The sequence below is a fragment of the Dermacentor variabilis genome, chromosome 1, assembly GCF_050947875.1.
Source record: "Dermacentor variabilis isolate Ectoservices chromosome 1, ASM5094787v1, whole genome shotgun sequence".
Classification (NCBI taxonomy): Eukaryota; Metazoa; Arthropoda; class Arachnida; order Ixodida; family Ixodidae; genus Dermacentor; species Dermacentor variabilis.
The window spans coordinates 240,538,561-240,610,649 of NC_134568.1; the positions used below are offsets into that span (position 1 = coordinate 240,538,561).

At 47.0% G+C, this 72,089-nt stretch overlaps 1 protein-coding gene across 2 annotated transcripts; it reads right to left on the reverse strand.

Moving 5' to 3' along the window:
• Positions 1-236: 236 nt before the first annotated feature.
• On the reverse strand, positions 237-44,539 carry LOC142560243 (uncharacterized). 2 transcript variants are annotated; one of them, XM_075672206.1, is made up of 3 exons: positions 43,986-44,539; positions 16,548-16,736; positions 237-4,053 (listed from the first exon to the last, which is right to left on the reverse strand). In XM_075672206.1, the coding sequence occupies exon 3, from the start codon at positions 4,000-4,002 to the stop codon at positions 2,785-2,787; it is 1,218 nt and encodes a 405-aa protein (XP_075528321.1). In that variant the 5' UTR covers positions 4,003-4,053; positions 16,548-16,736; positions 43,986-44,539; the 3' UTR covers positions 237-2,784. The 2 variants fall into 2 exon arrangements, with proteins under 2 accessions (XP_075528321.1, XP_075528314.1); XM_075672199.1 differs by lacking the exon at positions 16,548-16,736.
• Between the last annotated feature and the right edge of the window lie 27,550 nt (positions 44,540-72,089).

Below are 72,089 nucleotides of genomic sequence, written 5' to 3' on the forward strand. Positions count from 1 at the left end.
CGCTGGGAGTCCTTTTTTTAATAAACACATTTTGAAGCACTAAGCACATGCAAAAGAACCACACTAAACAGCGTTCCAAATCCCCATGCAGCGTCCAAGACTTGTATTTGAGGGAGGCATTATTATGCCTTGAAAATGGCGAAGCTGTAAACGTGTGTCCATATATAACTGTATGGTGAAAAAACGTCCCGACTTTTCATTTTCGTAATAACGACACTTCCCTGCACGCGTAACAATTTAAGCAGAAAAACTTTTATTTTCCAACTGTTGTAGCCGAACCAAATCGTCATTTTCTCGTCTTTTTCCTCTCAAACATGCATAGGCGAGAGAAAAAAAAGCGCCCAAGTCATACAGAATGCTCGGTGGAGTTTCAGAAACAAATTTGAAAAAAGCAATGCCAATGAACAAACCTTCTTATTGATCTGGTAACTCTCATGATGACACCTAGAAGGAATACTGCTGTATGATAAAAATAAAAACTAAAAAACTAAAAAAAAAAACATTTAAACATGTTTAAGTTATCCACCGTTTGGAAAGAAGAGACAGCGTGTCGACACTCTTCCAAGCGGTACAACGCACGTTGGTAAAATGCTCGCTTCCTACTTTTGTGCATAGTGACCGGTCAATCAACAGCGTCAGAAAAAAGAGAGAGAGAGAGAGAGAAAATAGAGAGAGAGAGCTTACATGATCGTTGTATAAACGACGGGAAGATTTGAAGAGTAGTATCGCATTGAAGCTGCACTATCTACATAGCGATGTGATGGAGAATTTGGCCATAGTCTTCGCGGCAGGATAAGTAGACGTGAATTCTACGCTGTGGTCATCATAGTCGGAAAAGGAAAAGAAACAGCGTAATTTATTTCCATATAGTGCCTTTCTGAAGAACCTATGCACAAGTTTTCAGGAACTTCTTGAACCTCCAACTGGAAAGCAGTTAGATGGCAAAGAGTGCGTCAAAGCTGGTGTCTACATATTCTGCAGTGAGTAAGGGGATCTGTTGCTCACACAATATCAACGGAAAATTTCTAATTTTGACTGTGAAATCCCATTGTTAAGACATCCTGGAAAACTTGTTAGAATATAGAAAGTGATTAACCACGTAAGAACACAGCTTTATCTCCTTTTCCAGACAAAATGATGGCATTGCAGTCATCTCTCACCTAGTCAGGCCTGCGGACTGTCATTTACCATCGAGCAAAGGGAGGAATTTGGGCTAGTTTGTGTTAATGCGCTGAGTGAAGCTGGAGTACGGCTACTAACGCGGGAGGACACCATGTTGTTGTCCTGTCTGGTGTGTTGTCCTGTGTTAGTAGCCATACTCAATTTCATTCAGCGCATTAGACGATTAACAGCGACCATACCTTTCTAGTCGTTATAGAGCTCTGTGAGGATCCGGCGTCACAGTGTTTGCCCGTGACGTCCCAACGACAGACTATTTCAAGGAAGGCTGTAAGTAATATTCTTATTTGGTAGTAACGAATTTTACCCTACATATTTTCAATCACAGTGGCAAGCGTGTAACTCGCAGCGTGTAACTCTTTCCCTCTCTCAGTCTTGCTGGCACAACACAAACTAGCTTTCCTCAACGCCCAGTCCATACCTCCAGTTCACCTTTTGCTTCTTCGTAGGCTATCATGCCCTCTGGCATGCGACATGCTCTGTAAAGCCCTGTTTAACACGTGAATTTAACAAAGTGGTGGTGAAACATGAGCCACAGAAAAAATTACACTGCCTAACTGCGTCAGAAGCTATCGCCCATCCTACGTTGCCATTGCATTGGCCTAGCATTTTCTTGTTGTTTTATTGATAGAAGAACAATCAATTCCGCAAAAGGGATCATGTTAGAATCAATAGTACTTGACTATCTGGACTCCATTAAGCCTACAGCTCCGCAAGAATTTAAAAGATTTGTTTAGATTTTTTTTTTGCGACCTATTAGTCCTTCCACATAAATATTTATCTGTGACAAATCACGTGCATACTTCGAGTGTGCAATACTGCTAATGCTGCCTGTAAGGAGCATAAATTACCAGTTATTAAAGTGTTATGGAAGTATGGATGTTTACTTATACCACTTACAAAAAAAAATGTGAACTGTACACTCGATACCTGAGTACTGCTTTTTATTTGGCTCGCTGCCTCTCAACAACAACTCTCACTATTGCAAGCGTAAATTGCTCCCTCTATAGCTAGAATGTTGTGCATTTCTCGCGGCACATCGCGAAGGCGCACCGTAGTTTGACGCACTAATTCAGCCTCTATCAACAGGCGTGTGGCGCCAGAAGGCGAGCCTCGTGTTCCGAGTCGATCCTTCTTCAAAAATCGCTCGCTTTCTGCCTTCCAGTCTGCAGCCAGCCTTTTCACGCCGGCGCTAGCAGCGAGCGTCGCCTGAACCTCGCCCCGCCTCACGCGTCGGTTGCCCCCGTCGCAGCGTATAGTGACGACCCGGGAATCAACGGACGAGCAGTGCACTTGCATGTATGAGCCTACTGGTGTGCCATGCAACCCCTATACCTCGTGACGAATGGCCCAGTCGTGCTGCCCATCCATGGAATGTTCCGGTATTTAATGGACACGTGAGATGGCTGGGTCCGCAGACGAGGGTTGGTGTCGGTGTGGCCCGTAGGAGAAAAGCACGAACCTGCACCAGACCGGAAGTCTGAACGAGATTGTTCCCTGAAACGGAGCGACACACCGAGCACCCAAGTGACACGCCACGAGCCGCTGTTTGAGCCAGGAAATGCCACCCTAATGCGCGTCGTCGGGCAGCAGCGGACGTGCGCGTCAGAGAAAGTCCTCCTCTACGCGAGTCCTGCAGGTGTCTGCTCCAGCAAAACTGAGTAGGCCCATGGTTGCAGCCTTGCCGTAGCGATGCCTGCGCTCTCCGACGCGAGAATCCATGCCCACGTGCACCCTGATCGAGCTGGTTGCCTTGTCGTCACCGATTGGTGGTTTGCTGAACTCGGGGTGGCTCTTGCAGCAGAAGTAGTGGACCAAATAGAGAAAGCCCTGACGGAATGCGTCGTGCGTGAATGCGTACACGCAGCCGCAAATACAGCTAAAGCATTGGGCGGTGAAGAAAAGCGTCTCGACAGCAGAGGTGCCTGGACTGGAGCTCCGCATAGACGGGCTGATGATGACCGTCAGCAGGAAAGGAAGCCACAAAAGAAGGAACAGGGCGTACGCAATTGCATTGGTACGCAGAAGGGTTCGCTGGAGTATCTCCTCGCGAGTGGCCAGGCAGTTTCGCAGCTCCAGATTGTACGTATAGTCCCGCTGCTCATGCATAGCCTTGGCGAACACCGCGGCGGTGAGCGCGAAAGGCACGCACAGCGCCACGAACATTTTACTTTCGCGCATGTCTCGTTCGCAGACATCTAGGCCACCTGTGACCAAGGTGACGACGAGAACCAGCGAGATTGCGATCGTCCAGGCTGCCATCATCAGGAAGACGACCAGCTTTGCGCCGCACACGGACGAGTAGACGTCCCGGTCCTGGCGACAACTCCGCACGTAGTTTTCGGCCGCGATGAACAGGAAAGTGAACACAGTGGTGTAGAAGCCCAACAGCGCGGGGTACCACTGCCAGCGACAGGTGATTAAGCTGCCCTGGCTGCCGGCCAGAATGGCCACGATGGTCACCGGGAAGCCGACAGATGACACGAGCAGGTTGGCGAGAGCAAGGTTCGCGAGCAGCACATTGCCCTTTCGCCTCAAGTTCTCCTGGATGAAGAGCGATGAAATCTGGAATATGTTGAGCGTGGTGCCGAGAACAGCCAGTACACCGTAGAGGACGAGGCTCGTCAGGGCGTTGTGCTGGTATGGCATCCATACCAACACAGGTTCTTCGCCGGCCCGTGAACTGGAGTTCTCTGCGGCCGGATTCGGGAAGACTGGTGCCGTGTACGTGACCGACGGAAGGCTGTTCTGCTGCTGATGCGATGGCTGCTGTGGAACCCGTTTCAGCAGCTCCAGGAACAGTGAGGCAGAAGATGCGCCCATCAAACCCACGTCCGCACAGGAACGTCGCCAAGTGGTTGGCGCAGCTGGGAACTGCGAGAGCGAGGCAAAATAAAAAGCACTCATTCTCCGTTTCACAGGAAATATGCAAAAATTACGTTTATTTCTTTCATTCACATTGAGCATGCAGCTTCAGGGTGTGTCATGTGAATTAAAATTATGAAATTACGTGCCATGAACCAATGCTTAGAACTGAATGACGAATACCTTCACTTCCACAACCATTAAAAATAAGCTGAGGGCAGATAAATCCTTAAAAACAGCGTGGGTGTTACTCGCCACTAATATTCCACAGAAATTAAGCACATCTTCATATGAGGGAAAGCATAACGCACCAATTATATCTGGCGCCCTGTATCTCATCAAGAACACGAGCAGCATTGCTAGTTACGTAGGTAAGAAAAACAAGTCCAAACAGAAAGGGGTAGCCGAGGGCTGCTACTGCTAAGCATTCTGTGATCAAAACAGTTAGCCTGCTTAAAAATCATGTATATTCCTATTCTTAAGGCCATTGTAAACGTGTCATGAAAGAAGCCTCGGTGCCGTGTCCATTCTCTTAAACGGAACCTATGTACTATGTATGGCCACTGTCGTGGTCAAACCGTATGGCTTACAACTTTTTTGGCATCTGACCTTCCGGTCAATCGTCAGCTATTACAATGTGAGCGAAGCACGACGTCTAGCTGTCTGGTTAGGCATCGCGTTTACAAATTCAGAATTCATACCTGATTGGACGGGGCGGGAGGGGGGGGGCAACTGCCCTACCTGCGAAAGCCAACGATACCGTTGCGCGCTTTCTTTCTGGCTTTGTATTATTGTGCAAAAGGGTTGCAATATTGCATTATTGCATATATTGCATATGCATATTGCAATATTGCATTACATTGCATTATTGTGCAATAATTTATGGACCAAGCAATAGCCTGCTATCTGTGCAAAGGTCCCAACGCGATAGTCCCAACGGATGTCTGCTGTGAAGGCTGCGAACGCGCTATTTGCTCAGTTCTTCCCTAGGGCACTTATGCAATGATCGTTGATTGTGATCCGCGCCACCTTAGTGCACGTTTTTTCCGTTCTTCCAGCGTTTCTTCTTTCTCGATATTGTCGTACCCTCAGCCCACCCCACTCCTTGTGAGCAAACTGTTGGCGACAGTGTCTGATGCCTTTTAGCTGTATTAAAAAATGAGATAGCGAGGCATATCACATGTAGAAAAACACGCGGGCATACATAAGCCATCATAAGGTCCCCCCACCTCTTCATTAAAAAAAAGAAAAGATGGCCATTCCTTGAAGAAACACGCTCGTCCAAACACGCTATATTGCAAGCACAGCGTTCACTTATGGTAATGTATTTTTTTCCACAGCGATTTAACTTTAATTATCGCTGTGCACTTAATTGCACAGCCATAGTTAGATTTAGTATCTTATTTTTTGTATATAGTTGAGCTCATATAGTCCGTCCTCAAGCACATAAAAGCCTTCGTAGGCAGCGCAATATTTTTATGTGAATTGTGCATTTGTCCCGTTGCTTCGTTTCTTTATCCTCAGCCTTGCGAAGCGCTGATTCTTTCGAGGATGGATGCGGAACACCTCACCCAATTTTCTGCATTAGTGTAAAAAGCGCGTAAAAAAAATCAGGTTCGTGCTGATTTCTTGATTCTATCGAAAAAGGTGAAAAAAATCAATAAGAACTCTCTTTGGGCCCGTTCCTTCTTGGCCAGAAAAAAGTAAGGTATTCAAGTTAGCAGAACTATTAAACAATAATTATTTTGTAAAAGGAAAAAAAATTACTCGTTTTGCCCCAATCTCAGGGGCAAAATGAGTCAACCTCCTCGAAAATAGAAAACGCCTCTACCTGCAAGCCACATACTTGCAGTGGACTCCGTGGACGCCCACGGCAGGATTTGTGTACTGAATCCACTAAGAGCTCGCTACTGTCTTGCTCCATAACTTCTTGCAAACTAAGCATCTCCAGTATCCATTGACTCGAGCGTCGTCCCTAGTAGAAGACTGTTTAGCACGGGTTCAGGCACTGAGTATACGCTTTCTCATTTCCTTTCTTAAGCTTTCCTTCTCAATTTCTGCTTTCTTAAGGGGAATGGGGGTGTGCAATACTCTGGAGTTTCTGGGCAGAACAGCCAGGCTGGTTAGACATGATAAGGTTTTTGACCGTCACCCCCAGTTGGCCTTGAAGTCAGGCCAAACAAGGAACTCTCCATGTTCAAAATATGGTCGACGAGCCCTCCTCTTTTGTGTCTGGAAGCACGCGTCGTTTACATGCGAGCGTTCTTTTATAAAGCATTTGGAACCTGCACTCATTACGTCTTCGTGCGCGCCTCAGCAGAGCATATTTCGTTACACCAAAAGCTTTCGCCGTCGCACCAATGTAGTGGGTTCGCTCTCAAACGACTTCAAGTGCTTTTCTTTTTCATGTAATTTTCGACCCACGAAGCCCTGGATGTATTCCGCTTGTACGTGCGGACCATCCTAAGCATTTACCCGCCGTGGTTGCTCAGTGGCTATGGTGTTAGGCTGCTGAGCACGAGGTCGCCGGATCGAATCCCGGCCACGGCGGCCGCATTTCGATGGGGGCGAAATGCGAAAACACCCGTGTACTTAGATTTAGGTGCACGTTAAAGAACCCCAGGTGGTCGAAATTTCCGGAGTCCTCAACTACGGCGTGCCTCATAATCAGAAAGTGGTTTTGGCACGTAAAACCCCATAATTATATTTATTTTATTATCCTAAGCAAGAGGATAGTACATCTATGCAAGTTAGAATGAGCTCCGTAAAATTAATTTTAGGCCTCTTGGGGTACTTCTTCGTGCGTTTTACCCCTTCATGAGAATCCTACTCAGATAACTTTATCACTCTTAAATTTATACGCACCGTGCTTATATTCTGCCTAAGACTAGTTAGTAAAACGCAGAAACAAAAATATTTGCGATGCCGCTTCAGTGTACCAAGACTGCGATATGCACACTCCAAAAAACTACTAAGCGGATTTTTTACTTCAATTCAAGTGGCTGTTAACTCACAAGCACTGACTTCGCATTCTTTTCTCTGGCGTCCTTTCAACTATTACATCAGTTTTCGAACCAATCAAGGTAGACAGGTGGCTACATCTTTCATCAAAATAACAAACCACTGAGACTTTGCAGCTTGAAGATATTGCGCGGAAAGCTCAAAATGACGCGTTGCGCGCTGTGATTAATATTACCCTACCTATACCCTAAGTATAGTGCTGTTTCTCGTCGTCGCTTCTGGAGCTCCTTTTGTACACACAAGGCGATGTTTACGCCTCTGCAGTCTATCTACGCAACAAATGCAACTGAAACGAGCATTCACACAATTACAAAGGAGACAGAAAGCAGTTCACGTCTATGAATCACTCCTCGATGAAGGTTAATTGGTGACATTCTGATTCTTCTCCTTTAAACGTATTTGAAGTACTAAAGCGTCTCAAACACATTGGAGCCAGAGTACCAATAGGAGAACCTGGCACCACTCTCCTCGCCCATGCATCTTCTGTGTGACGCAGACTTGACGTCAGCGCCGCTCGGACCACTCGGAGACGCCAGCGCAACCCTCCTCTCCTGGTGACCTACTTTCGCTTCGCTGGCTCGGCCCCACCGAGGCCATCTTTCCCTCTGCATGCTCCTCGCTAGTAATCCGGTCAGATAAAGAGAACATGTCACGGTAGGTAATGTTACTCGCTTTAAAACTAAACAAAATGGACCTCCTGTAAACGAGGAGAAAGTTTGATCGCACTGCTCAAAACACGTTGCAGGTCCTCGCCCACGCTTTCGTCGCCGGCTACGTAAATTTGCCGCAAAGAGGTTGGACTAAAATCAAAATGAAATAGCGTGACGCTATAGGCGCCCTTGATGTCGATGATCAGGAAGATTGAATGAATTGCTGATCGATTGATCGATCGATCTGAACGACCAGAAGTAACTGTTGAGGGACATCGTGGTTGACTCCCGATTTAGTCTGACTACTTCGGTTTCTTCGAGGCCACGTAAATTGCAATGCATGAGCACTTTCGCCCATGGCCTTCTCGTGTGACCGCCTGGAAATCTAAATAATGTCGCGACACTCATAAACCAGGATATATGATACTTATGCTGCATACTATGTAGGTACGTGAGCGATGTATGAGTCCCAAACATTACCTCTTCCTCATGGCTGAAAGTGTTCCGCAGGATAAGTGTCGCGATGTTTACCTTACAATCGTTACGTCCCTGTAGTAATTCTTTACTCTCTATCAAACAGCCAGTGCATACTGTCGACTAAAACAGGAGAAAAACCAAGAATTTCTCAGCTCAAGAACAGACTGAGGTAGGTAAACCTCCGCAATATTTATATCGATATTATAATCGACATTTCGTAATAGCCAATTCGGTCAGCGCGGCGATCTCTATGGTTATCATCACAACAGACGTCCCGCTAACCACTCGGTGATAAGTGCACGACATCTGTGCATAAATATGAAAGCAACAACGCTTCCTCGTTGCAAACGTCCCGGGTCGGCTAGCTTTCAGCCAACACTGAACAAAGTCGTGGCTGTATTATTTACGAATGTTTGTCGCAGCCAATGATAATCTGTTATTATAAGCACGGGGCCGCCAACAGAAAGCCACGCACTTCCGATTGGAACACCAGAAACCAGAAACGCAAGGCCGCCGTGCGGCACAGACAGGCATGAGGCAGGGGAGACGGTATCGAGCGAGCGGTGAGTGAGACCCTTCCTTCCGCGGTCCCTTTGATCGCAGCCGTACACGTACCGACCAAGGGCTCACCGCCATTTAGCGATAAGCGGGGCAATTACGCTCAGTCGTATGCGCGGCAGTTGGCCGTGCAATGCGCAAAGTAGCGGGGCTAAACGGTACGTATACTCAAGCTACGTGAAAGGCGTATACATCGAGTGGCGCCGTTGTTTCACAACCCTTTTAAAGGCTAAATCATACGCCTAGAGGCTCAACGCAGCGTCTACAGCAATCTCGTTAAGTCTAGTCAATGGAAGCACTTTTGACGGCCTTAAACCTCACACAAAGGCAAAACACATACTTCTTTTAGGGGCGCTAAAGAAGAATGTTCTATAAAAACTCTCTGCATTTCTTAAGCCGAGAAAGATGATCCAGTGACAAAGAAAATGAAAGTCCAACTTCTTGAATTTGGTGCCAGAACTGCGGACCAACCAATGTCAGTTGAATATCGGTTGTTCTTTTTCCGCGGTAGAAGTACGCAAAAGAAGAAGGTTCCATAATAGTTCACATTCGTATGTACAATGTATACCTCTTTCATTAATATCGAATTAACTATAGCCTAGAGTAGGCGTTATCGAAATACACGCCATCGCAGGGACCTGATTCGGGAATTTACAGGCGGCGTCGCCTCTCGTTTCGCATATTCGCGTTCTTGAAGCACACGAAGCGTCCGCTCGTAACATAAGATGTCCATTCTGGATATTACAGAAGTGTAATCTATCACCGCAGACAACGTCAGTATTAATCATCAATGTCACCTAGAAACGAACTGTAAAGCATGCGCGTGTTTTGGCCCTTTTGACAGGAAATTATAACGGTTATCTAGTACCGCTTACCGTATGGATAGACAGTGCAACAAAAGCAGAGGGGACTTCTGTCCTTTCTGTTTTTATTGCACTCTCTATCAAAACCATATATAAGTCACGTTTTACTAACAAGCCCAATCCTACACCCTTCTGAATTTGCTGTACGCTTAATTTCGCGATATATTGACTTTCGCAATAGTGACGAACTCTCTTTGGTGGGTAGCTGTGTATCTGTTATGCTGTGCAGCATATGTCAAGGATTACAAATGAAGCAACACGTACAAGCTCGAATATAGGTATATGCACGCAACGTACTACATGGACAATTGCCAGACCTCGCAAAGGCAATGTCTCGCCGTTTGTTACCGCTTTTCGTGTGAACCAAGAGTTTCTGTTGAAAGTTTAGCCTGTTATTCTATTCATGAACAATGGGCAATTTGAGTTCATTAACAATAAATATAGCGCTTACCGTTACCCTTGATGTTGCCCAGTAGCTAATCCGCGCAGCAAATGTAATTGTCATCGATTAACTAACACGACGTATGACGGCAGGTGGCCAAACGGCAACAGTAGCGGTATAGCATTTGCACTCCCGCCCACTTCTCTTCCGCAACATCTCCTTTTTGCCATAGCGAACTTCTCCAACAGCAAACAATATATTATAGCGCCTACAATCAGAAATCAGATTTGTTGCCCTGATTGTACCATACGGTGTGGTAAATTCGTCGGCAAGTAAAAATAAAAAGGACGAACAGCGCACTGGAAAGAAAGAAAAGCAATATTTCCGGCCAACATGAGACAAGCGAATGAGAGTGTTGCGTGGCCTATTCCGCCACCCCGGCAAAAAAAAAAAAATGTTCGAAAGCCATTCGGCTGCGTCATTCTCCGCAACTGAAAACTTAAGGCGACGGCTCCAATTTGACTCGCTTTCAGAAAGAGCCACAGCGATCCGTTAAAAGCTTCCAGTTAGCCAGAGGGTTGAACAAGTGACGGGGTGTACGCCTGCTCAGTTCCTAAAATAAGACGAGGAAAGGACGACAGAAAAATCCATAAGCCAATAAAAACGCCGCTGTCCAACTGCTACACGCGCTCTTCGTCTATTTTCACAACTGGTGCTGCTGTCGCATCGATCCGGCGCCGTCCACGGGCCACATGCGAGGATGATCGCCGCGGACAAGCGCCATGGCCTAAGTAAACACACGGCACGGACAGCGCCTTCAAGAACGCTGCATTGCAAGGAGGTGCACCACTGCGCGAGTTTCCACGCTCTCGAAGCCTTGATGATCGTAGGCAAGCGTTGAATCGAATTTTGCGCAAAATATGTTTTTCTCTCTCTCCCTTTTCGAAGCGCTCCCAGCCACGAGGCTTCAACCGAATAAATGATCCTGCTGCGGCTAGGTCACCGCATTCGCATGCAAATGTGTGCCACACATCGATCCCTCGCAAATCATCACGGTGAGGCCACCTCCCCCTTTTCATTTATTGTGCATTGCGGCTTCAAAGCGTGTGGCAACGCATGAGGCCTGCTGCTGGGGCGCGCAGGTACTGCTCGCTGATTCGAAGAGCGCGCACTATTGTCTTAAAGGACCCCTCACCAGGTGTGATCATTTTGAGCTGACAAGCGTATTGCATACAATGCGCTTGCGAAGAAGACGAAGTGTCTGCGAGCCAGAACGCTATTTCTCTAGCTCAGCTGTCTTTTCCTTATTTCTGCGTACATCTTTGGAGAGTCGGCATGGTGCGTGGCGCGGATGCAAGTTGACGTCCCCATGCCTCTGCCGGGAATGGCGACTTCAGCGGCGGCTGCGTCTAGGAAGCGGACCGGCCTCCAGAGCGACACCGACGGCGATGACACCAGCGTCTACTCGCTCAGCAGTGAGGACTTCTCCGATGACGCCTTCGAGCTTGTGCGGAGCCGCAAGGGGAAACGAAGACACACCACCAGGGCATCCATGTCTTCGAGAACGCCAACGGTAGGACCAACTCAGAATACCGCAGTCAGTACGATTCTGTTTGTACCAGAACTCGCTACCGACAACCTGAGGCGACTCAACAGACAGTCCGTATCGGTGCAACTTGAAGCGGTGGCGCCAAATCAGATAGCAGACGTTAGAGTCAACACAAGAAAAAATGTGTTGGCTATCGACGTCACACATGAGACTGCGCTGAGAAATTTGACTACAGTTACAGAACTAGGTGGCGTTAAGCTCCGCTCGTACATCCCCCAGAACAGTGGTTCAACTACTGGTGTCATCTACGATGTGGACGTCTCCATCTCCAGCGCCGACTTGCCGATCCTAGTGAAGCCTGCCGTTGATGGCGTCGCCATAACACATGTGTATCGCCTCGGCACATCCCGCTGTGTGAAAATTATATTCAAGGGCGAGACTCTCCCTTCGCACGTCAAGGTGGGCCACTTTAGACACCCTGTGCGACCATTCATCCCAAGGCCACTGCAATGCCGCAACTGTATGAGGCTGGGACACGTGAGTGCCGCGTGCGAGAACACGAGAGTTTGCTCACGCTGCAGCGAGCCCCACGCTGCAGACTCTTGTGCAGCCACGGTTCTCAAATGCACCAATTGCCTTGGGTCCCATGATGCTTCCTCAAAGGACTGCCCCAAAATTAAGAAGGAAAAGGCGATCTTGAAGCAGATGGCGAGAGACCATTCGTCTCGTCGGGAAGCTGTTGCGGCCGTTAGAAAGCGACGTTCCCGACGCAGCCGGACTTCAAAGAACGCTGATACCTCTATGAAGAGTACGCCCCATCCGACATCACCTCCTCCTCTGCCCCGTAGGCCTGGGGCAATCCAATCTAAATCGGACAAGGCCATGGCGGAGAACAATACAACTTGGTCCTCACTACTAAAGCAACAGCCAAAGCCAGAAAAACAGCGGAAGTCACAACCGAAGCCACAGCTGATGTCGCAGCCGATGCCACAGTCGGTGGTACGGCCGATGCCACAGCCGGAGGAGATGCCACAGCCGGAGGCGATACCGCAGCCGATGCCACAACCGGAGGCGATGCCGCAGCTGATGCCACAACCAGAGCCGGAGCCACGTCAAGTGATACAGCTGCGCACGGCTGTAGAGCGAACAGCGCGAGTTCCTGACAAATTGCCTGAAGAAGACCGGCAAGTCGTTATGATGCTCCGGTCTCTGATGAATACCCTTCGAATACTCTTAAATAACCTGCAAACTCCGTCAGCGCGAAGTGCAATGCAAGTGCTAGATACTCTCAATTCAGTACTTGCAACTCTTGAGTAAGCATCATGGCTCACCCGCATCATTATATTCGCACTGAAGTCAGAACGGCTGGGGTTTAGCTTAAAAATATACTGCCACGCACTGCGCCGTACTGCTGACGCCCACCGGATCCTTGGTCTTCACTGGTACCTTCAACGTGCATCACCAGCTATGAACGTATCGACGGAGCACTTGCTTTGACTTGACTGGTTTCCAAGCACTTTGCTACGTGCACAGACAGTGTTCCCTCTATCCCGCTTTCCTCTTTCTTTTCCCCTTTCCCTTCTCCCAGTGTAGGGTAGCAAACCGGACGCTCCTCTGGTTGACCTCCCTGCCTTTCCTCTCTTTGCTATCTCTCTCTAAAGATTGTAATTATATAACCGGCCCTAGAGTTAACACGGAGCACCAAAAGAAGCGACAAGGACAAGCGCTTGTCGCTCCTTTTTGTAGCCCGTGTCAACTCTCGCGCGGGTTATATCATTATGTAATACCAAGAGGAGTCAGGATACCTCAATTAGAAACAGTAATAAACAGGATACAGAAACTCCTCCTATAACTAGCAACGAGGTCACAAGGGCCTTGCAAGACATTGAACAAGGAAGAGCGGCAGGAGAAGATGGAATAACAGTCGATTTAATCAAAGACGGAGGAGACATAATGCTTGGAAAACTGGCATACGAAGTGTCTATCGACTGCAAGGGTCCCAGAAAGCTGGAAGAATGCAAACGTTATACTAATCCACAAAAAGAGAGACGTTAAATAATTGAAAATTTATGGGCCCAGTAGCTTACTCCCTGTATTATATAAAATATTTACCAAAATAATCTCCAATAGAATAAGGGCAACTCTGGAGTTTAGTCAACCAAGGGAACATGCTGGCTTCAGGGAGGGATACTCTACAATGAATCAGAACCATGTCATTAACCAGGTTATCAAGAAATCCGCAGAGTACAATAAGCCTCTCTATATGGCTCTCATAGATTACGAAAAGGCATTTCATTCAGTAGAGATACCAGCAGTCATAGAAGCATTACGCAATCAAGGAGTACAGACCGCTTACGTAAATACCTTGGAAAATATCTACAGATGTTCCACAGCTACCTTAACTCTACACAAGAAAAGCAGGAAGATACCTATAAAGAAAGGGGTCAGACAGGGAGACACAATCTCTCCAATGCTATTCACTGCGTGCTTGGAAGAAGCATTCAAGCTATTAAACTGGGAAGGCTTCGGAGTAAGCTTGGATTGACGGCGAATATCTCAGCAACCTTAGGTTTGGCGATGACATTGAGCAACAATGCAGACGCATTACAACTGATGATTGAGGACCTTAACAGAGAGAGTGTGAGAGTGAGGTTGAAGATTAATATGCAGAAGACAAAGATATTGCTGAATAACCGGGCACGGGAACAAGGGTTCAAGATCGCCAGTCAGCCTCTAGAGTCGGCGAAGGAGTACGTTTACCTAGGTCAATTAATCACACAGAACCCTGATCCCTAGAAGGAAATTCATAGAAGAATAAAAATGGGTTGGATCCCATACGCCATACATTGTCAGCTCCTGACTGGAAGCTTACATTATCATTGAAAATGAAGGTGCACAATCAGTGCATTTTACCGGTGCTGACGTACGGGGCCGAGACTTGGAGACTGACACAGAAGCTTGAGAACAATGTAAGGCCCGCGCAAAGAGCGATGGAACGAAAATTGCTAGGCATAACGTTAAGGGACAGAAAGAGAGCGGTTTGGGTCAGAGAGCAAACGGGTATAGCCGATATTCTAATTGACATTAAGAGAAAAAAAATGGAGCTGGGCAGGTCATGTAATGCGCCAGTTAGATAACTGCTGGACCATTAGCGGGACAGAATGAGTACCAAGAGAAGGAAAACGCAGTCGAGGACGGTAGAAGACAAGGTGGAGCGATGAAGTTAGGACATTCGCGGGCGCCAGTTGGAATCGTTTGGTGCAGGACAGGGGTAATTGGAGATCGCAGGGAGAGGCTTTCGTCCTGCAGTGGACAGAAAACAGACTGATGATGATGATGATGAATAACCACTAGTCCGATCTCACACCTTGCTAAAGATTGTGCCTGCTAAGTATTGAAACTCTACGCGCCACGGAAAGAGCTTAAATATCACACCAAACGCCCTTTACCCTCCTGCTTGCGGGCGCCGCTCTCCCCACCGGAGAGTGGACGCCCACCGCGCAAGTGCGCCCACGTACATGGTAGTGCTGGGATGTCAGTCATGGTGACACGTGACCTCGATAATTATTCAAGGCAACGTTAGTTACTTGTTTAATCTGTTGCTTCAATAGGCGAATAACTGTAATAATAAAGCATACAAACCGAATATCTACGTGTTTTTGCTTTACTTCGCACCGTAACAAGAGAGATATATTTTCGTTTCCTCTGCTTGTTCCCACATCGTGCAGTCGCGCACGCAGAGAACGAAACTATGTCATTTTAAGGCGATAGCATTAAGAAGCCCGTGTCGCAGAAAGCGTCGTTTTGGTAAAAAAGATTTTCGAACCACACATAATCCCGCCCTCCAGGTGAAGCAAGGAATTTACTTCACTAAGTGAATTTCTCAAGCTAAAATACGTGAAAAAAAAGTAAACTACGACTTATACACAACCTACAGACATGATAGCTCTCGGATTGTAATTTGGCTATGCGAGAAAACATAATTCTGTTACGCGAATACTCAAAGAAACTCCTTCCCATACACGGATTGGCCGCGGCGTTTACAGACCGGCGGTGGCGTCCGCCATTTGTGCGCGCCGGCTCGATGGGTGTCTTGGGGGCCACGGAACGGCGCGCCCGGTTCTTTGCAATACCTGCAGCTGGCGCTCGCCTCCGTCACATCGCGGCCCACGTAAGAGGACGCGTTTCTACCACAAAGCCCGCCTTCGTGCATTGCGTTCGCGGCCAGTGTTTCCCAGTAAACATTACCGTTACATGCGCTCCAGTTTCCGGGAAGCATGAGAAGCAGTCAGGGATCTTTGAATGATATCGCGTTCCACTCTTAAAGGCGAACCTCAAGCGTCCTCCAAATTTTTCTACCCTGTTCCAGCGCCGCGATCATGCTCTTTCATCCTCCCGCGTCTGCCTCAGTGCTCGTGATTATGGCATTGACTTATGACGCTAATCAGGTGATCAGGTGCAGAGCGCGTAAAATCGTCTGCTGCGCGAAACGAGACAAGCGCAACGAGACGAACGCAACAGCTCGCGCGAGAGACCATCACCGGAAGTGCGCCACTCGGCAAAAACGCGAGAAAGAGAAAAAAGAAAGTGGGCCCCATGACGTATTCATTACTCAATGCTCCTGCTCCAGTTTTGCCTCGAGAACACAAATATGTGTTCTCGAGGCAAAACTTCAGGAGCCACCTCAAATCCGGGACGTCAATAGGAGTAGGCTCAGGCAAACTTGCGTCCGTTTCTAGGGCTGAGACGCATGCGTCGACATATTTCACATTCTAGCGCTCCTTTTACAGGCAGGCACACGGGACAGCAATGAGGGCTGCCGTATAGGTTACGGCAGCAAACCTTACGATGGAATCGTTTGAACAACGCGCATTTAGTTCGTTCAGCCCTGCGCCCAAAACATTTCTATGATACGTAGACGATTGCTTCAGCGTAGTCAAGAAGGAGCCACTGACAGTGTTCACAGAACACTTGAATGTCATGAATGAGGCAATCATGTTTACCGTAGGGGAGGAGCAGCACGGCCAGCTTCCTTTCCTCGACGTCCTCGTCAAGCGCGAAGGAAACAGCTTGTCGTTCAGCGTGTACAGAAAGAGTACCCACACAGGTCGCTATTTGCATTTCAATTCTGTGAACCCTGCCTCCCACAAGAAGTCTGTAGTTGCCTCGCTTGTGAACCGCGCGAACAGGATCTCCAAAAAACCGGAAGATGTCACTGTTGACATACAGCACGTGCATTGAGATCTCTGTGAAAGCGGCCACTCTGACTCGTTTGCGCGTTCCGTGGAACGTCTGCTAGCACTTCCTGCACGCACCGGCAGCGTGCCTCCCAAGAGTCGTGCTCCTGTGCCGTGTGTTCCTGGGATCAGCGAGCACTTGGCGCGTGTTCTATGCCTCTACTGTGTACAATTAGCGCATGTGCCAACAAAAAATTAAGACAGTCCCTAGTAAACATTGAAGACAAGCTACCTGAAAGAAAATTTCCAGGCGTTATCTACCGCATCCCATACGCAGACTGCGATCCAAGTTACATCGGCGGGACAGGTAACTGCCAGCAAATACTGAAGCAGCACATGTACGACGTAAACAAGAAGAGCGTATCTTCGAATGCCCTCTCCGAACACGCAGAAACAGCTCGCCATGAAATAGACTGGGACAACGTAAAGATAATGGGAAAACAAAAGAACTGGACTTCTCGACTTTTCCTTGAATCCCTGACAATCCAGACCATACACGTAATCGCAGTGACGGCAACTTTCCCCACGTGTACGCACGTTGTATAGGTCACATCTTAAAGCCTACATAACTGGACCATTTCCGCCTTCAAATTCACAGTGAACAAGGCTACCGCGCGGGAGCCTAAACGTATTTCCTTTTATAAAATTTCATGGTTGGTGTCCGCTTTTAACTGTTATCATATATATTCCCGACCAGACGGATTTCCGTCAAATTCTTGAGTTCACCACAGCTTTATATGTCAGCTAGATCGTACGGGCAGCAGACAACTGCAGACGCTAAGTGTCTGCCCAATCGAGGATGTTGTATTTTTGTGGGTATGTTTATCGAATAAAAGAGTGCAAACATTTACAACACGTATGTAAAACACAGGATGGATGGATGGATGCAAAACTTTAATAGTAGAACACAGGAGATAAATTTATATTTTGTATTAAAACTCTAGCCATGCTTTCAGGAACATAAGCTCGCCATGAATTGTCTGCGAACGAAAACTACGCTATCGTGGCATTGCTATGAGACCGCCATTGGCGCACTGACGTAACACCACCACGCCTACGCGTTAAGACGTCATTTGCAGCGAAGCAAGCTGAGACAGGGTGAAATGTTGTAGTTAGCTCGTTTTTTTTTCTTTTCTTTGCGACTCGAAATTCGCTCTGTTATTGTGGTCAACTGGGCATGTTCTTGTAAAGCTGGTATTGTAGTATTGCAGGCTAGCGCTGTGATTGTGTGCACGGCGCTACAACGATTAAGCGTCTCCAACTGAGTCCACTATGTCAAAGTTAGTCATTAAATTTCTCTTTACACAGAATTTGTGGTCGCAAGAGAACGTACCAACTATCGCGCTATGTATGAGGGAGCACCAGCTGCTTCTGATGCTATGTGACAAATAAGCTTAGGTTGAATGTTCTTGAAGAAGTTAGCATATTTTCATGGAGGCAGTGTGCCGCAGTGATAAACTGGTGAATATCAAGACCCAGTATGCAGACCTCAGAAGTTTCAGAGACTGAGGCATCGCCAAGTAGAGCTGTACAAAGAGGCTGCGCGGACCTCCAACGTCTTACTTTGTTTGCCATCATAATACGCGTTTGTATGAGGAAAAATTTCCGAACCCAGCTTGTTGTGCATAGTTCTGCAGAACATCAAGGGAATTTTATTTAGCTTCTGAGGCATCCCTGTATATTTATGTCCGTAATCCACAGTAGCTTCCAACTAGGAGCATGATAGAAATCAAGAGTAGAAGTGTTCTGAAAATCGAAGATAGGTGAACCCTCTCTGGGGTAGGATGAAGCACACCTTCCTTTTTTTCATGTACTCGTATAGCAAAACTGCGATTACAAAGAAACAAGTAGATAAATATTGTGACCAGCGGAGGAAGCCCCGGTTCAATGATTTTGGTCAATATGACGTCGTGGTTTTTACTGCCATATATTTTCTCTATGTCTTTGGTTGCCATCGTGCCTGCTGCCTGTCTGTGTCATATAACCTAATACTAACTTATTGGAACTCTGTGCCCAAAGTTCTCAGATACTATCATTGGCAGGGTAAGGAAGCACTACGCAGTTCCAGTTTAATGGTAACCCGCTTAGGAGTTGGTCGTGGTTCTCTGAAGTTATATTTCGCACAAGGGGTGAATGGAAGTACTTCAGCTCAGCAGAGACAAACATGGCGCGAGCCAGCCTATACGTAGTAAGGGGGAAAGTGGAAAGTAAGACAAAGCCTGGTGAAGGGCGAAGACGATAAGGCACATTATCAGTTTTCTTTCACTGCCTATGTCGCCTCAGATTATTTCTTTCCAACTGAAGAACTGGGGCTGAATTCGCGAAGGTTTTCGTTCGTAAATGTTATGTGCCATTGGTCGGCCACCTTCGCTAATAATATGTCCAACATCATTTACATTTTGCGAACAATACTATCGTGAAAGCTTTTTCTGAATATGGGCCCTGGGCCCATTTTCACACTACTTTTCTTACGTAAGCACGTTTCCTCGTCGGCCAGCATTTGGGCACCAGACGCTCATTATAGCCATCGGCACAATAGCGGTCCGACCACCGCGGCGACAGCCAATCACAACAAGAACTTACGCAAGAATTTCGTGAATACGTGACTTGGTTTAGTACCTTTCTTCTTTTTATGTTTCGCAGACTTTTTTATTATATGGTATTTAGGAGATGTCGCCTTTAATTGGCGCCGGCTACTCCTTCTCACATGGGGATATAAAACCAAAGAATAAATCATAAAATATAATTAAATCATAACACGAAGTCCAGTCACATATGCGCACTTAAGTAAACACAAAGTCTGGTCACATAACTAGACTAAAATCAATGCACATAAGAAACCACGAATTAGATTTATATGAAGGTACACAAAACCAGGCACGTAATTGGCCAAAGTCGGGTCAAAAAAAATGGACTGCTCAATAGTTTCCGAGAATATTGCTCGCTTCTAGAAATCTTTGAAAAGCCACGAACGCTCGTATTTGCAATGAGTATAATGGCCAAGGACCTAAGATCTTCCTCAGGCTGAAGGTCCTACAGTCGAATGCCACTAAATAACCTGCTAAGTGTTGCCTGTGTGTGTCGTGTCGCGGACATTCTACCAGAGGAGGCTGTACATCTTCATCCACGTGGCCACAAGTGCATTCTGGTCTATCCGCTCTCGAAATTTTATGTAGAAAGTGTTTTGTGCACGCGGTACCGAGCTGCAGACGGTGAATGAGTGTTTCAAAGGCTCTGGTTGAATGTATTATGGAAGGGATTTTAAATTGTAGCCATGGGTCAATGTGCAATAAATCTGAAGATTTCGAGTTCTGATCAAATCATGCCGCTTAGCAAACACGGGCTGAGATCTGCCTTAGTATGCGCCGCAATTTGCCTTGCGTAGCATATGTGGCGTTATTAACATGCGCTTGTCCAGCTGCCTTGTTTGCTGCAACATTCCCAGGTATAATGCCAATCCAATGCAACATTCCCAGGCCAGGTATCCAATGGAACATTATTGTGCGATTTTGTTCACTTGCTCATTACTGTGTACAAACCTTCGTTATGCCTGTCAATACAGAGCGCAAGAGCGGAACTCTCCCGTGTGCGCATGAATATTCTACAGGAGGCGACACTGATTGGAGACAGTTTTCTTTTAATCATGCGCTGCCAAATGGGAAAGCCACCAGTATACACGTGCCTCTCGTGCGACAATGGATGGAGCCGCGGCGGTGGGCCATAGGGCACGCGGGGATATAGAGGACACCTTCGTTAAGGCTGCATGGCTACTGTTAAGTAGCAGAGTGGTAGCGGTTGCATGCTCAATTTACAGACCATCCTCAGAAGACACAGACGTACTTTGCGTCAAACGTCCCAGCGCCAACAGTCGTAGAGTTTCACACTACGACGAGAGAAATCTGGAACTGCACTCGGAACTGCACTTCTAACCTGTGACCGCGATTTCCCGACACACGAAATCTGAGCTCGAGAGAAATTTTGATTTTGACGTTATGTATGGTCATTCAGCAAGAAAATGCCTCAGCGTGTCGCCATGTCTCGATCGGAAAACAAAGCTTTGCGCATGAGGCTTCGAACGAGGGTGAACACTCCAAGAAACTTGTTCGGCTGCACCTATTTAGGCACATAAATTGAAATCACCATCTGTGCGGTACCTACTGTTTTACAAACTGTCGTAAGATGCGAGACGGTTCACCTGCCAAGCCTGAGTTTGTTCAGTGGGAAAGCATGCTGATACAAATACACTTTTTTGTGCTGGATGGCCGTTTCAGCTGTCTTTAAACTATATAGCCTACAAATCTCGTTCGGTGTAGCAAATGGTGTGAGGGTAATTTTGGAGGTTCATAGCTCGCATACAGATATTTCCAACTGGGATTCGAATGCTGTTCCGCAGGCGAAATATTTCAGGCTATAAGAGGTTGACCACGGTGGTAGACATGGCTAGTACACGAATTTTCGTACAACCTCATATGGCTTCGTTGAGAAAAAAAGAACGCATTGCGGCTGTTTTATTCATCCTCGTTTACTCTACTCAAGCACATGCTAATCTCGCAACATTTTTTTGAGTAGTTTGTTTCCCAAGTAATACATTTTGTACTTTCTGTCTGCGTGTCTCTAAATCTAGCTGATATCTAGCAGCGTGGTTCGATGCCCACCGCCAGACACCTACCGGTTTATAAGACGTGTGCATGCAGAACCCTGGCCAGGCGCCCGGCTTTCCGGGGGTATATTGCTCGTTAGAGGTTCGTGCAGACCAGTATGCTTGCTGTACAAGAAGCAAGACAAACAAAACACTAATATTCTTCAAAAAGGAGCCCGGCGGTCCCATGCCACCAACTTCCCATTAGGTGGGTGTCCTTCCAAGAGTGTGGTCTCCCGTAGTTGCCTAGCACCAGGTTGGGAGCACGCTTGTACCTATTTTACCAGTAGGTACCCGGCATGTTTAAGGTGTGTAGAACGTGTAAGTCTTTGCTCGCCCAAACTCAAGTACATTTGTACTCTGTGAGCATTGGGTATAAATATCCGCACAAGCCTGCCCACCTCACTCAGCTCAACTGTATAGCGGAGCGCATGATTTCCCCTTCATGCAAGGACGCAGGCTGCTCTACAACACTGGCCAGTACGGCGTGAAACCACAAAACGGTCAACCAACGTCCTAGCAATCGCTAATTTGGTCCAAAAAATGTACTTTCTCACGATATTCCGTGGCTGGCACAGCCAGACCGTCTGCAATTTTTTGCTCTGTGTTCACTGATCATGACGGTAATTCGCCGTATTTTAATGCCCTTGAGCAAATTCTGCCCATGGATCAAATCCAGATATCTTAGAAGGCATCTTTTCAGTTCTTCTTAACCTCGACTCAAAGAAATCTTCAGGCACTGACAACCTACCAAACACTTTTCTCAGCAGATATGCCGAATGGTGCTCCAAGTTTCCGAGCATTATCTTCGTCAAGTCACTTTCACTAGGCAAACTTCCACGTGACTGGAAGTTCGCAAACATTATTCCAGCGCCAAAAATGAGCAACGCATTTAATATTTCCTCGCACAAGCCCATTTAATTGCAATGTTCATGTGCGAAAATTGTGGAGTACATTATATTTAAGCACTGCTGGAAACCGCTCATGACATGGCAGCCGTAATTGACAAACAAGGCCAAATCGACATGATCTTTTTGTAGCGGCATATATATAAGCCGTTAAAGAAAAAAAGTGGAGAGTACAGAAAGAACCAAACTGCGACCGAACTTAAGCTCTCCAAAAACAAGCACTGCCCAGCCGGCGCCTCCTCATCGCGCGGGAGTGGGACCCTCTGCCGGCAGAGGCGGCGTGTCATTTTGCTCCAAAGCTGGGGCGGCTTCCTTCTTGCCGATTCGTGCCGTCGCAGGCTTTCTGGAGCCTGGACATTCTGCAGCACGGTGCCGACCGACAAACACCACTTTTTGCACGGCTAGTAATAAAAAGAGGCCGAATTCGCAAAGGTTTTCGTTCTTAAGGGTTATTTGTCATTGGCCAATTTCATTCGCTAATGATATGACCAGCATCAGCATTGGCTGGAATTTTATTTTACGAACGATTATAGCGTAAGAGCTTGTGTGTGCGTGTGTGTGTGTGTGTGTGTGCGTGTGTGTGTGTGTGTGTGTGTGTGTGTGTGTGTGTGTGTGTGTGTGTGTGTGTGTGTGTGTGTGTGTGTGTGTGTGTGTGTGTGTGTGTGTGTGTGTGTGTGTGTGTGTGTGTGTGTGTGTGTGTGTGTGTGTGTGTGTGTCCAGTTGTTTCTTTACGAAGACGTGTTACTTACCTTTCCTTTCGAAAACAGAGGGTTACTGTCGATGGCACTAGCTCTGATTCACAGTGAGTGAAGCCGGGCATCCCGCAGGGATCCATGCTAGGGCCACTTTTCTTTCGCCTTATTCCACGACATTCAAGTAAACATAAGGTTACTTGAAAACGAATGCATCTTATATCATGAAATTCGAAGTCAACGTGACCAGGACTTCTTAAATTTGGCAATATTAGCAGTACAGTCTTCGTGCACAACATGCCAAATAAAAGTAAACTATAGAAAAACAGAGGCTATGGCTGTAACGCCTACACGACTTCCCCTACAATCTGCCTAAGCTATCAATAACCATAAGCTCTTTTTTGTAACGTCCTTTAAGTATTTGGGTATCATATTCGGCTCTGATTTCAAATGCAACGAACACATCTCCTACGTAGAAAAAAAAAGCCTTACGGCAGTTGGCCTTCTTAAAAGAGGTCGCTGAGAAGGCCCACACCAGAAATAACGTTACTTGCATACAAAACATTTATTCGCCTTGTCCTCAAATAATATTTAGTGGTTTGACATCCCCGTAGCCAAGTTAACATTAGACAACTCAACTCTAAAGCATCCAAAGAAAGGCAACTGGGTTCGTATACAATTCGTACAGCTGGTACACTTCACCGAGCATTCTTTTAAAACAGGTAAATATGGACTTTTACGGACACGACGGAGTAATGAGACTCAAATACGTGAATGTTTTTGATTTACCGCGGAAAGCTAGGCATTGACAAAGAACAAATACATCGAGTCAATCACACGGCGCCCCACAGCCCCCCGGCATTTAAAGGAACATACGGAATACGCTAGTAAAACGAGCGCGTTAAAAAACTCGTTTTTCCGCGCACCGTTACAAAATGGAATTGGTTGCCCGCCAAAACAGTTGATGTATTGATGTATTGATGTATATACGCATTTGGTGGGCAATCGCATTGGCTACACTTTTCAGCCGATACTGATAATCATTTGTCGTGCAGTTCACTGTTGTTTGAACAGGTCACATCCCCAATGCCTGTTGTGTTCTTTATCGCTCAAATGTACACGCAAGCACTATTATTTCGTTTTATTCTTCCTTTCCGTGCACCTGAGGAGAAATTATTTTTTCTAAGGAACACAGCCCACTAAACTCCTGTATTGTGAAGTTCATCTTATTTTCTCGGTAAAACAGAATGAGGCAAGTTGTTTAAATTACAAGGTTTATCTGCAATTTAGTGTGACTGCACAGCAAGAGAAAAAGCTGTGAAAGCAGTGGCAAATAAGCACCATCTCAAGGTCTTAGGGTTTCGCCTTTTTTCACGAACTATTGGTTTGTATGCAGAAAAGTGACACCCAACACTCACTGAAGTTAGCGGCACATATTCTTATTTTGGAGCTTTCGAAATTGCAGAATATTCGACGATAAGAACCTTTGACAGTTCTTTAAAGATCGAAAATACGGATTTTTTGTCCGGGATAGATTCAAGTTTCGAGTTACCTATATAATCGCCGGGTCCATTGGGGATGGCCTGAACGTTACGCACCACATTACGGGCCAGGATTGCATCCGAACATTCAAGTTTCTCAGAGATGTCAGTAACGGAAGTTGCAGTTTAACCCGAAAGGAGAAGCATCGATTACGATAGCAGATTAGTGGACAGCTATACGAAGTAAGGATAGTAGTTTTATCGGCCTTATAAACTTCTAAACATAAGAATACTGACTAAATTAACAAGCATGGTGTCACGTGCACACAAGAAAACATAAACACATCTCACTCGATGACCGCGCAAACTCGCAATGAAAACGCTGGAGTGAGGAAGTGCGGCCGCAGCACCGAGCAAATTGACCTTCGTGCTGCGACAACATTTGACCAATAGCGGAGGGCTAATGGCTAGAAAGGTGCGGAACCAGAAATAATTATGTTTATTTTGTTCCGTCTAATCCCGCATAATAAGAGCGAACACGTCATATCAGATGGGCAGTTTTGGCTGTTTTCGTGATGTCGCGTGACAGACAGGCGAAGCAGGGATAGCCCGAAAAAGGTTTGACAAGTACTAGAGAGCTGATTGCAGAAATGGAATAGAAACCGTTAGGAATATCTTTACGTTATACCGCCCAAGAGCGATAACACAATGTTGTTTTTGTTGAAGGTCCTTTGAGACTCACAGTGGTATTGTCTCCGCGCTGCCTTAAGGCAGATGTATCAACCCTTCGTTAATATTTTTTTTACCACATCAAGCAGAGAAAACGAGACACACATGCGCTTGTGCGTGTTATATTCTCTACGTAGTGCCTGTTTTTCGTGCCTTTAAGAGAGATGCATCGTAAACCGCACCAATTTGCCCTGCGACAAATCCTTTCGTTAAATGATCGCAATATTTGCCTCTCACCTACATGAGAGAGAAATATTGCAATTTGCGGTAAATACTGTGGTCCTAGCAAATCATCGCTACTGCATGCTAGAGTAAACTGAAAAAGAATGAAAGAAAAAAATTATTGCGTGGTTTTATTCTAGTCGCTTGAATCGGTTTACGTGACTCAAAGTTTACCTTCCTGTCGCAACAATGTCAATTTACGTACTCAATGCAATGAAATATGGCCGCCTTGCTCGGAAGTGATTCCTTCTATGAGCGATAATATCTTCTCCCACCAGCCGTTGAAGCATTGGACAGTGACAGACTTTAAATGTTGACATGCCTGATTCCCTCCCGACTAGTTACATTGAAAATCGCAAACGAAGTACCGCTTGTACAGTGACAGCAGGCCCGTGAGCATTTACAAACGTGGATAGCACGGTTGAGCCGCACGTGCAGGCAATACATGGATGAAAAGCTCCGATAAGGTAGGCAAATCGAATCGAAGAGCTTAATTTTTTTTCCCAGGGCTGTCTCACAGTAATAAACAAGAAAAAAAAAAGAAATGTATATCGTGACGTTTAGGTACAGTCCAGGTTCACTCAAAAATAAGTATGTTGTTGCTGTCGTTGTAGTAGGTGGTAGTGTTCAGCATTTCCGGTTCAACACCGTGGTTTAGAGTGTACAGTGCCGCTCACTGTTGTGTAGCACGTGGGCGCGAGCCACTCAGGCTTAACGAAGGCGCTGATTAAACGTCGACGCTCGCAAAGATCAACATTTGCAGTCTTACATAATAGTGTCGCTGCTCATGCGCAGAGGCAGGGTGAGCGTGGGTTATGTGGAGATCATTAGCCGCAGCCAGTAGTCGACCGTGTAACCGAACCTAGTTGTTCGTGCGCTCTACACCGCTATGAACGAGACTGAACGTCAAAAGAAACAAGTGAACTTGGCTGGCTGCCACACTAGGATATAAGTAGACTAAGTTATGGAGGAAAAGCGGTAACGCATGACATACGTGCGCAACAAAGCGCGTCGGAATTCCTGGTCTGTTGAAACAGGCATAAAGACACTCGAAAGCGAATCACGTATCTGTTAAGAGAATTAAGAGCCATCCTTCTGTGCAAAGAGTGACAAAGCCCAGCTACCTAGAAGCGCAAAAGTTACCAGTCCGACAACCAGGTGCATTAAGAAACCGATTTGCAGTGGCATAACAATTTTCTAGGGGCGATGGAACGGGAAGTGATCGGCCCAGCGTTATGAGGCAAGAAGACGGCAGTACTGATTAGAGAGCAGAATATGTGGCTGATATTTTATTTCAATTATAGCGCATAGCAATTTGGGAGAGTTGGTCGAGGTTCCTGACTGAAGAGCAGCGAAAAGCGACGATGTGAGAAAATAAAAAGTGATGAGATCAAAGGAAAGAATTAAAAGCATAAGCTCTGACTACCTACCGAATTTTGTTGATCAGTGAACGTATTTATATCATAGAAGGTAAAAGGGGCTATCAAACACTGCACTGGAGAAATGTGATAACATCGGTCAAAAAAAGAACAGAATTACAACGACAAACTAGGAAAATAGGGCAAACAAAAGTCGAAGAACTCCAGACTTAAGGGCGAATATGTGCGAAAGAGGAAATGCTTCGTTGTGCAAACTTACTCAGGCCCGCAGAGTCAGTTGCGTGAGCCAACGCTACGTGACTTTTCACGACGAGGGGAGGAAAACGTGCACGAGGGCAGAAATATCAGAACTAATAATCCGTATTCGCTAGAGCGTGGTACAGTTCTGTGGAAATCCTTACAACTGCTGCAGAAGTGTGGAGAGGCGTGGCTCCGTTTCGGAAGTGAATATATTGAAAAACGTCAGTTGCCGCTACTTAGTGGAGCTTGTGCAGGCGCGCAGCATTATCTGTGAGGCCTAGAACACTTCGAATAGAAAAATCATAGAAACAGCAAAATTTACCGCTGTGATAACCACGCCCATGGGCACCAGAGACTGAAGCCGACATCCCCATAAAACCATCAAGCCAGAAGGCCACTCCCCACTTTCCTTCAGCACTGCTGCCTTTGTACACCAGTACAGGTCAACAAAGAAAGAAGCAACTGGCGGCTATGTACAACACTGAAAGTACTCCACGCAAGTGCCTCGCATGTTGTCCGCCGGACTTTGCTGTCACGAACTGCAGAAAGAATCGTCCATCCCTCCGTTACGACGGGCAGCCACGCGGCAACGTTTTCAGCGTTGTATAGAGAACGTGCGACGTAAAGAGCTACCGTAGTCACGTTGACCTGCCTGGACGTGCTTGTGGCGCGGAACAACGCGCCTGCGTGCCACACCCTTGTTTTGGTTGCTGCTGGTACCGGACGCACTAATGGCTTAAATGCCACGTCCAGCTGACTCCTAGGTACTTTGTGCACAAAATAAACGCAGTTACTTGCAAAGTTTATATTCATAAGCGCGTTCCACCCACCTTCTATGTAATTTCTAGTGTTTCCTTGTTTTATAAATTTCGTTAACTGACATCACACCTTCAATATGGAAATATTGGAGCGATGATGTACATTTACGTAGAGTTACCAAGGGCTTGCCTCAACCCTGCGCTCACGAACCAGCAATTACCAGCGTGTCTGGTGAAATTGCTACTGTGTCTGCCAACCACACCGTGGCCATGATTGATCGATGCAACTCTTCTTTGAGAAACGCACGCGGGCCTTCAATGATCGATGCTCCGCAGTGCAGCTGGAATCGATGAGCACATCCGCTAATGTTCACCGATTGGCTCCCTAGACACGCACACCTTCAAGCATTTTATTTGTTTCTTTCTTTTTCTGCTCGTATCGCAACTGTGCTTCGCGGTTGAGACATGTCCGTGCTTGGGACGCAATTGATCTTCGACTGGTGAGACGAAACACTGCGTTACGAGTTACTTCTTCTGTGACTTTGCTGCGTTTATCATTGATTTCCTTTTCTTTTTACCAAGCGCAGCGGTAGTTAAACATGCTTTCTCTGCCTCCAAAACACTGTTTATAACAGCACGTGCTCCCCATATACTTTCTTTCTCTGTCTTTTAAACACTTGGGCAACCTTTTGGCCAAATTGCAAGGACGTCGGCATGTGTTACAGAAGATATATGACAGATTGTAGTGTTTTTTAAGCTAGTACCGCATAAGTAAAACTGGCAATTAAATTCTCACCTAAAGTGTTCATGAATATACGTGAGGGCTAAGCAAGCCTTAATTCACTGAGCAGTGTACCGACGGTCAACGCGATACGTAAACGCCAAACTTCGTGCTTCAAAGCCTTACGCGAGGAACTTCACAGCTTCAGAACACGGCAAGCTCTTCGTATCCTGTAATGGCGCCAGCCGAGCAACCGAGACAAGGAAGCATTTTTCCTACATCTTCAACACGGCCTCCCTATTTATAAATAAGAATATTGCCTCATATCGTACGAAAGAGCCGATATGATTTCTTGTGATCCTAAAGTATATTGAACACGGTGGTTAAGACATAGCATATTAAGGGCTCTTGATAACGCATAAATCATGTAGAGAACGGCGTTGAACCGCACGCGTACAAAAAGTATATTCGTAAGAGTTTACTCGCTATTTAAAATTACTCACGAAAACATAAAGTTCTGAAATGCTTATTTTGTGTATTAAGCACGTATGCTTGTCATTCACTTCTACCGCTGCGCGCACTTGCGCCAAGTTCCCTCTGTTCAACATCAGCTGTCGCATACGTCAACCTATAACAATAATTTCACCGTCTTAACTATTCTGTACGTTTTATTTATCTCTGTTGTTCTAAAAAGAGCTGTCGAACTAGAAAAAGAATACTAAGTTTGAAACCTTGGTCAGAAAGCTTTTCGTTCGCAAGGGCTCTTTGTCACTAGCTAGTCGCCTAGGCTAATGGTATGTCGAGCATCAGGATTCGCTGGAATTCTACGCGAAAAAAATTCTAGCGGGAGAGGTTTTCGTTAATAGGGGCCCTAAGGCCGAATTCACAAACCTTCCCGTTCGTAAATCCTCTTTGCTACACGCCCGGTCGCATTCGCTAATAAAAAAGTACAGCATCAGGATTCCTTGGGATTTGCTCTTACGAACAATTCTTGCGTAAGAAAATTTTGTAAATATGGGCTTTGAATTGTGCGTAAAATATATAAGAGTTTTAAGGGGGCGTTTATCGAATAAACAAGTCAGCACAGATGGTAAGCAACGCTCATTCTAAAGGAAGTAGCACTATTCCCGATATCATGAACAATGCAAATTACATAAGTGCGAAAGCTATCAAATGCGGCCAACAGTCAACGAAACCAAGGATAGCATAGGGTTCTATGTTTTCTTTGAATTGAAATATAGAAATGATAAAGTAAGTGCAAATGAAAGGAGACAAAAAAGACATGTCGTAGGTAGGAACCTAATCAACATCTTCGCATGACGCGAGCAATGCTCTTACCAAATGAGCTACCACAGCGCTATTTTCCCATCCACTTTTCTGGGTATTTGCGTAAGTGTATATACTATCTATAGCCCTGGGAGTGTTAGCCAGCGCCAAAACTTACGGCCACGGTGGCTTACGTAGGACATCCTTTCTGTAGTCATCACGTTACTACGGGATGCCGCACAAAGAATAAACAAAATGGATGGGAAAGCGGCGCCGCGGTATAGTTCAATTGGTAATAGGAAGGAGCTTTAGTTCTGCTCAACGCAAACTCGGTCTGTTAAGGCGAAAGTTGAAAGATGCTACACCCGAGTTAAAGCTGAAGGCGTACAAAACAGTTGTACGGCCCACACTGGAATACGCATGTATAGTCTGGGATCCGCACCAAGTGGGCTTGATAAGGTGGAACGAATTCAAAGACTAGCCGCACGGTTTATCTTTAATGCTTATCAAAGCACGCAGTCTGGCCGGTTTGCACGAACTCGCAACGCGCAGAAAAATAGCCGGGTTGAAATTCTTGTGCCAACTGTATAACAATAAGTTCAATTTGGACTCCAGACTATACTTGCGTCCCCCTGGACGCGTGTCTCCACGTACAGGTCACCCTCATGTTGTAATGCCCTATGTGCCGCGCGTTGATGCCTTCAAATGTTCCTTTCTTGTGAAAACTATAGTCGATTGGAACAAACTCGACGCAGATGTATTTATTGAAAGGCACACAACTGAATCATTTGAGCGTAAACTGTCATGTATTTGCTGAATGCATTGTTTGTTTATTGCGGAACTGGTGTTACGTGTTTGTGGAAAATTCATTTTCCCCTACCCCTGTAACAGCCCGCAAGGGATAAACGTATTGGAAATAAATAAAAAAAAATAGCATCGCAAACATAATGTATGTAAGTTAGGTTCCCACTTGCAGCAAGTTGTTTCTTCATCGATTTTCATTCCCTTTTCTTTTCGGTGAAAAGGTAGACAAAACCCGGGGCGCTACGCCGACCAAAGCAAAATTTAAAAGAAAAGAAGACGTTTCGGCTCCCACATGGGAGCCTTGTTCCCAGGTAAAATAAAGGTGTTCGAACAGCTCGTTTGAATAGTCCTGAACACATGACGCAGGAAGCACGCATGAACTGACGGCAGATCGTCATCGCTCCTGTTCAGAGTGTGTGGCATAGTCTGAATCATGAGCGACTCAAGATAAAGGAGTCAAGGGAGCCCTTTTTCCCTAGAAGGTGCACGTGCCTTCCCCCAGTCGATTGCGTGGTCGCTTGAAGCGGCATGCTCAGCCAAACACTGAATTTCACATTTTCTTTTCTCACGTCATATTTGTGCTGTTTAAGACACCTTTCAAAGTCACCAATTTCGCCAATATACGCATAGTCACAATCCGCACATGGGACAACGTACACAACACCTGGGAATTTATCTTTTGGTAATTTGTCCTTAACATTGACGAGCGATTGTCGTAGTCTCTGGTTTGGAATGTGTGCCACTTGAACATTGTCAGAACGCAAAACACTTCTCGGTATTTCAGTTGAACCAAAAAAAAAAAGGACAAGTAATTCACCCTATACTTTCCTTGCCTTCATTGCCTGTTAACTTCATACGATAGTGACAATGACCCGCCGTGGTTGCTCGGTGGCTATGGTGTTGGGCTGCTGAGCACGAGGTCGCGGGATCGAATCTCGTCCACGGCGGCCGCATTTCGATGGGGGCGAAATGCGAAAACACCCGTGTGCTTAGATTTAGGTGCACGTTAAAGAACCCCAGGTGGTCGAAATTTCCGGAGTCCCCCACTACGGCGTGCCTCATAATCAGAAAGTGGTTTTGGCACGTAAAACCCTATAATTTTTAATAGTGACAATGAAAAATCGGGCCCCTCGGTTCCCCTTCTTGTCGTCCGTAAGCGCGGCAAGCTAGACGACGCAAATGAATGATATACAGTTGTTCGAGTCAATCCCTTATTTCAGGGATTACCATACAGCAGCGTTTTAGCATAATCTTACCCCACTACCGCGGAAGTTACCGCCCTTGCACAGGCACCCATGTGTAGTAGCGATGTGCCCGCGCATGCGCAGTCTTAGGACGCGCACGGCTCGCCAACGCGCACTATAGCCCTGTCTAGTATACAGGATGTTTTTTTTTTAGCTGCACCAAATTTTTCAAATTAGAAAAAATATTAATCACGGTAACGTTATGTTTACCATTCGAGCGTACGGATTGGAAGCCTCTAGATACAGAGCAATTTCCGCACTTACGTGCGTGATTGGCGAAGTTGCGGTAATTAAGTTTCTAATTATCAAGAACAGGTGGCTACAGCCAATAGCTGATCCTCGACACTACCTATTCCAACAATCAAATTCTGAATAGAGCGGAGTTCATGAGCGAGCTACGCGAACAATTAGTTCCCCTTGGAAGGCTCCTTGAAACAGAAGCTGGCCAGAAAAAAAGCGTCTGTGTCGTCGATGTCGCCGTCCCTCGCCTTTCTTCATGTCTCCGAGGTCACCGCCTGTCCGTCCCCGCGAGGAGCTTGCGTTATCTTCTATCGGCGACGTTGGCCTAGCGCTTCAATGCCGGCGGGCCGCCGAATTTAATTCGTCATTCCGTTGGGCGGCACGTGTCCACTTCCACCAACGAAATGCCGTTTCAGGCTTTTGGATGAGAACGACGTTTAGTCAAAATTCACTTTCTCCGGGAAAGCTGTCTCAAACGCGCGCGTGCGAGTTGCGTAAATAAAAACGCGTAAACAGATAGGAACATAACTTCGCGAGTAAAAGAAAAAGAAAGAAAGGAATACCATATGGCGACTCTACAGACTGATATGATGCCGTGCCTGCAGTATCTAAAAGCCCAAAGAGCGTGGTTGGCGCTACAGCACCAACGTGGCGTGGCGCTCAATGGAATGACGAAGTAAATTTGGCGGCCTGTCGGCATTGAAGCGCTAGGCCAACGCCGTAGACAGCAAGGAGATAACACAAGCTGCTCGCGGGGCCGAAGCGGCGGTGACTTCGGAGACGTGACGAAAGGCGGGAGGACGACACAGACGCTCGACGACACAGGCGCTCTTTTTCCAGCCAGCTTCCGTTTCAAGGAGCCTTCCAAGGGGAATTGTTCGCGTAGCTCCCACATGAACTTCGCTATTCAAAATTTGATCGTTGGGATAGGTAGTGTTAGGACGGGCCCCAAAGCACTACTTTGCTGTAGCCGCCTATTGTTGATTATTAGAAAAGTAATTACCGTAACTTGACCAATTACGCACGTAAGTGCGGAAATTGCTCTATATCTAGAGGCTTGCAATCCGTACATTCGAATGGTAAGCATAACGTTATCGTGATTTACATTTTTCGCATTTTAAAAATTTAGTGCAGCTAAAAAAACACTATAATTCTCTATTAACGTTCTACAGGAGCTTCGACATAGCCTTTTCACCAATACCTCATAACAATCTCGTATAATAGTCTACCTTTTCTAATGTCATTAAGTCATCATTGAATAACTTTATAAAATGCACATGTAGACATCCGACAGCTGCATATGTATGCATATGTCGTGACTGCAGGCACTTTTTCTGGTTATTATTGATGCGGCCTATAAACAACACACGAATGCGCTTTTGCCACGAAAAACTTCAGGACGAAAAAGGTTGCTTCATTAAGCTGTGGCCCTGCTTTAGTTTTGCTTAAGTCAATCCGCTCAGTTAAACAATATCAAAAGGCTACTTTACCCCCTTTCAGAACGGAGAGAAACGCGTGGCGAAATTCCTCGAAGCTTATGTATACTAATGGATGCATACATCGATTTAGATTCAAGTTCTGTCCGAAGAATTTCGCGTTCGCGCACCTCCCTGATTACGTAGTCCCGACTGTAAGCATATTTTCCAGGCCCCTATAACTTCATTTCTTACACAGAGCACGGGTCCAACCTCGACGTTCTGAACAGTTCTGAACAAACTATATATACAATACGAATAGACTCACTGATCATGTACTTATATGATTTGTTCTCTCGTCCCTACTTTCAGTTTTAAAACCATAAAAAGGCGAATTGGTAGTTTTCCACTTTGTAGCCACTACACGTAACAAAGCGATGGATGAGAAAGTAACAATACACAAGCGATATCTCGTTATCTAATAAGTTTTCTCTAGAAAAAAAAAAAGCATTTTAACCTTGCCGGCTGTACTTGTCCTGAGCTAATCAGCAGAAGAGACAGCAGGATGGACGAAAAAAAAACTGCAACAAAAAAATTGGGGGCTCCTCAAGATACACTTCAGTGAAATGCATGCGGTATGGTGTGGGGGTTTCGCCCGATCTTTACCTTCATGGTGCTGTCCTTGTGTACCATTTGCTGAGGACAATATTTCTTAATCAGTGTTTCAACCGGCGGCGGCAGCATTGGCGTTGCTTGGCGTGGATCCGGATCGAGGCATGAAGCCGAAACACCGAGGGCTGGCGGGACATGCAAGATCTTGGCTCCGGCACAGAGATCGGAGTGGTAATCTCGAGCGATCACTTTCGGTGATGCGATCACTTCTGCGAGATCATGTGTGGCTCGGTACGAGACGCGTCAGCGTATACGGCCAACAGTGAGCCAAACTTGCTATTTGCGCACTGTGCTATGGACGCTGCATCCCGTCATACTTGTTGAGACATTTGTACAGTACTCACGGTGTTCCTTTGTTATGTTTGTCTGGTTCCTTTCGTTTACGTCTGTTGAGGAGTACAACTGCATTCTATATTCTAGTCTGCCCAAAACAAACCAATGATTCAAGAGGCTCCAGCCACGCGAATTCAAAGTTGGAGATACTAAAGAGAGTGGTTAAAGAACGGACTAAAAGGAACAAGGCCATAGAGAACCATCGACCGGACCCGACAACGATTTACTGAGCAACAAGGATGGATATACAGAGCAAAAAAACGGAATGTCATCCGAGCTCAAGGCACACGTTTCGTGAAAGAAGCGGGCAAACTTCTGGGCGCCACTTCTGCTGTCACCCTGGGAAGAGGTGAGTGCTCTTGTAAAGCGTCTACAGCTTTGTTTCTGTCTGTTAGAAGCACAACTTCACTCTATATTCTAGTCTGCCCATATAAGCTGTGATCTTGTCACTGTATTCTAAAACAGTTACAAACTCACTTTCCGCGTCCTCTTCTATGAGATGAGGCTATATCGCTGCGTGTACAATACTTCGATGCTTCCGGTACATAGTCACCCCGAATCTCGCGAAAGTGATTGCATTCTCGAAAGTGATTAATCGATAATAGCGGCCCAGATTTTGTCGTTTCAGTTTTTCGCCTCTTTTCGCGTCGACGGCGAGAGACACAACACCAACCGACAAAGGTACAGGACCGCCGAAGTCATGATCTGGCACATCCCAGCCCTTGGCATTTCGGCTTCTCGCCTTCCGCCGCGTCGACGAGTAAGGATCAGGAGCCGAATTCGCGAAACTTTTCGTTCATAAGTGCTCTTTTGCCACTGGCTGGTCGCCTTCGCTGATGATATTCCCAGCATCAGGATTGGCTGGAATTTGCTCTTAAAAAATTAAAATTATGGGGTTTTACGTGCCAAAACCACTTTCTGATTATGAGGCACGCCGTAGTGGAGTACTCCAGAAATTTTGATCACCTGGGGTTCTTTAACGTGCACATAAATTCGAATCCCCTTGCCGGGGTTCGATCCCGCGACCTCGTGCTCAGCAGCCCAACACCCCAACACCATAGCCACTGAGCAACTACGGCGGGTAGAATTTGCTTTTAAGAACACTACTATACTTAAGAGATCTTTGTGAATACGGGCTCAGTAGTCTACGCCGAGTGACGCAACTTTAGGCAAAGCCGCTAGAAACGCTGAACGTGTTTAGGTGCACTCTTGATCTTATAGCGTTCTAGTGGCGTCGACACTTCGGTGCCCTATAACCGCATCCAAACGCCGCGCTGCTGTCTCTACTTCTTCCTCCTCTCGACGTGGCGCTCGCGAGGGAATCGATCAGCATAAAAAGAAAGAATTAAATTATGGGGTTTTAAGTGCCTAAACAACAATATGATTATGAGACACGCTGTAGTGGGGACTCCGGAATAATTCAGGCCACCTGGGATTCTTTAACGTGCACCTATGTCTAAGTACACAAGTGTTTTCGCATTTGGCCCCCATCGAAATGCGTCCGTCGTGGCCGGGATTTGATCCCGCAACCTCGTGCATAGCAACGCAACACCATAGCCACTAAGCAACCACAGCGGGTCGATCAATACCATCATAACGCTGAAGGCTACTAACGTCCTGTAGAATGGCATTAAAAGAAATATTGCACAATAAAGCTTGTTGCTGGGACACTTGGTTCATTATGCTGAAGGAGACGCAGACAACGATGAGAAGAGACTGGCGCAATTCAAACGTGCGACAGTTCAAGTCACTTCTTTCTCGTTCGTTGCGCAGTGCATCTTTCCTTCAACGTCGCTGCATGAGTTGACATCTATGAGAAGCTCTGCCACACTCACAGGCGCAGGTAAATTCCTCATCTCGAAACACGGCAGAAAAGCTAGATCTATGTAGATGTAGAGCCTTGGAGTTAGTGGCACATACACACTCTGGGGGGTTGGCCAAGAACCGGGTAGTTCAAAATAAAGTAATCAAGAAATGTAAAAGAATTCAAACAAAAACATTGAGAACAGGTAGGTAAACTTTGCTCACGCACCTGTTTGTGCTTCTTTTTCTTTTCCTTTCTTCAGATGTTATGCCTCACAAGATTCCTCTGTGAACTGGTCAGAGTGCCTAAACTAACATATACCCTACCACCATTCGTCGACATCACCATTCCAAGATGCAGCGGGAAAAGTTCGAAGAGCTTGTCTTGTATTCTGATTAAACTTCCTTCCGGTGACGGTCAGCAATCATGGCGTGTTCTTGATAAAAGTCCATTGCTTTGTGTGGCGCTGTAGTTCCGAGGGCTGCACTGTATACATGCTCGTCGCCATGCACCGCTATCCCCTTCGTTCCAACGCCGCATCATAGCGTATAGCCGGGGCTACAGCAGTCTGCATCAGGCCAATCTCTTTGCGTACTCTGTCTTGCCTTGCAAATTAAACGATTCTCCTCTCTTTCCAGTCGTACGAGGCGGACACATGCAACAACTATACATAAGCAAGAACGAAAATTGTGCGGGTGCCGAGGCTCAAAATAAAAAGGAGGAGGGAGAGGGGGGACTTTCCGCTATTATGTCTCTCATAGAACACTGTGCAATTGCGGGATGTTAATCCCAACCAATTATTAATTGATAGGCCACGAAACAAAAAGGTACCCTTTACCTGAATGTAATAGAACCTACAAAGACAATCTATATGGGTTACTGGGAATGGACGCTTCGCTTGAGGAGAAATGTTTCCTAGTCCGACGATAGAACCAAAGCCCATCTGACCAACGCACTCTTTCTGCAAACTGAGCTAACCAGGCGGTCAGAAGCTGACAGAGCGAGAGCTGGCTAGTCGACAAATCGAAGCGCTGGAACACTGATCTAATTAACGAGTTCTACGGAAACATGCGAGGTGAGGATATGTATTAATGAAATAGAAAGTTGGTAGTCACCTGAATGTAGCCTAACAACACTTTATAAGTGCAAGAGTTCTTTGATACAGGTGTTCTTTTAAAACAACCATGATGCCAAATTAGTACAATCTTGCTTATCTATAAAAAAAAGATAAGCGAGTTAGCAATTACACCAAGACAAAAGCTATGTGAAACACCAACTCCGGATAAATTAAAATGTGAAACGCTGAATTTGAAAACTATGAACGTAGTCTTCTGTACGCTCGATGACGTCTCTGCGCTGTAAAACAAATAAGGCATGTCCCAAAAGTTCGTGCAATCAGTCAGCAAAAAAGTGGGAGAAAGTGTAGCGGCTCCCATCTCTCGCTCTCACCACTCGAAAGGGCCCAGTTGACCTTTAGTACGAGCCGGACTGCGGTATGACAGGACAGAATTTTATACGCGCACTTTTTGCAACTCAATTTTAGTACAGGTGGGCAAACATCAACTGTTCCGAATACGAATCGAATACGAATAGTAAGTATGCAATTATCGAATCGAATACCAAATAGTTAAACACAGACGCATATACTTAGTCAAAATATTTATATCGGTATAATCAGGTACTACGTTTGTACTGACTAGTGAAAAAAAAAATACAGCTAGCTATGAGGGCTTCCTCACGTTTCCTCCTCATGCTTCCACTGCACCCTCCTCCTCCGCTTTCCTCCTCGCGCTATATTCGCTCTCGCCGTCTTTCATCCGCCACTGCGCTCCGCGTTCGCTCGTTCATCGTTTCCTGTGCTCGTTCGTTCGGTTACGCCGAGGGAGGACGAGGCACGCCGACGCTCAACGCAGGAACGGGCGCCTAAGAGCTGCGCTCCAAGGATTGAACGCATAGCTTCTCAACATTTTTATAGCGTGGGTGCAAACAAGCTTTCAAAGACTGAATGGCCGCGGTATGACTAGCTCTCCAAAAGCTCTAAATAAATGTTGCCAAAAACGATAAGAGTTGTGGAAAAAACAAAAAGCTGTCGAAGCACTTCTGCGGCCTAGATATATGCGTGTAAAAGGACCCGTTGCAAGAAAGACGTCACTGGTTGTAACGTCAAAGATGAATCTCCTACATGATTAGGCTGCCAAAAACACTAACTGACAGACTACAAGTAAAAAATCACAGGCTCTCATGTAGCGTTCCGCTGCGAAACCGAAAATAAAGCTTGCATTACCCATCCTATTCTCGCACTGCTTCTAAAATTTTTCTCGTCGTTTCCTTTCTGATAATTTGCTATACTTTTTTTTAGCAGACGAGGAACAGTAACCAGACTTTAACAGTCGGTTGTTGTGAAATAGTTGGTTAGTTCCAATATTCGAAAATACCGAACAGTTCATTTTCGAATACGAATACATACGAATAGTTGGTGTGTAATAGCCGATTCGTATTCGAAACTTCGAACACTCGCCCTCCTCTAAATTTTAGTCTTTGCAGAAATGGAGATCAACGAAAAGACGGAACAAAGAATCAATATCAAATTTCTTGTGAAATGAGGCATGAATGGTGCAGAAAGGCCTATGGAAAGGATGCCCTAAAGGAAAGAACTGTGTTTAAGTGGGTCCAGCGTTTCCGAGAACCCAAGCAACCCAAGACCCAAAGGACGATGCAAGACCAGGACGCCCCTCCACCCCGTGCGAAGGTGAAAACATCGATCGTGTGCGTTCTCTTGTGCTCAGTGACCGGCGAATGATTGTTAGGATGACAGCAGAAGCACTTGGTTTGGGGAAGCCATTCATTCACCGAACGTTGACTGAAAATTTGCCAATGAAAAAGGTTTGCGTCAAGATTGTGCCGAAACTGCTAACTCCTGCGTAAAAGTTGCGGCGAAAAGAATGTGTTATGGATTGGAAAAGTTTAGACGACATCTATAAATTCTTGCAAAGGGCCGTCACCGGCGACGAAACTTGAATTTACGAACATGTCATCGAGTTGAAGTCGCAGAGCAAGAAGTGGAAAAGGAAAAACGAACCAAGGTAAAAAAAAAGCGAGAAAGAACAAAGCAAAAATCAAGGCCATGCTGATCGTGTTTTTTGACACCTATGGAACTGTACACCAGGAATTTTGACACGAAGGACACTGTTAATGCAGCTTTCAACGTGTAGGTCCGGAAGCGTGTGAAAGATCGTATGTGCCGCGTGCGATCAAATTTGTCGAAAAAAGGGTGTTGCATTCTTCCCCAAGGTAATGCTCCTGTGCATTCTGCACTGATAGAACACTAGTTCTTGACATGCAATTTCATCACTGTACTAGAACACCCTCCCTAGTCACTGAATTTAGCCCTTTGCAACTTTTGTTCCCCAAATGCAAAGTGTTCCTCCGGGGGTGGCATTTCGGGGATGTGACAATTCAAGGGACCTCTCTACATACTTTACCAAGAACATACATACATACATACATACATACATACATACATACATACATACATACATACATACATACATACATACATACATACATACATACATACATACATACATACATACATACATACATACATACATACATACATACATACATACATACATACATACATACATACATACATACATACATACATACATACATACATACATATGGTTACTAATGGCACGTTTTACTTATATTTTTCTTTCTCCTTAAAGGAAAATTTTGCAAGTTCTTCCACAAGGAATTTTTACAGTGTCGGATTTTATTTTTGCACCCTTTCTTGTTTGTATGTGTGTGAAAAAGCGCAATGCTCGCATGAAAACTTGTTTTCCTACACACACAGCATAGGCAAATAAATTACGCTTGCCGAATAGTCGAACAGGTGCAGTTTCGAAGTAGATACTCTTAATTTGTAATCTATATTGGCTCAAATAAAAGATTAGGGCCTGTATTGACAAAAGCTCTTATGATACACTTGTTCTTTAAAGAAAATCCCAGCCAATGCTGATGCTGGAGAGAATTTTAATGGCAGCAAGGCGGAGAGGTCAGCCTGAGTGAAGTGCCTCGATAGCCTGCTGCATCACGCCGGGGAAGGGGCTTGGGGGACACACTATTAGCGAAGGCGGCCGGCCAATGGCAAACAACACTTACGAGCAAGGGCCGGTATGCACAAAAAAGTTCCTACGGAAAAATTGTTTGCCGCCAAGAACAGATCCCAACCATTCCTCAATCACGCGGGTACATTATTACCTGAGGCGGGTGACAAAGCACACGCAGCACTTACGAAAAAATGTATGCGAATTCAGCGCAAGATCCTTTTTCTTTTGCCCGAGAAATTCAACGCGATAATTTGATATTTTTCGTGGAAAAAAAAGAAAATTTAAAGTGGTATTTGTTTTAAGAGGGCAGGTATCCGTTATTTTAGACGGTGACTTGAAGGTATTTTACGCCAAGGATGAAAATTTTGGTAACTCAAGCAGAAAAGAATACGCCGAAATTGTAGATTACCGAAATTTCCTCGCTCTTTCTGCATTTTTACTACAAATGTGCATAGTTGTGGCTAATTGTTGCAGCCGATAAAGTACGGTAACGCCGCAACAAACTGCTGCTACCAAGAACGCGCTTGCGGTAGGCAAGAAGTTCGTGAACGTAGTGAGAACATAGTAACAGAACCAAACTCTAATTTGTAATTTGTGGTCAGAATCATGCACTTGATACTGAGTACTCAGATCTAACACTTAGGCACTGAGTATACCACCTGCTTCAAGGAGGAATAGCCATTTTTGAACCAAGTGCTGTGGGAAGAATAACGCGTCTTTTTTCTTTTAGGTAACGCATTATTAACAGTGGCACACATAAGTATGTGATACTTGCCTATTAGAAATAAATCAATAACATGTGCTAAATATTATTTTAATTAGTTCCTTCTGCGAAAATGTAGCAAGTGCGGAATCGAAGGCGGTCCGCGCTTAAGGTGTGTCCGTTACCATGGAATTCTATAAGATTAGCAGCAGTTCTGAGATATTTTCAATATATATTCGTGTTCCACGTAACTTTACCTCAACACACAAGGAATACGTTGTGTGATTATAATAAGTTCAACGTCAATCCATTTTTTTTTAGTTTGAGGAGGCATATCTCGAAACTATTAGCGTCATGATTCCAATAAATTTAAGTGGGCGTGCTATGAGCCCTAACCGTCTTTAAATCCGCAATTGCAACACGTGCCATAATATGTTTTACCTGCAATGCTACTTATAGTAAACATTTGTCAATCAGGTAGGTAATCAGTGATTATCACATATTAACTCATGTCAACTGCCACTAGATATAAATTGTCGGAAAACAGACATTATTTATTTTACATGCTGCAGCCCCATAGGAGGGCTATTGCAGGAGTGGATTAATACAGTGCTCAACGACAAAAAAATGAAGTGACATCAACAATGACTCTTCCAACATTAGCAACTTTAATTATTAATAGAACAGCCAAAGCACTCGAAAATCGTTTTCTTCTATATTAAAAGCAGCGAAGCGATGAAATACATATACATAAAGCATAAGCTAAACATAAGTAAGAGTTACACACACTTGTTTTCATAAAGAGCACTTTCGAATTCGCTTATCGGGAGTGAACGAAGGCAGCCAAGTAAGGAATTCCATACTTCTAAAGTGCGGGGAAAGAAACTGTACTTGAAAGTATTTGTACGGGCATAGAAAAGGATAATATTGAGCTCGTAGGAGTTACGCATGGAACATGGCTTAGCGAAGAATAAGCAAGCTGTGTTTGAAGTATGATAGGACATGTTTATTATGTTGCCCACAAATTTTAATGACACCACGTCAAGACGTACTTAAAGTAATGTTTGTTTCAGCGCAGGGAGGGCAGACGAGGGTGAAAATAGCGGTCGTACCGGTGAAAACTGAAGCATACAGCTTTCTTTTGAACTGCTTCTAGTTTATTATGTTATTTTGGTTATGGGGTGACCACACAGTGGCGGCATAATCGATAATGGGGCGAACAAGAGTTTTATACAATAAGAGTTTGGTAGCCTTTGGAGCCTTCTGCGTAGTACGACGTAGGTATCCAAGTTGTTTTAGGGTCTTAGAACATGTTTGATCAATGTGTGGAGACCATGAGAGATAGTGCGTAAATGTTACACCAATGTATTTATATTGTCAAACTGTGGTTAAAGATTATCCATTCAAGAAATATGTCACAATAAATGGCGCCGCACTTTTTGTGAAGGACAAAATAACATTTTTTTAAATTAATGTTCATCTTCCATTTTTCACACCGAGCACCGAAAGAGGCGAAGGAATCGCTCAGTCCCTTATGATTAGTCGCAGAGTCAATCACGTCGTTTAAGGCACAATCGTCAGCATAAAGACGTATGCATGAAGAAACATTTTTTGGTAAGTCATTGACATAAAGCAATAAAGAACCCAGGACTGATGACCTTGTGGAAATGTTTTTGACGTATTGGGACCGGTTAGAAAGAAAACTAGCAATTCAATCGAAGAGACGGAAATCTTTCGTACCGCATGTAGTTTTTGCAAGATGGTGAGAATGAAGTACTGAATTGAATGCTTTAGAAAAATCAATAAAGATAGTGTCATTCTGTTTAGCGAGATCTAATTGATAAGCAACATCATGGGTGAATTCGGCTAATTGCGTGATAGTGCTGAAACCGCGACTAAAGCCATGCTGAAAATTAGAACATTGTTCGATTCAAGGAAATCGATTTTGTGTTTGTTAAATAATTATTATGAGTTTGTGCTTCTAAATCTTCTCCGCTATACTGCCTTCAAGAAAATTAGTCCTTCCTTTTTGAAGCAAATGCAACACAGAGTGACAAAACAAGCGTACAAGCCCGGCTGAAGATAACTCGTGGTTTGGTGATAACAGAACGGCAACCACGGAAAAAGTAAGCTAGCCCAGCACGGTTGCTTGAACTTGTCCGGCACACAACATGGTAAATCTTGAATGCGTGACGCGAGCGAAGTTCAGAGAAGCACTGTGGCCGAGGCCAAGCTAATATGGCCCGGATGCGACCGAATGCACGCAGTGCTTCCACGGGACGAAGCGCACGTGCAGTGGAAGCACTGACGAAAAAAGCAACGACGCACTGCCGCCGTAAGCCGTCTTTAGCAAACGCTGAACCTTGAATAGTCCAGGTAGCAAGTCTTACTGGCGCTTGGTATAGTTGCTTCTTGATGTAGGCTTCCTCACGGTAAGAGTTCGATCAAGATAGGTCGATGTTTTTGTTCCTTGAGAAATTTGCCCCACAGTAATGCCAGGCGAAGCTGCCTTGGCGCAGGTCTGGCACGACCTCTGCCTGCCGAAACGGGCACCCGATATCTAATCGGACAGCGTTGGAGGGAAAAGCACGTGTAGCCAGTTTTAACTTGAGCTCGTTCTTTGCAACCGACGCACAGTAGCCGTTGAGGCAAACGCAATCGTACCGCGCCATCACAGCCCTGATCAAGCGTGCGACAACACTACCGTCCCAAGCTGCAGCTTACGCGCTCGATCATCTCTCGAGCTGACGCGGACGTTTCACGCAAGCGTAGGCCGGCGCGGACACGCGCGGGGGCCTGTTGCGCGAGCGCGCAACAGTGCGCCTCTCCCCCAACTGACCTGCTACGGCTGCTGCTGGTCGCTGGTGCTCGAGGCGGCCAGGCCGCAGTTCCCGGAGGGTCCGTCGCCATGGGCGCGCCACAGCGCGAATACTTCCGGACGGACGACCCTCGGCGGTGTTGCGGCCAGAAGGCTCGTCTCCAGGGCAACGAGCCGACCAACAAGCTTCGTTCGTGCTCAGCATTGTCCGGCTCGATATTCGCGGCCACAGAGCCGATGACGTGCCCGGCGTCGTTTGGCGGTCCAGTGGTTCCTGGGCGATCATTCTCGTTCGGCGTCCAGCCACACGCCGGTGTTCCGTGACGCCCGTTTTGGTGGCGGACGGCATCAATAGGCGTGCCTCCCGCGACTCAATAAGGCAAGCGCTGTCGCCGCTCGTGTCGAGATGTCAATTAATCGGCGGCTGCTTTGAGGCAACGCAAACGGAACCAAAATGCGACGAAAAGGTATCTTTACAAACGCGGAGTGCGATTTGTCGCTGTGATGTCACATTTGTACGTTCACAAGGAACCATTCCAGTCTCTGAATCGCTCAAAGGGGCCCCACTCGACGGAATAATTAAGACTTTGTCGAGCGACAAGAAAGAAAAAGCCCTTGCAATTTATCAAAAGCAAATTATGCACTCCTAGTATACTTGAAGCTCGCATTTCGATGGGGGCGAAAAGCGAAAACACCCGTGTGCTTAGATTTAGGTGCACGTTAAAGAACCCCAGGTGGTCAAAATTTCCGGAGTCCTCCACTACGGCGTGCCTCATAATCAGAAAGTGGTTTTGGCACGTAAAACCCCAAATATTATTATTATACTTGAAGCTGTAAGAAGTATACGTAGATTTTCATACAGCAAGGGAAGCGCTTAACAGCAAAGTTAGCAGGAGAAGCTGGAGATTTTGAGTGCAGTGTTTGTATCAATTGCAAGCAAGCTCGCACATGAATTCGTTAGAAGTGTATAAGCATGGAGGCTTCAGCGAATTCCTCATTAATATCTAAAAATTGGCGCAGAAAAGGAAGACAATTACAAGCGTAAAGCCAAACGAACACGGCACTGACTTCAAGCAATACACCAAACTAACACCACAATAAGAAAGTGAAGTGTGTCTCTATCGTCTCATGACAATAAATTGTGCACAGAATGCAGTTCAGAAAGATACGAAAACCAGCGGAACATGAAACTTCCTGTGAACGTACGTGAGAACGCACACTGCTTCCACGCCTGTGCATGAGCACACTGTGCATCCTTACTTGTATTGGGTCGAATTGCACCATCAGATCAGACAGCACCACGTTACGTCTACTTTCGTTCTACTAATCACTGACGACCTATGAAGGTATACAAGTACACGAGGTATCTTCATAAAACAGGTCGCGCGCGTTTGGTTTACTGATTTATGCTCTGAAAAATGATCTAGTCGCAATAACTATTTTCCAGAAGTAGTCGCGTTTCTGTCTCATTTGCGCTTTCTAATTAACAAGCGAAAAAAAAATCTAATTCGCGTGTGATGCTTAAGCTGCTCACTATTCCCCAACCTTCTTGAACGTAACGAAAGTGCGGCCTTTCAGTAGCAAATTAAGTGTACCCCTAAGGTGCGTAAAATGCCGCCTCCGCGCACCAAAATATAGACCGATAAATAAGTTCGCGCACTTAGCGGGAGTTATAGTGAGCTAAGATGAAAAAGAAAAACTCGGTGCCCTTCCACTCTGTGAAGAAGGATAACCAGCGAAGTTGTGTGTGTGGGCCCCTTAATGGCGAACTGCACCTCCGCCGCGGGTCAGCCCGCCATTACACTATTTTCGGGATCGGTCCAGGTATGAGGAGTGCTTAACGCCTGCTTCACCTCCGCCACGGGTCGGCCCGGCATTGCACTATATATCTTCGGGATCAGACCATGTATGGGGAGTACTTAACGCCTCCTTCACCTCCGCCGCGGGTCGGCCTGGCATTGCACTATCTCCGGGATCGGCCCACGTATGGGGAGTTTTTTGCTTACAACAACGACACAAAAATTTACTTGGGCGGTAAAGGTATACAGCTTCGCTGCGGTGTAAAAAGAGATATGTCATTTCTGAGAATTTCTTGCAAATTAAGGGCACAGGGCACAGCTTTGCTTGGCTCACTGTTAAATTAATGGATTTCTTAGCCTGACTTATATACACTTTACAGCGCCGCCGCATGGGCGCTGCCATTTTTAAACACATGATCACGCCTTCATTGAGCACCTCCTGGCTTCCCCGATAGCAGAGGACGTGCCGAGTAAATGCACAAAAGTGCTCTTTTCGCTTTCTGGGTGCATTATTATTCACCAGTGACGAAACACTTTCAACATAAAGCACAAACGCAACGTTACTGCTGGCAGTAAGTTACAGGGAGCCTTATTTTAGCCTGGTTATACACTTGGTGAATGCTGTAAGTCGGCGAGTGTGCGTCCTTCGATGAAGCGACACCCGATTGCACGTAGCTCTTGTTCTTGTTTCTCGCAACAGTCCCCAGATATAGCTCTTACCTCCTGAGTACTGTGTAGTCCGTCGAGACAGTGGTTACGCGCAAGCAAACTGTCGGTATTGTATTGTTATCAGAGCTATTAAAAAGGTCTCTCTTCTTTCGCTGCCTCTCGCAACAACCAGTCTTTCCGAACATGGACGCTGATAATCTCCGGACATGGATACAAAAGCAAAGAGAACAGCCAAAGCTGTGTATACATAAAGGTTTGCCCACTTTGGTACGCTATTCTTATAGTAGCTTATCGGTCACTGAATTAGTTATTCCTGTAAAGAAAAAAAGGTTAGAAGTATTTAGGATGTTGTGCCGAGAGTGCATTGGTGTTTTGTGTTTCAACGAAAATGCAGATGATTTAGAATATTTTGTTCGGTTAGGTTAGTGCATATGCATAGCGCGCATACGAAAGCGCATACGTATTCCTGACTAGTCGTCTCCTTGTATTAATGGCATGCGCAATACCAGGCCCTAATCTTGGGGCGCTATAACGTAAAACTATTCCAAACTTTTCTATTTCAATTCTGTAATCAGCCCACCGCAATTGGTCAAAAACTTTTTCGGACCACCCCCACTTCCCCTGTCTGTCACGCGACGTCACGAAAACTGCAATGGCTCCCCATCTGATATGACGTGCATACACTTATTATGCATAATTTGACAGAAAAAAACAAAAATAGATATTTCTGATTCGACGAATTTTTGCCATTAGCCCTCGGCTATTGCTGAAATCTTTTCGGGCTGCACCCACTTCACCTGCCTCTGACGCGACGGCACAAAACCGCAAAAACTTACCGCGTCAAAGTGACGCGTACGCGTTAATGATGCATTAATATGACGAACAAAACTGAATTTTCTTCTCAATAGCCGCAGGCTGCCCCGTTCCGAAAGGAATAAAAGATGGCTGCCGCCGATCGCTCCGGCACAGGCTCGCCCCTGGCGGAGAGCAAGGGCTTATTTGCGTGTAATAAAATTTTTTGCGTAGCCGTGTAATAATCTCTAGAACTTTCGGCATGTTTACGACCTGGTTCTGCCAACTCTTCTTTGCTGAGGGTCCGTTTTAGCGTCATTCTTAAGCTTCCGTTGCATGCCGCCGCGGTTGTCGACGAGCCACCGCAAGCTAAGAGAAAGCGGACCAATCGCAGACGCCGGCACCACCCTCTTCATATGGTTATCGATATTCAGTGCAGCGGCTCGGCCCCATCGAATGCCTCTCCACTTGAGCATGCTCCTCGCCTCTTGTGAGCCAATTAGGTAAGACAAGCCGCTGAGTACAGGCAATGTTATTCGTTTTTCAAGCAAAACAAATGTGACCTTCTATGAACGAGGGGACCACTTGATTGGTTTGTTCAGGCTATCCTGCGGGTGACCGCCCGATGCTTGAGTCGGCGTTACGCAAATTTGACGTCGGGAGATTGGAATAAAAACATATTGGAATAGTTTTACGTTATACGGCCCTTGGTTAATAAGCCCGACAGCTTTGCGGTGACATCAAAAATGAACGAACTGACACTCAATATCGTTCCTAGCTCACTCACACTAGAAACTGCTCACAACGTACTCATATCCGATATGAGCAATTCCTTTTTTTAAGCTGTGTAGCTAATGTCTACGAATATATTAATCTATGATAGACAATTATTTATTTACTAAATGGCACTGTCCACAGAACACGCCAACAGCCGTCTCCGCTTCTTGGTACTGTAGGGCACGCGGAGATTCCATAGTGTTTGGGGTTACTTTTCGGCCACTCAGTAGTTAGCATAACAAATACAACACGCCAGCACATAATAAACACAGAGTACTCTTCATGATGTCATTCCTATCCTCTTGTTTATTCTCATCCATATCATTGCCCCTTCCTGGGGATTCTATTTTCTCTTCTTCAACTGCCTTATCCCACTTACTCCTCCCCTCCCCCCCTCCCCCCGCCGTCCTTGCTTTCATTCCTCCTAGAATGGCAAAAACCTTTGCTATAGAGGCTGATTCGACGTTGCCTTTGGGGCCTACATACCAGAGTATTTAACTGTCTCTGCTGGCTTGTTGTTTTTGCACCAGAGAATGGCCCTCTGTGATTTAAGTCTGAGTTTGACAAACCTTTTTTCACTAGCACCAAGTCTTCAATCTCTATTCTTGGTATCGCCGTGTTCTGTTTTTATTGCGATAGCAATTATATGGACACTCCAGGTGCATTTTTGCCGTCGTCGGTGCCGTGATGTTCCTATAATGTCCAAGGGCGATGACAACGTCGCCGCGCCCCTTATACTATATGTGCGAGTGAAAGCGTGCGAGTGTGAACCGACGTTCACGGCTCAATCTCGCGCGTGCAAGGCAGGAAAGCGGGAAGGAAACGCGCCGTCTCCTGTCGCGCGCAAGAAAGCGATAAGGGAGTGGGTGGGGGGGGGGGGGGGAGATAGGGTGGCGGGGCGTTGTACTCCGGCAGCAGCGCGCGGTCGCGCGGGCTTTATCTCGAAAGCGATCTGCTTTAGGGGCAAAGTCTAGGTGGGCCGACGGCTCGTAGCTTCGCGTGTTGTGTGTTCTCGCCGCTCAATCTGCGTTGAAACGATAGACAGAACGAAGGTCACTTTGCTCGCTGCTGCTGCCGCGCTTCCTTGCGCCAGTGTTTTGACAGCGAGTGTCCGCGGTCATCGAGTGTCATGTGTGCATGTTTGCCTGTGTGCACTGACACCATGCTTGTTAATTTAGTTAGTAAGCGAGTGTTTACAAGTTTATATGGCTGATAAAACTACTATCCTTACTTCGTATGGCTGTCTACTAAGTTGCTGTCGCAATCAATGCTTCGCCTTTCGGGCGAAACTGCGACTTTTTTGTCAAAGTTTCTTTTCAACCTCTCGCGGTACTTCACTCTCTTTAGTTCTTGTCTGTTCTGTCAGTTGGATCATTGATTCAACTCCTAGAGCCGTGTCGGCTGGTAAATAGGTTAGGTTTCCAGAAGCAAATAGCGGTGTACATCCCAGAACTGTTGTATAGCACCGGTTATGATGAGCTACCGCCGCTTTAAGGTAGAACTTGCATCTGCCTGGAAAGTCTGGGTACATATGTACTATTTGATATCACGAATAGCTCGCTCAGCTAATCCATTAGCTGCTGGGTGATATGGTGCAGTGAACTTGAGCGTAACTTCACGTCTCTCTGCCCATTCTTTAAGTTGATGGCTGAGGAAGGCAGGGCCATTGTCAGACACTAGTGCTTTTAACGTTGTCAAACATCTTTCTGCTTAAGAAGGAGATCACATTATTGGTATCCTCCGCCCCAATCATGATGCCACCATCCTGGTGCACTCATCTACACACAATAGGAATGCTGGCGTTTTCTTCAAGCCTTCAGATTTTTTTTTTCGGAGCCCAGCAATGTCCATGTGAACAACCAAATGGTATGCCAGAGCGCTTAGGTCATATCATCTGCTGTGTTGACTGTTCATAATTTACTTTGATCACTTGGCATTTGTGACATGATATCGTACGTATATTTTAGTGTCTTCTTCGATGCGGGGCCATCTGAACAGTTTCGTCAGTTTCATGTGTGTCCCCCAAAAACCATCGTAAAAGTCCAGAATTTCCGGAACTAGTGTGGAAGGCACTGCAATTCTGCCTGTCTCTGTCGGCTGCAAGCAACTGTTCCTTCCTCTAGACATTGCGTCGGCATCTTTCATAGAAGCTCCTGGGCGGTAAATCACTTGAAAGTTGAACTGTTGAAGCTCGCTGACCCATCGTGTAACTTTTTCTTTCGGTTCAGTCATATTCAAAATGTGAGTAAGTGCCTCATGACCAGTATTATAAACTTGAATATGGTACATTCATGGTAAGAACGAAAGTACCTATATAGCCTTTAGGATAGCCAGTGTCTTCCTCAGTCGTTGTGTAATTTACTTCCGCTTTGTTTAACGAGTAGATGTGGTAGCCAATCACGCGAGGTTTGTGATTATTTGAATGACTTTCACTTCGCCCTTAGAGTATCGTTCCCGTTCCGTAGGGCGATGCATCAGTATTGAGCTCAAATGGTAGAGCAAAGTCCGGAAGTCTGAGGACTGGGTCAGACGAGATGACTCGTACCAGCTCTTTGTAGGCTGCCTCGCAGTCATCGGTCCAACATAATGGTACATCTTTTTGCGTTAGTCTTGTCAAACACCTACTTATGACAGCATAGTCTTGAATAAATGCTCTAAAGCCCAAAACCACAAAAACACACGTAGTGAGTGAATGCCGAAAGGTTTCATGAGTTTCGCAATGAGGGTCAATGATTCTCCTTTGTGTCCTTCGTAGTGCCATACAGTACTCTGCCCAAGAAAGTTACCTTGTTCTTAAAGAATTCGCACTTGTAAAAATTGACTTTTAGGTTGGCTTCTAACAAGGCTGTGAGGACATGCGCCAAGTGTTGTTGATGGAGATGCTTGCTTTTGGACTACACGATAATATCGTTTACGTATACATTGCTGAAGCATCCAATTAAAGGATTCAGAACGATATTTATCATTTTCTGAAACCAGCTGGACGTTTTTCCATCCGAAGGAGAAGCAGTGCGTGCGTGCGTGCGTGCGTGCGCGTGTGCGCGTGTGTGTGTCATGACCGCCTTAGGCCATAAAGAACAGCTCACGCCGAAAACACACTCCGATCTCCGGTAGCGTCGTGAGCCAAAAGGGCATGCTCGAATCCTCCACGACTGCTTGGCCGTATGTCTAACGTGGCGATGAATTGCTCGCGATGTAGGCGGATATCACCCTACAGGAAAGGGACGTGCTGTTCACAGCAGCAGCTCCAAGGAGCGGCCGAACCCAACGTCGCCACAGGCGGTTCCCGCTTGTTGTTTACTGAGAAAATAGGCGGCCTCAGATAAAAGGCGTAAGGAAGATCCGTGGTGAACCCTTACGGGAGCCCGACGCTCCGTTCAATACTCGGCAGGCGAAAAAGAGACAAAACGATAACCTTAACTAGTACTTACACAACAGCAACAGCAATGACAAAAAAAGGGTGGGGGGGGGGGGGGGAGGATGTATAGGCCAGAAGTGAGAAACACGATAATGCAATGGCGATACCTTAAAATTGTAGCATCGATCCGGACTACTGCGGGTATGACGACAAACGTCTTTGTGGAGGATATTTAAGGATGAGGGCTAATATTTATTATTTATGTAATGGTGAAGTATTCGAGTATTGTATTATGTACGTTTTCTGGTTATTCTTCGACAGCATATTTAGCAGTAGAGTAGTTTGTAAAAGCAACGCTTTATGCTCGCATTCATACCTGCCAATAAATCAGGCAAGTTTATGTTATTGTAGCGGGGCATAATATTTTAACAAGTTTGACTTTAGAAAACTGCAATATTGGAATGCCGAAGCACCTCTTCTTAATAGGATTCCAGAATTACGATTATGAGAGACCACTGCACTAACTCATTCTCTATTCTGCGACTACTGCGGCTCCATACATAACAGCAGAAGAAATCTGTTATCCACAGTAAATGTGACGTCTCTCAAACTAAACTCGCTAGATTGTTGATGACGAAGTTTAACGCACTGAAGCAACGCAGTAGTGGAGTATGCAGGGCTGCGATTTAACGGTCACATAGGCCGCTATCTTTTAGCGATGCTTTTTCCGATACTGATGCCTTTTCGCCCATTTTGCACTTAATCCGTGGTCAGCGAGACGCCTCGCCTGCGTTATCAATAAGAACATCCGGCAGTAAGTGGCGGATGATTAGACTGGCATAGAATCTTGCGGAAGGGTCATTGCAAAATAGCGGTCCTGGCGCTAGTGTCTACGGGAGCTGCAATGGGAGCGGTTGAACCCGCATGGAAATTATGGGAAGTTCATGGATTTGCCTAAACTTCGTCCTTCTGTCTTCAAACGCCTTCGTGACTTTGTAAACTCGTCATTTTCAACAATGTACTGCGTAATAAATAATTAAATAAACGTTATTAAAACAGTCCGACGGCAGGATTCGAACACAGCACCTCTATAGTACAGGAGCCCAATATAAAAACCATTACGCCAGGAAGGCAATCATCGACCAGCGGTATGAAACGCCCTTACGAATTTATCGCGGACAAGCTAGCGCCTTAACACGCTTGGCGCGTTTCGATCTGGCCACCTCGACAAGCTCAATCGTTGCAATTAGTAGCAATTGTGCGTGTTCGCAGCGTCTTCTGCCCTTCGAGGAGTATAGATTGCTCTGAAATTTACGATAATGAAGACATATAAGGCGTTATAAACAAAGCCACAAGAACGTCTCAATCCACAAGCACGAAGATTAGACAAATCCATGTACTTCCCATCGTTCCCATGGTGGCGCGATTCCTAGGTGCAGCGTTCGATGCGGGACGTCTCTGACGTGATTGCTGCGCCGTAGCGCGTCTGGTGGGAAAGCGTCCCCTGCGATATGTGCCGTGCTGCTGGCGAGGAGCCATGCGTCTGCGTGGTGCTCCCAAGCGAGACAGAGGACGATCCCATCAAAGCGTCAGCCCCATGATCGCGTCCGCCTTCATGGCGCGTCGCGGCCCGACTGTGCGTGCCGATTACGACGTTTGGCTCGCGTAGATTATTTCTCCCTCCGAGACACCGAGTTCTTTGGTTCGTTCCGCTTGCTCAGTCGCACGTTTCGTCTTTGTGTGACTCAAGAGCATGCCGAGCGAATGAGTGGGCCGTGCGAACGGGGTGCGATAACGCTATCGCGTTCCAGTCTTGAAGGCGAAGCTTAAGCGTCCTCCAATTTTTAATTGCGGCATCATGATGAACTCGTACTCGGCACTCCCGTGCTGATAGAACAAAGAAAGATAACGGGGAAAATAGACGGTAGACTAATCTAAGCACACGTACTACGGCACATTGAGGAAGCTACGGTAGCTAGGCTCGAAGCGCGTACAAGGCGGCCATATAGATATGCCGATGGCGATATGGTAACGCAGGTTTAGGGTCGTACTCGATTCTGACGCGCACGCAATTTTTGGACCCGTTTCTCGGAAAAAGTGGGCGTTAGATTCGTGTAAATACGGTATATTGCAGTAAATGGCAGTAATGTATATAACGATGTAACGAAAATACCGAAGTAGTTTCTCCCCCTTTAACTGCGGTATAACGAGGTTCGAGTGTATGATCATTTTTGTTTTAGCCACAGCAGTGTTTCACACATATATGCTGAAGATGTATTTAAACAGCATGCTACGAGAACTGGTATCAAAATTCTCTGTAAGGATTTTCATGCTGTGTGTGTGTCACGTTTGAATATTCACATCTTTAGTGCCTATGGAAGTAACAAGTGGCGTATTAGACATTTTTTAACAGAAAGTGCCTGTTACTTGTGATAGCTATTGTGATATTTCAGGTGTCCTTACCGGTGATACCAATACAATGTAGTCCACATTGTTAAACAGTTTGTGATATACCTAACGTAGCCATAGATGTGACCACTGTTTTAAGACATTCACTGCCAGGCTGCTCTTGTAGTCATTGTTACATGAAAGATCATCGAAGTGCTAAATATGTGCTTACTTGTGTTTCAAAAGCATGTTGCTACTCTACTAGTAGTCCATAAGATGGCAGTAGTCATTGACCCAAAGTTCTATTTTGTGCTACAAACATGTTGAATGCATCACAAGCAAGACTCACGACACCTTTTGTGCTGGGAAGTTGCTGGGTGAACGTGAATGGTTCTGCATGAGCTCTAAAAACAGCACTATGCTCATGCCAGATATTTCTGTGATTTTATATTTTCCAACTGCCCACTGACAGTGTATTGGATCCCATATAGCGCAACATCATATTGTGCTCTTGTTAACATGAAATCGAGCCCTGTGTATTTACAGTTGTGCATCAGAATGACAATCATTTGCTTTCATTAAAGATTACACTGAAGAAGTGTTACATGCTTTTTTTACACTGGGGACATGAATAAATTATTTCCATCAAAGTTACTGGCGATTGAAATGAATGTTTCAGTAAATTTCTAATTTTACAACTGCTTTACAAATGCTCTTTCAAGGGCAAATAATGTGCTTGACATGCCAGGCGATCATTTTCAGCAAGACTTGGTCTTCCAAAAAGGAACTGTGCGGTGGATGTGGGACAAAATTGCGAAGGGCCTACAAGATGCGTGAACAGTAAATATGGTGGGGCGAGAAGTGTTGTGCTTTGCTGCAGCCCAAACAGGAAGCCCGGAGACGAAGACCAGTATACTCCCAAGCATAATGCAGATGGCGGTGACAGTGTCAGTGATGCCAGTAGCAAAATGGGGGACATCAAAATGACAGTACCAACCGCAGCAACGAACTAATTGGCAAACTCCTCCGGTCCGGAGAAGCGACTATGACATTCTGCTGATAAGCACAAGGTGTTTTATCAACAACTGCTAAATGAAAGGCTTATGTAGTGTCACAGCGGAATGATGCAATAATCTCCAGTAGTGACAGCTCATTGGCGTCGGCTACGTGAAAACACTGGTGATACCTCAGCAGATGCGATAAAAAAAACCGCAGGCTACTCACTAATTTACGAAAGTTCTTCACGTTGGTTCCTGTTGGCGTATGTATGCCTGACCCTGCATACACATGTTTAGCGCTGCTGTTGGTGCTACAGTCTGTGCTGCTGCTGGCGCAGCCACCTTCGCACCCTTCTCAGGTCGTGCTGGTGTGCTGCTGCCGAGTCGTGCTGAATAAGCTAATAACGCTGTCCCGGGCAGCACAGCAACGGAGGTACATTATAAGCAATGCCCTCACTTGGAGAACTCCTTGTTGGAGGGGTCACTGATGTCATCGTCACAGCCGCTAGCTGTTGCTGCTGTCATCATCGACATCATCAAGCAAGCTGTCACCTTCACCAATACATAGATTGCGTATCACTGCACATGCTGCAACAATGTTGGCTGCACAGTCCGCTTCATAGTGGAGGGCACAGTACTGCAGGAGGCATCGGGAGCGGCTCTTAAGCAGCCCAATGCACCGCTCCACTACGGACTGCATGTCAGCGTGTGTACTGCTGTACGTGCCTTCTGCATTGTGTGTGGGAAGATGGCCTGGGACCGGAGTCAGGAGCCATGGTTCCCTGAGGGTATCCGCTGTTACCAGTATGACCATAAAAATGGTATTAAATCATATCTGTCTGCATAAAGTTAAGTGAGTGAAGTATGGATTGTGTAACATATGCCTACTACAGAGAGGTTGTAATATAAGAATGTACAGGCCGAGCACCTGACGCTGCTGTGATCAGCACAGATAACAATAGCTGGTACATAGTAAAATCCCTATTTCTGGTATCCAGCAAGGGGCTGTTCGGGCGAGTTGGTACTCCATTCTTGTACGCATATCAGCATAAAAATGAATGTGATAAGAAACTGTACTTCAAACTGCACATACATAATAAAAATTAGCTTGAATTACAGCACATACGTGTTGTCACTTTCTGTTTTTCCTACAAGGGCTATGTCACCTTCATAGTTAACCAAGCTAATATAACATAAGGTCTCCTGGCTTCAACATTATCTTACGGCGGCGCGCACTTTACTGTATGCTGCCAAAATTGAAACTTCATCAATTTCCCCTTCTGCCACACCAAGGACGTGCTCGGCCTTGGCAATGTGTCCTACAAAGGCTGTCACCTTCATAGTTAACCAAGCTAATATAACATAAGGTCTCCTGGCTTCAACATTATCTTACAGCGGGCGCACACTTTACTGTATGCTGCCAAAATTGAAACTTCATCAATTTCCCCCTCTGGCACACCGAGGACGTGCTCGCCGGCCTTGGCAATGTGTCCCTCCTGGAACTGGCGGCGTAACCACTTAGTCCTCCAGACGTAGGCGTCGTGGTCTCAACCCCGTCGCAGAGAGTCCACGGCGAGAATCCTCATGCTTGCGTCACAGACATGACGAAAGCGTGACCAGCTTCTGCCACGCGTTGCTATGACGGGCAAAAAATTAGAAAAACATTAACCTAGGATTACGATACTCTCTAATGCGAAGTTTGAGCGCAGCTCTATAAGTGTTTTCATTTCGCAATATGGCGCGGACACCCTGTCTCGTGCGGCATGTTACGAACGGAGCGAAGTATGGCGCGACTCCCTCGCTAATCTGGAGCTCGCGTAAAACTCTTGCTTGGGCTAGTTGGTTCATGCTTCAATTAGTAAAATCAAGGCGCAGAAGACCAGGACTCAAGTCGTTTGTGTTCTTCTTGAGTCCTGGTCTTCTGCGCCTTGCCTTTACTAACTGGAGCTCGCGAGAGGCAGGGCGTGGGTGACGCGTGGGCGTGATTCACAGGAGCCGCCAGACAAACCTCCAAGACGATGCGCGCTACTCTGGTACCATCTCGTAGCCATCGTCACCGCACTAAGCTTTTCTTCCCACGCTTTCGCCATACCCTCCTCTCCCGCCTTCCGCCTCATGGTTCCTCTGCACGCTCCTCCGCTTTCCTCCTCGCGTCGTTCGTCCCCCGTAGCGCTCCGCATTCACTCTTTAATCCTTCGCTGAGCTCGTTCGCTCAGTTACACCGACGCTCGTAAGAGCTTCCCTCTGAATTTAAGACCGACACTTACGAACCTGGTGTTGAGGTCATATTACCACTTGCGGCAAACAAAAGCCATCTTCTGCTCGCCCTTCGGTGCGATGATGGCGATAAGGTTGCCATCCATGTATCCTATGACGCCGGAAATGGCGCCGCGTCGAAGGAACCCTTCTTTCACGGCCGCCTTTTCCTCCGACTTCCTGCGGAAGTGGTCGCACGTGTTTCGAGTCCCAGCGTGGACGACTGCCTCCGCTACGCGTCGCATGCGCTTGTTGACCGAAGGCTGGGTCACGCCAATTGTCTCCTTGCTTTCACCGAGCCTCGAAAACTTCCTGTGGCGAAGAACCGCAACGCGCACAACACTCGTTCGCTCCACCGGCAGCGCTGTTGCTCGCAAGCCTCAGAGTTCCTCCATAGTCGCACAGCCACCGAGAAATTTCTTTCTTTAGAGTGAAAGTGCCATAAGAAAGGGGACGCCAAAGACTTGAAAAATTATAGACCGATCAGCTTACTGTCCGTTGCCTACAAAATATTTACTAAGGTAATTGCAAATAGAATCAGGAACACCTTAGACTTCCGTCAACCAAAGGACCAGGCTGGATTCCGTAAAGGCTACTCAACAATAGACCATATTAACACTATCAATCAGGTGATAGAAAAGATAGAAGAAAAGAGCAGATTTTGTAAGGGAACAAACGCGACTTAATGATATCTTCGTTGAAATAAAGAAAGAGAAATGGGGGGGGGGAGGCATGGGCAGGACATCTAATGAGGAGAGAAGATAACCGATGGTCATTGAGAGTTACGGAATGGATTCCAATGGAAGGGAAGCGTGGCAGAGGGTGGCAGAAAGTTAGGTGGGTGGATGAGATTAAGTTTGCAGGGACAACATGGCCACAATTAGTACATGACCGGGGTAGTTGGAGAAGTATGGGAGAGGCCTTTGCCCTGCAGTGGGCGTAACCAGGCTAATGATGATGATGATTATGATGATGATGATGACGCTGAGGTAGGTGCCTCTAATCCTCGACTTGGTAGCCCAGATCTTGGAGCAGGGCTCTTTTCGTATTTGTCAGCTTTAGTCTCTCCAGTTGGTTGACGTTGTGCGCTTCCACGAGCTCTTCCCACGTGTTGTGCACTCCCATTTTGAGTAGTTTAGCTGTGGACGAGGAGGGGGACAGTTCCAAGGTAATTTTGTAAGATTTTCTGATGAGGGCGTTTTCTTTGTCTCGTTGACGGTTCTTCATGTCAACGTATGGGGTCCCGTACGTGATGATGCTCGTGAGCAGCGCTTGTGAAATGCGGTTGACGTCGTGAGCAGCGCTTGTATCATTCTCGTGCAGTCTTCTTCCTTGAGTCCGTGACATTTGCTCGTCACTCTTTTGATAAGGTGGGTGATTTGTTGCACTGTTCTCTGAATTTTTCCAACTCTGCTCCCCCGGCCCCGTCCTCTTGAATTAGGAGTCCGAGGATGCGGAGCGTCGTAACCTGTGGAATCATGATACCTCCCACCTTTACTACCGGGTCTGGTATCTGCTGCTGTTGTCGGCCTCTTGTGCGCTTTCTTAGCACCAGGACCTCCGACTTTTCAGGTGCGCACGTCAGTCCACATGCTTCCAGGTACTTTTCCGTTGTGTCAACCGCTTCTTGCAGAGCGTCTTGCTGTTTACCTGTCGACCCTTCCGTAGTCCAGATGGTGAGGTCGTCAGCGTATATTGCGTGACCAATCCCTTCTATTTGCTTCAGTTGCTTGGGTAGCGAGCTCATCGCCAGATTGAATAGCATCGGTGAAATGACGAAGCCTTGTGGCGTTCCCTTTCGCGGTATGTCAAATTTCTCAGAGCGTAAGTTGCCTATCCCCACTGTGGCTGTCCGTTCTTTCAGAAAAGCTTTGATGTAATTACATATCTTTTCGCCTCAGTTATATAGGTTGAGGTGTTGCAGTATGGCTTCGTGCGGCACGTTGTCGAAAGCCCTTTTCACGTCAAGTGCGAGGATGGCTCTTTTGCTGTGCGTGTCCAGTTTGTCGATGACTTTTTCATTGACATTCAGTAACACGTCTTACGTGGACAGGTGAGCTCTAAATCCGAACATGGTGTTTCGGACGTGTCCGTTGTCTTCGATATGTTCGATCATGCGGTTGTGCACCATGTGCTCGTAGAGTTTTCCAGCACACGATGTGAGAGATATAGGTCGAAAGTTCTGCACGCTGATGGGCTTGTTGGGTTCAGGTATCATGGTTACTTCGGCATATGTTTCTATTCCGGTGGTACTTTACCATGTTCCCAGCACTCGTTGATGTATTTTAAGAGCGCGTCAACAGAGGGTCCGTCAAGATTCCGGAGTGCCTTGTTGTTTCTTCTGTCGTATCCCGGCGCCGTGTTGCGGGTGAGCTTGCTCAAGGGCCTCTCGATTTCTGCTTCTGTGAAGGGCCGATCCAGTTCTATATTTGGGTTGCCTCGATACTCGTCGAAGTGCAAATCTACAGCTATGTTTCGCTCCGTACCGAGCAATTTTTCCTTCACTTCTTTGAGAATCTCTTCCTCTTTCCCCGTGTGGTGTGTGAGTCTCTGCACTTTCTGTATTGCGGCGTTCTTGTTCTCCTTCTTTGATAGGAGAGTCTTGAGTACCGCCCAAGTGCGCTTGCTGCTTAAGGTCCCTTGAAGCTTGTTGCCTGTTTCGCGCCAGTTCTTTGTTTCAAGTTGTTCAGAGTACTCTTGCGTTTACTTGGACAGTTTGGAGATTCGAATTTTGAGTCTCCGGTTGCACTTGTTACGCTGCCAGTGTTTCGCGAGAACCCTCCGCGCCTCCCACAGGTGGAGCAATGGGGGTCGACCACGGGGGTGACTTGCGACGGTTGAATTGTCCTCGTATGCTTCTCGGCTCTTTCCACGACTCCTCTGATCCATATTTCTATGTCGTCTATCATCGCATTAATGGGGCTTTCGTCTTTGCGAAAGGCCTAGCCAGTCCGTGATCTTGGCTTTTCCGATCTTCATCGTTGCTTTGTGGTGCGGGATGATCGTTTGCACTATATAATGGTCGCTATCCAGATTATCGTCCATGCAGCTCCACTCATACTGTTTGAGTCCGTGTACGAATGTGAGGTCGGGGCTGGTGTTTCTAGATACACTGTTGCCGATGCGCGTGGGTGTCTGCGGGTCGTTGAGTAGCGTGAGGAGGTGTTGTTGGGCTACGTTGTGCACATCTTCTTTTTTCTTTGAGGCCGCATAACCCCAGGCCACATGGGGAGCATTAAAATCGCCAACGATTATCAGCCCGTTACCCTTGCTCAGCTTCTTCACCTCTTGCATTAGCTTGTCTAGATCCTTTAGGTGGTCCTTTGGTGGACTGTACACGTTTAACACAAAGAGGCTTTGCTGCTCTTTTCTCTCGGGTACGATTTCGACGAGGGTGTGTTCGATGCGATGTTGGATGTCGTCTCGTTGAGCGTTGATGGCCTTCTTGGTCAGGATTGCTGTCCTCGTTTCACCGTCGGTGACGTGAGTGAGGTAACCATTGACCTTGAAGTCTTCAGCTTCGGTTTCTCGTAAGGCTATAATATCTGGGTCAAACTGCGTGCAGAAATGTGCAAGATTGCTTCTCTTACTTCGGATAGAACGACAGTTCCATTGCCAAATTTTCAGCCATGGGTGTTGCTTGTAGTCATCTTTCTCTTCAGTTATCCTCGCCATCTTGTTCGCTTAGGGTATGCATTATCTTGGCTTCTCTCGCAGGGTACTGTTGCGACTTTGCACCGCTGCCACCACTATTACGACTTTGAGGTGGTCCCGTAGCGCTCGTCACCCGTTTCGTGACAGAGCGTTGGTAGCGAAGACTCCGAGTCAGGCGTCGGTGAGAATAACGAAAGGGATTTTATACACTATATACAGGTCATTATACAGGACAAGTTCGGATCGGCACGGGGGCCGAGAGCTAACAGCAAACGCGACTGTTCCCGCTCGGCGACGTCCGTTGAGACTCCAACGCGTAACACATCTCACTCCACTCGAGATCGGCCCTCGGCTCCCGGTGGGTCGGTGGATCCGGTTCTCCAGGCGGCGGCGTCGGGGCTTATAAAGCCCCGAGAAACGATTGTTACTCAAACGGCCCAATATAAAGCCAGCACTCGACGGTCGTCCGAGAGGTCCAACCAGCGACCGCGCTGGCCACCCGCTTCAAAGTTGCCGTGCGCGGTGACCTCCAGGGAAAAGGAAATACGGCGCCGGCTGTCTAGCACTTTGTTGCACGTTTGGACATGTTGCCCGCCGATGCTTCTCCGGAGGACACCACTGCCTGACGGCTCAGCATCTTGACTTGTCAAGGGAGACTTTAGGGCGCTGCGCCTTTCGGCGCAGCCCCGGGTTTGTCCAAAGGGCGTTCGCAGGATAAATTCTGCATCTTGTAGATTCGGATTCCGGGCTGGTGGTAATGGCACAACAGCATCCCCGCCATCAGATAAGGCGCCGGGAAGACGAGCTGCCTCCACGTGGCTCGGATGCCAGGCGCGCACGTTCGTCAGGTTCGTCCAAGTTCACGTCCAGTCTCCGGACGCCAGGTAACTTGACGCGCCCAGGTCCCACTCGCCAGGACAGGAGCTCTGCTCACCGCGTTGTCGCCAAGGCACCTCGACCAGCTCCGCTCAGGTCGTTCCGAAGCCCTTGCTTCTCGCCACTGGTCCCGGTTGGTCGTTCTGCAGCTTGCAAAACCGACCGGCAAATGGCAACACCCAACACGAACAAGTGCCTTCTGTCTCCCGTCAAACACCAGACAAGGCCATAATCCAAATCAACCTAACTAAATTGCTATCCCCCTTTTTGCTCCCGCTGCAACAAGAGGCAGGTGTACGATCTGGTACACAAGGCTCAAACAACCATTTTTCAAATTAACAACACACCAAAATATCAGGAACAACTAATAATCAGCAATAATAATGACAAATAGAATGGTCCCCTTGAAATCCCTTGGACCGAAAACATACTAATGAGGTAGCAAGTGAGGTCATTCATTTTTCCCGGTGATATTTTCGAGGAATCAGAAGCTGCTTATATTTGCGACCCTGCTTATCCGTGTAGCGGCGGTACAATAAGCCAGATTCCTCGTAAAATGAAACCCTCTTTTTTTTCACTCCCCGTTTGACGCTCTTCCTCAGATCGGCTATTGAACACTCTTCCTGTTGCTCGCGAATCAGAGTTTCCCTTTCAACTGCAGCCTGCTCCTGCCAGCTGGCTGAAACCGGAGCGAGTGTGGAGCCCGCGTCGCATAACTGCGGCGTCGCGTCCATATCGCGGCTAGCACTGCACGTGTCACTCCCACTCACTTCCAGGAAACGCTCGCCCAGGCCAGCCTCCGAGCTCTGCCTCTCCCGTGCCTGCTCGCCACTCAAGTTACCTTGATCGGTCCGTGTGCCACACCGCTGTTCGCTCACCGACGCAAAGTCAAGTTTCTTCGACAGCTGGCGCGCTTTGGATCGCGTGAGGGCCATGTACGCCACGTCGGCAAAGAATGATTTGCCCTGATCCTTCAGCAGCTGCTCCGAGCTATTTGAGAAGAGGTAGGGAAAGTGCTCCGGGAGGACGGCAGACACAGCGGCTTCTGTGTTAAGTTTCCCAATCTCTCCTTCAATGATAGCCGTTGCGATCGGTAAACAGACACTCTCCTCCTCGGCCACTTGCCGTATCCTAGCGCACTCTCCCGTAAGATCACTCGAGGAGACTAAAGACGGGTGGACAACATCCATAGTTGCTGCAGAGTCCCGAAGTGAACGGCACTTCTTACCGTTTACCTTAATTTCCTGCACATATGGCTCCAATAGTCGTATGTTTTTGTGAGTTTCCTGTATTGTTGCAAAAGCAATTTTCTCTTCGCAGTTCGCAGCGATGTGCCCTTGCTTTTTGCAATTGTAGCAGGTTAACGATTTCCGTTTTTCAAAAGAACGCGTCGTATCGTTTCGCTGTTTTGTTGCAAAAGTAATTTTCTCTGGGCAGTTCGCAGCGATGTGCCCTTGCTTTTTGCAATTGTAACAAGTTAATGGCTTCCGTTTTTCGGGCTTCCCGGAAAACCCATCTCTCCTATCTGCTTTTTCTACGCGCACTGCCTTGCTGTGCAAGCTGCGGCGGGTGTAATACTCTTGCGCTAACTCTGCTGCCTTGTTTAGCTTAACCTCCTTTAGACTATCTTGCAGCCAGAGCCTGACATCCTCATCAATGCAACGGTAGAACTGCTCCAACGCGATGCATTCGACGATTTTGTCGCGGTCGTCGTAAACCTCTTCGCCCTTCAGCCATTCCACCAGGTCGGCTTTTAGACGAAACGCGAAGTCAACATTCGACTCCCTGCCCTTTTTTGCATACCGGAACCTCTGCCGGAAAGCTTCGGGCGACAATTTGTACTTCCGCAGTAGCGCTTCCTTCACATCACTGTAGCTCTCAAACGCCTCTTTCGATAAGCAAGTTATTACGTCCGATGCCTCCCCAGGAATCAAGGCTAACATTCTGTGCCCAAAGGGATCGCTCAATGCTATTCCGTTCGCACACGTGCTCAAATGTCACGAGGTATTTGGCCACATCCTCTCCGACGACAAAGGGTGGAAGTTGATCGCGTATTTTTGGAACGTTAGAAGTGAGACTAGGCGCCGGCGCGCTATTTCGGGTCTCCAACTCTTTCATTTTAAGCTCGTGCTCACGACGCTCCTTCTCTCTCCTTTCCTCGCGACGTTCCTTTTCTCTCCTTTCCTCCCTTTCCCGACGTTCATTGATATCCGCCCAGGCCTCTTCGGCTTCCTCAGCCGTTACGTCCCCAGTCCTCATGACCTCAAGGATCGCATTCTTTCTTTTGGTTGAGCCCAACTCAATGCCCAACTCCTCACAAATTTGGCGAAGTTCCTTGACCTTGTGCTTCTCCATCGTTCACATTGTCCTCCTGTTGTTTACCCTTTTTGAATATACCTGCCGTACGCTACTATAACGCTACTAGTAAGACATCTGCAAGTATTTCACACACTGCCCTGTTTACCCCCTCAGCATCCCCTCGTTTTCAAAACACTCTCACTAGGCTTGAAACACACAAGGTTAACACAATGCAACACCAAATCCTTCCCTAAGCTACTATAACCTGTGTCAGAGAAAGTCTGGTGTTTGAGGTCAACTTCAGGCACTCACCGCGCCGAGGTAGCCGATGCCGGTCAATCCCGTAGCTGCCATCCACTATTACGACGTTGAGGTGGTCCCCTAGCGCTCGTCACCCGTTTCGTGACAGAGCGTTGGTAGCGAAGACTCCGAGTCAGGCGTCGGTGAGAATAACGAAAGGGATTTTATACATTATATACAGGTCATTATACAGGACAAGATCGAATCGACACAGGGGCCGAGAGCTAACAGCAAACGCGACTGTTCCCGCTCGGCGACGTCCGTTGAGACTCCAACGCGTGACACATCTCACTCCACTCGAGAGCGGCACTGGGCTCCCGGTGGGTCGGTGGATCCGGTTTTCCAGGCTGCGGCGTCGGGACTTATAAAGCCCCGAGAAACAATTGTTACTGAAACGGCCCAATACAAAGCCAGCACTCGACGGTTGTCCGAGAGGTCAAACCAGCGACCGCGCTGGCCACCCGCTTCCAAGTTGCCGTGCGCAGTGACCTCCTGGCAAAAGGAAATACGGCGCCGGGCTGTCTAGCACTTTGTTGCACGTTTGGACATGTCGCTTGCCGATGCTTCTCCGGGGACGCCGCTGCCTGACGGCTCAGCATCTTGACTTGTCAAGGGAGAGTTAGGGCGCTGTGCCTTTCGGCGCAGCCCCAGGTTTGTCCAAAGGGCGTTCGCAGGATAAATTCTGCATCTTGTAGATTCGGAATCCGGGCTGGTGGTAATGGCACAACAGTACTTAGGTTTCTTGCGAGCATTATCTCTTTCTTCTAGCATGTGAATGCGTTGACTGAAACTTTCTCCCGATTGTGTCATTTTGGTCTGTAGAACCCGAATCTGGTTCTCTATTTCGCTCTTGAGAGATTGGAACCCAGTCTGTATCATCTGTGTTACCGTGGTTTGCATAAGCTGCGTTACTGTGGACAGTGTGGTTTCCATCATGACGGTCACGTTGTATTTGATACGGTCTTCAAGTGCCTTGAGGTCGTTCTGGGTTATCATCGCTTGGCTCGACAGTGTTGATGGCTCTGGTCGTGTTGGTGATGATGGTGGTAGTGGGGATGAAGAGCGCGGTAGTGGTGTTTGCGATTGCTGGGCCTGTTCTATCCGTAATTGTTCTATTTCTCGCATGAGGTATTCGAGCTGTTTTTCTGTGCTGGCCTCCTTCTCTTGTGTCTTCTTTTGCTGTTCGAGCTCTCGCTTTAATGCATCGTTCTGTCTTCGGAGAATCATTATCGTGTCTTCTTACCTCGAATGTCTTGTGGTTTGAACGCCATTGTTTTCCCTCGACGTATGATTGTGCCCTGTGATGACGTTGGCCCAGCTTACCTTGCGCTGGGTGTTGTCGTGTTCCACGCCCGTTGCCGTTATCCAGGGGACGCTCTGTTTTCTTTCCCCCGATCTCGATCCCGACTTGGATCTGGATCTTTTTTTTTTGTCTGCTCGGTCTCATTCGGTGACTGTGGCGATGGTGACATGGTCATCATGTGATCGTTGTCGTTGGTAGTTACTACGCTGGCCTGGTACCAGAAGCTTCTCTGTCTCGATCTTGACCGCTCCCTGACTCTCAACGGTGGCAGGGCCAGTTCCAGCTTCCTTTGACACTGTCTACTCGCCGTTTCATGGGGCATTCCGCAGAGCTTACATTTCGGTTCGCATTGGTGGTTATTTGGATCAGCGTTGAGTTCTCCGGCAGTTGTCACATACTTCGTCGTTTGGATCAGGGCAGACCTCTTGTCTGTGTCCTATCTCCCCGCAAGATCTGCAGTACTGGACTGACTTTCTGTAGGGTCTGCAACGGGTGAGCGTACATCCAACTTTAACGTAGAACGGCACACGTGCGGGCCCTCGAAGGTGATCACTGCCGACGTCGATCTTCCCAGCATTCTAGCGCACAGGATTTTGCACTTGTTGGTCGTTGCTAGTAGAGCAACTAGCTGCTCCGTCGGTGGTGCCTTCCTCTATTCCGTGAACAACGCCACGTACAGTGCCCGGAATTGGCTTGAGGTACGGTGTGACTTCGTATGTTACCTGTCCTATTTCGATGCTTGTTATTTCTGCTAGTTTAAGTGCTCAATCCTCTTCTTCGGTAGTTGCCAGAATTAAGTTTTGTTGCCACTGTGTCTGTATGATCACTTTGGCGTAGAGCTCTTGGTGTGTGACTCCGCATGCTTGCGCTAATCCTCTTGCAATCACTCCGTCTTTCCAGTTTGATACTTTCACACCGGCTGTAGGTCTGTAAACAATCTTGTAATGGTTTTCTGGTAGCGGTGGGGTCGTTGGCCAGCGAGGACGTGGCTTGCTTGCGTTGCGGCCCCATGGCTTTTGAGGGGCTTGTTGTTGAGGGCTTGTTGCCTTTTTCCATCATTCGTGTTCTGCCCCTTGCTGTGTTCGTATGACAACTCCTTCTGCGTCTTCGACGTTGCGATGCATTCTTTCTTTTGATTCGCGCTAGTAGCGTAACCCACGGTCCGGTCTTGCATAGTGTTTTCCGCTGTTGCTCTTGAACGTCGGCTCAGTGTCGTTCATCTCTGCTTCCTTATTTGTTATTCCTGTTATGGAGTTCGTTCGGTCAACTTCCATAACGCTAGGTTGCGGCTACGTTTGAAGAGAGAAAAAACATTTTAAAAAGACTTTGTCGGGCGACCCGGCGTGCACGTGAATCTCGAGGCACGAGGCGCGTGGCCTCAGGCAACAGGGCTCGGCAATCGTGAGTAGGCTTAGCAGGGCACGGCCGTCACCTTGCAAGTTTCAGGATTAGTACTTGCATTAAAAATAAACTCACGTCGGTGTGCGTGGTCTGTCTGAATGGAGTTTCTTGAGCTGAGTCGAGTGCTGCGGACAGCCAAGCGTTGCGAGGGGGCGATCCGCAGGAATTGAGAGCTGAATCGGGAGCACATGAAGAGCAAGTCTAAGATCAAGGAGCAGTTAGAAAAAATAGAAGGTACAGCGATATGTACATTGCGGTGGCGCATCTTAGAAACCTGACGGGAGCTGTACTTGTTGCGGGTAATGCGGGGAAGTCCCGTAGCTGCCATCCACTATTACGACTTTGAGGTGGTCCCCTAGCGCTCGTCACCCGTTTCGTGACAGAGCGTTGGTAGCGAAGACTCCGAGTCAGGCGTCGGTGAGAATAACGAAAGGGATTTTATACATTATATACAGGTCATTATACAGGACAAGATCGGATCGGCACACGGGCCGAGAGCTAACAGCAAACGCGACTGTTCCCGCACGGCGACGTCCGGCGAGACTCCAACGCGTAACACATCTCACTCCACTTGAGAGCGGCACTAGGCTCACGGTGGTTCGGTGGATCCGGTTCTCCAGGCGGCGGCGTCGGGGCTTATAAAGCCCCGAGAAACGATTGTCACTCAAACGGCCCAATTCAAAGACAGCACTCGACGGTCATCCGAGAGGTCCAACCAGCGACCGTGCTGGCCACCCGCTTCAAGATTGCCGCGCGCGGTGACCTCCAGGGGTAAGGAAATACGGCGCCGGGCTGTCTAGCACTTTGTTGCACGTTCGTACATGTCGCTCGCCGATGCTCCTCCATAGGACCCCGTTGCCTGGCGGCGCAGCATCTTGGCTTGTCAAGGGAGCGTTAGGGCGCTGTGCCTTTGGGCGCAGCCCCGGGTTTGTCCAAAGGGCATTCGCAGGATAAATTCTGCATCTTGTAGATTCGGAATCCGGACTGGTTGTACGGGCACAACAATATTTAGCAGAGTCGGCGATCGTCGAAAATCTGATCTGCGGGTCAAGCGCGTCGGCTTTTATACATAACCCGTCGAAGGTTCAAGTGTAATCGCTGGTGTCGCGTGGCTTCCAGAAAGTACCACACAATTCGCGTCCCGTATACACTCGGATTACTAAACAAGCTCAAACCATGACAATCGAAACAAGCACGAAGACCAAACCAAACAAGCGCGAGTGAGAGCTGACCCGAGCTGACGTTAGTAGGAAACGAGCGGTCTGGTTGAGACCAGGTACGAGTAAGCATCGAGCGGTCGGGCGGGTGCGCATGACACCAGTATCCCGCGAGCACGTCACTGAATGGGCAGCTCTCATAGGTCTCCGCCGTTTGCGGCTCGCGTCTTTCATCGCCCGCTCTGCATTCGCTCTTTCATACGCCGCCGCATTCGACCGCGAACCTCGAGCGAGCAGTCGCGCGGAAATTTTGCGTGTATTCGCGGGCTTCCCTCACGATCGCAAAAACACTTTTATGTAGCACATATTGAGCAACCGAAGGCTGTATCGGAAGTTCTCATGTTGCTCTACAATGTTCTCATTTACACTTTTTATCTAATTATAATATTTGAGAAGTTAATTAAGACTAATTAAGCAATTAGGTGAATTGTAAAAATAATCTAAGTATCTCCAAGCGATAGCAAACAATATCCCATTTTGTCCAGCTACGTGGCACTTGCATATCTTTAAATCTTGGTGCATGATAGTTGGGACACCTTGTATAAGCATGTCGGCATCTGCACATACAGTGGCTTCATGGAGCCCTGTGACGCTATCGAATGCGCTCCCTCACGACCCCCTACCCTGAAATTTTGTTCTTCATTGATTCCCAAGTACTGACACAAAATTGTTTTTTTTTTCTGTAATAGTTGCTGAGTCCGTAATCAGTGGTTGAAAAGCACGGAAGCGTACGAGAGCAGAGACATGATTGTTGAATGCATGTCTAGAGCAGTTTTACAAAAGCATCCCACAATCTGTGAAGCTGTGGGTGGAAGACAAAGGAAATGTAAACACTGTGGAAAGGGCGGCTGGATTAGCCGAAGAGTACGCAACGCGTAGAAAGCTGAACGCCGAGGACGGAAATTGGGACGGCCGAAATGGACCGCGGAAACCATTTCCGTTCAAAAAGGGTTCGCAGACTAGACGACCGGAGCCTGTGGGCATGGAGGAAAAGCCCTCAGAAAAGAGCGAGGAGAAATGAAACGGGGAAGCCGTACAAGAGCAGAAAAGAAAATTCGAATCTTTTATACCGATCCGCTGCTATCAGTGCCACAACCTCAGACATATCGCAGTAAACTGCGGGAAGCCTAGCGTAGTTTTCTTCTACGGGGATGAAAACGACGACAATATGGAGCTTTTAAGTCCATATCTTCCCGACCTGCAAGTTAAAGGCAAACCATGCCGGGTGCTGCGAGACAGTATCGCCACTATGGACATTGTCCATCCGTCTTACATGACCATAGATGACTTCACTGGAGAAGTAGTATGGATTAAACAGGTTGTAAAAAACGACAGCGTGTGTCTGCCCATGGCCAAAGTCAAAATCAGTGGACCGTTCGGGAAGCTCGTCACCGAGGTTGCAGTTTCCAAATTCTTATCGCTGCAGTACCCTTACATTTTTTTCGAATCGGTCGGATCAGTTACTGCAAGACAAGGGGCTTAAACTGGGAGAGGGCGTAGCAGAGGCGTTGACGCGAGGCCAAGCTCGTAAAATCGCGTCGCTTTCGGCTGAATATGCAAAAGCTGCTCCAGCGGAAGTAGCAAAAGAGGTAACTTCAGTAACCAAATCCGACCTAAGCTCGAGGGACGAAAAAACGGTTGAGGAAAGCCTGCCAGCTGACCAGCTCAATGAGAGCGTATCGCTAGGGTGTCAAAGTTCACGCCTGCAGGACGAGCCAGCTGACACACTCGCAAGCGAGACAGGGTCGTTACTATCACCGGTCTCAAAGAACTTTGATCAGTTTTTACGTGTGGACAGAGAGTCACTGGCAGCTGAGCAAAAGAATGATGACAGCTTAGCTAAACTACATCACACCGCTAAACAAGGCATTGCTAGGCGCAACGTGACGATACAAGAGAGAGGAGGATTGTTGTATCGACACTACAGAGACCGAAAGGGTAGGATTCTAGATCAGTTAGTCATACCTACTAAGTACAGAGAGGACCTTTTGAGTCTCTGTCATGGAAATGAGTGGTCTGGTCACCTAGGCATAAACAAATCAAAGGAAAGATTACTTATGGAATGCTACTGGCCTGGCTGTTTCAAAGACGTAGAAAACTTTGTAAGATCATGCGACGCCTGCCAGTGCTCGGGTAAACCAGGAGAAACGTGGAAAGCTCCACTAAAGGTAGTACCCTTAATAACAGAACCTTTCAGACGACTTGTGATCGACACAGTAGGGCCTCTATCAAAGACAAAGTCGGGTTACAGGTACTTGTTTACCATGCCATGTCCGGCTACAAAGTTTCCGGAAGCAATCCCCCTGAAAGAGCTCAGCTCCACCGAAGTAGTAGGCGCGCTTTTGACAGTATTCGCACGAGTTTGGTTTCCAGCCGAAATTCAGCCGGATCAAGGGTCAGTATTCACCAGCTCACTGACTCCCAGATTCTTACAAAAGTGCGCGCGGTAAAGTTTATATATAGTTCTGTCTATCACCCTCAGTCAAATAGTGTAGAGAGGTGGCATTCAGTGCTTAAGCGAGTTTTGCGGGCGCTCTGTTACGAGCACAAGGACTGGGAAAATTGTCTTCCGGCCACTTTGTTTGCTTTGCGAACGGTTCCTCATGAGGCTACGGGGTTCTCGCCAGCAGAACTAGTGTATGGGAGGATACTCCTTTCTCCGCTGAGAATGTTAAGAGAGATGTAGGAGGGAAGAGGAGAGAGTCCAACAGTGGTAGAATACGTGCTAAATCTGCTGGAACGGCTAAGTGCAACACAACAACTAGTCGAAAAAAAAACATGGAAGTAGCCCAAAAGAACTTCCAGTTCTATTACTACAAGAATGCGAGGCTTCGTACGTTTAACGCCGGAAACCAGGTAATGATCCTCAAACCTTCAAGAAAGAACAAGCTTGAAGTTCACTGGGACGGACCCGTTAAAGTGTTGCACAAACTTTCAGATACTAACTATGCTCTGAAAATGCCCGGTCGCAGGAAGGAGGTGAGGATATACCACTGCTATTTGATGAAGCCGTACGTATGTCGGAGCGGAGTCGTTAACTTTACCATCAAAGAGCAGGATGACGCTAGTACCGAGTTTAATGAGTATAAGGCGACCTCCAACTCTGAAGTCAGCCTGGAACAAGCGGTAAAACATTCAGTAAGCTCGCACGCTCTCAGACCCGAGCAGCTAGATGAGCTAAAAGGGGTGTTAGGGGAATATATCGACAGGTTCAGCGATCGGCCAGGTAGAACCGAACTAATAACGCATAAAATAGAGCATCAACCGAACCCGTAAGATCAAAGCCTTATAGGGTGTCTCCATGACAGAGAGAAATTATGGAGGCAGAGATACAGCGCATGCTGGAGTTGGGAATTATTGAGCCCGCTGAGAGTGACTACACGTCACCGCTAATACTTGTAGAAACACCTAACAAGGACCCTCGTCCGTGTGTTGATTACAGGAAGTTAAATGCCATCACTAGGGATCAGCTGTACCCGATAGCCAACATTGAGGAACGAATTGAAAGAGTTAGCGCTGCTAAATACATTTCAACTATAGATCTCGTGTGGGGATACTGGCAAGTTCCCCTTTCAGAAAGTGCCCGCCGCTACGCCACATTTATCTCACCTGCAGGTACTTTTCGCCCTCTCGCCCTCAGCCTCGGGCTGAAGAACGGGCCGTTTAGCTTCTCTAAGTTAATGTATATTGACCTAAAAGACTTGCAGGAGTTCGCCTTGCCATATCTTGATGATGTAGCGATTTTTTCGGACAGCTGGGAACAGCACGTATCGCACCTCAAACAGGTGTTCTCACGGTTGAGGGAAGCAGGCTTAACGATGAAGGCGAAAAAGTGTAGATTTGGCTGTTCGCAGGTTACTTATGTGGGCGATGTTGTCGGCCAGGGCACGAAACGGCCGGCCGAGCTGAAAATAGCCACGATTGGAGAATTTTCACAGCCGCGCACGAAAACAGACCTTCGTTCATTTTTGGGACTTGTGGGGTACTATCCAGGGTACATTCCGATAGCAAGTCCTTTAACGGACGCCCTCCGAAAGGG

Excerpts from the sequence above, each read along its gene's own strand:
- LOC142560243 (XM_075672199.1), bottom strand. The coding sequence starts at position 4,002 with ATGGGCGCATCTTCTGCCTCACTGTTCCTGGAGCTGCTGAAACGGGTT.